General features: G+C 42.8%; 4 protein-coding genes across 5 annotated transcripts in view; 2 read left to right on the top strand and 2 right to left on the bottom strand.

Moving 5' to 3' along the window:
• Positions 1–7,407: 7,407 nt before the first annotated feature.
• Positions 7,408–16,460, bottom strand: cetn2 (centrin, EF-hand protein, 2). The gene is made up of 5 exons (XM_083785124.1): positions 16,239–16,460; positions 11,160–11,324; positions 10,160–10,288; positions 8,608–8,745; positions 7,408–7,818 (listed from the first exon to the last, which is right to left on the bottom strand). The coding sequence occupies exons 1-5, from the start codon at positions 16,239–16,241 to the stop codon at positions 7,729–7,731; spliced, it is 525 nt and encodes a 174-aa protein (XP_083641250.1). The 5' UTR covers positions 16,242–16,460; the 3' UTR covers positions 7,408–7,728.
• A 298-nt stretch (positions 16,461–16,758) lies between these two features.
• Positions 16,759–25,492, top strand: nsdhl (NAD(P) dependent 3-beta-hydroxysteroid dehydrogenase NSDHL). 2 transcript variants are annotated; one of them, XM_083786643.1, is made up of 8 exons: positions 16,759–16,791; positions 16,953–17,040; positions 17,880–18,041; positions 18,605–18,751; positions 20,601–20,729; positions 20,867–21,009; positions 23,201–23,303; positions 24,171–25,492. In XM_083786643.1, exons 2-8 carry the CDS (start codon positions 17,020–17,022, stop codon positions 24,501–24,503), a joined length of 1,038 nt encoding a protein of 345 aa, XP_083642769.1. In that variant the 5' UTR covers positions 16,759–16,791; positions 16,953–17,019; the 3' UTR covers positions 24,504–25,492. The 2 variants fall into 2 exon arrangements, with proteins under 2 accessions (XP_083642769.1, XP_083642768.1); XM_083786642.1 differs by lacking the exon at positions 16,759–16,791 and having other exon boundaries at positions 16,946–17,040.
• Positions 25,493–28,137: 2,645 nt separating this feature from the next.
• znf185 (zinc finger protein 185 with LIM domain) lies at positions 28,138–57,020 on the top strand. Its single transcript, XM_083786204.1, has 33 exons — positions 28,138–28,339; positions 29,397–29,463; positions 31,652–31,775; positions 32,262–32,378; positions 32,926–32,952; positions 33,641–33,700; positions 34,520–34,570; positions 35,146–35,229; positions 35,513–35,593; positions 36,187–36,249; positions 36,533–36,688; positions 37,183–37,372; positions 37,905–38,122; positions 38,810–38,872; positions 39,621–39,689; positions 39,811–39,885; positions 40,815–40,910; positions 41,305–41,385; positions 42,859–43,047; positions 44,255–44,305; positions 44,666–44,731; positions 44,908–44,973; positions 45,900–45,977; positions 46,714–46,773; positions 49,086–49,214; positions 50,134–50,181; positions 50,829–50,867; positions 53,079–53,153; positions 53,295–53,369; positions 53,478–53,543; positions 55,777–55,882; positions 56,669–56,796; positions 56,848–57,020. The coding sequence occupies exons 2-32, from the start codon at positions 29,454–29,456 to the stop codon at positions 56,768–56,770; spliced, it is 2,715 nt and encodes a 904-aa protein (XP_083642330.1). The 5' UTR covers positions 28,138–28,339; positions 29,397–29,453; the 3' UTR covers positions 56,771–56,796; positions 56,848–57,020.
• A 3,154-nt stretch (positions 57,021–60,174) lies between these two features.
• The window catches only part of pofut4 (protein O-fucosyltransferase 4), a 5,689-nt gene continuing 1,404 nt past the window's right edge, over positions 60,175–64,459 (bottom strand). Inside the window, exons 2-5 of the mRNA XM_083785970.1 lie at positions 63,799–64,140; positions 62,806–63,186; positions 60,952–61,574; positions 60,175–60,761 (exon numbers count right to left, since the gene is read on the bottom strand). Coding sequence (XP_083642096.1) covers positions 60,611–60,761; positions 60,952–61,574; positions 62,806–63,186; positions 63,799–64,140 — 1,497 coding nt within the window. The 3' untranslated portion in view covers positions 60,175–60,610. The remainder of the gene's footprint in view (positions 60,762–60,951; positions 61,575–62,805; positions 63,187–63,798; positions 64,141–64,459) is intronic.

Here is a 64,459-nt window from a genome sequence, read left to right as displayed (position 1 = left end):
ACTCAAATGTTTTACTTAAGTGCAATATAGAAATACTCCATTACAAGTCCTGAATTCAAAATGTACATGAGTAAATTTCACAAGTTATCAAACGTAGAAAATCTTATCCTATTTTCAAATGGCCGAAATGTATAGGTAAGTAACTACCGGTAGTAACTAAAGTTTTCAAATACATGTAGTGGAGTAAAAAGTACAATATTTGGATCCGAGATGTAGTGGAGTATAAAACTACTGGAAATTGGAAATACTCAAGTAAAGCACAAATACCTCAATTTTACTTACAGTAAGTACAATAGCCTACTTAAGTAAATGCACTTAACTGCTTTACGCACCACTGTATTCAGATTCAGAATCCGAATCATTTTCATTGTCAAATCACACTTTTACAAGTAAAAAAGTGGGTGAAATGTGTTTTTGTGCATAGTTCCCATTGTTATTCTTTCCAAGAAAACAAAGAAAGGGAAGAAGGAGATCAAGGCAAGAAAGACCATTTTGAAGCTCGTTCCACACACAAACGGCACATCCGTAGATATACAAGCTTGTTTCACGAACGGCACAACCGTAGGTTTCTCTCTTATCTTAATCCAGGTGAGGTGTGGTGATGGAGAGCTCCTCCTGCAACGTGTCGGTTCTCCTGTCCCAGACCCAGATGGACTCCAGTGTGTTCTACCTGGTCAAGGTGGTCAGCCACTGTGTGACCTTCAGCCTCAACGCTGCACTCAGCATCCCCCTGCTGATGGCCGTCACGCGGTCCCCGTCGCTCCTCACGCACACACGCTTTCTGCTGCTCACGCACCTCCTCTGCTGCGACGACCTCCAAGTATTAAGTCTACACACACACACACACACACACACACACACACACACACACACACACACACACACACACACACACACACACACACACACACACACACACATCTTCCACCAGCATGGGACCCAGAGTACTTTGGATGGAAAAAGACATATCTACTGTATAAGTACCAGTCATTAAGGGCTTAATAACAAAAAATGCTCAAGGGATATCACTGGACACAACCTCTTGAATTCTTAAGAGGTGACCCCATGCTACAAGAATCAGTTGAGAGAAAAAAACAGTTCAGCCAAAAATCCGCCTTTGGCTCCCGGACTAGGCCTGTTCTTAACTTATAAACTATAAAGGAAGCCAAGCCAGTGATCTGTCTTTTCATGATTTATCCAGGAGCACCTCTGATACGTTTAAATAGGCTACTTGTTCCTCTTGTGAGCACCTGATTGTATTGTTCTTTCAGCTGTTGGTGTGGACAGTGGAGGCTGTGCTTCTGTTGTCCCAGCAGGGTGTTCCTGTAGTCCAGTGTATCGTCTTCTCCGCTGCGTCAGGAACGCTCAACCTGGTCTGTAGTCCCTGTTAGAACCATGCAAACATGCTTTTCCTTTTATACATTTAAGTTTCTATTTCAGAACATCTAACTTAACAGTGAGATTTAACATTTAAAAACATTTGTTTTAGTTTAGAATGTCCTCTGAAAGTGTGTGTGATTTTTCCATTTCCTTAGGTCTTTAATACAGTGCATGCATTTCTCGCAGGGGTCATCATCACCATGCTGGCTTGTGGTGGACATTTTAGTCAAAATAAAAAAAATGCCAGACACAAAGGGAGTGGACAATAATATTACAAAACACAATGTGTTTCTGGTAATATTATTGCTCTTCATGTGACCACCACGCTCTGACTTTAGGTGCGTTACCCATTCAAAACATATAACGGTAGTGGCTCGCACACACACCAAGACTTCAGTTCAAAATATTTATTTCATTTTTTAACAGGGACAAACGTTTCGGCTATCCACTGATGAAGGCTAGATAGCCCAAACGTTTGTCCCCGTTCAAAAATGAAATAAAAAATTTGAACTGAAATCTTGGTGTGTGCGACCATTATAAGGTAATATTATTGTCCACTTCTGTTATGGTATTTCAGGGCTAGCTCTTTATCTCATAAAGAGATCTGAACTCTCAGAGTCAAATAAAACATTTGAGAAGCACTAGTACTAGTTGGACTCCTATAGGCCATAGTGTCATTGTAAATAAGTGGCATACATATTCTGAAGAAAACCTGGAGAGGCATTCAGTAATTGGTTCTTATGATCAAAATAAGAACATTATACTGGTGTGTAAAAACAATTGCCACTGACAACACCAAGTCTTTGCCACGGACACATGGATGACCCCTGATTTCTCGTCTATATAGATAGAGCTCCTATTGAGCACCCTGCTGGCGGTGGACCGCTGCGTGGCCATCAAGTGTCCGCTGCGCTACGAGCTCCTGGCGTGCACGCGGCGCAACGGAGCGGTGCTGGCGGCGGTCTGGGCCTTGTGCGCTCTGATCGGCGGCGTGACCCTGTGCCTGGCCCTGGGCACGCTCCACATCGACGCCAACATGCCTCGCTGCCGCACGCTCATCTTTGCACCATGCCTGGCGCCCACCTCCCCCCTGCTCCTCTTCTGTCAGGTGGGCAGTGTGGTGGAAAAGTAACTAAGTACATTTACTACTGTACTGTACTTAAGTGCAGGTTCTTAACCTGTGGTATATTGGTGGGGGAGGGGGGGGGGGGGGTCCGCAGATGACAGTGAAGTGACAAATTAAAGATGGAGCTATTGCCGTGATTTTAACGTTAACATTTCTCTAATTGACCCCCAGGTGTGTTTAGAATATTGGAATATCTCTTCCCTGTGTCTTTTTGGTTTCTTCCAGAAAGTTGAAAGCCTTTGAAGTCGAAATGACAGTGATATAGTGACATCACACGGCATTCCATCTTTAAGGACTTTTAAGACCTTTTTGCAGAAATTGTGAAAAAATCTAATCTTGTAGATCATATATAATTATGTGAAATTATCTGAGTACTGATTCCACCACTGTTCCAGGTTGGAAGCGGGGTGTTACTCCCCAGCTGTTACCTCACCATCCTGGGCTGTTTCTTCATGGTGTGTTGGGACACGAGGGGCCCTGGCGCTGGCCGCTCGCTCCGGACCAAGCGGACAGGGGTCACTCTGGCCCTCCAGGTAGGTAGGCCTGTCACACATTATCACATAACAATCGCCTAATCGCAATTATTTGAAACAATCACAATTATTTTTGCATAATCGTCATGATCGTTTCCATGTTGAAATTTTTTCACATATCTTCAAATATTTAAAACAAATAGTGGACATATCATCTACAAGCTCGGCTTAAATAAATAAATAAATAAATAAATATGGTCAGTTATTAATTTGTATAGGCCTATTTAAGTTATTTGTCATCATCTGCCCTGTTATGTGCAACTTCAAAGCCTAAAAGCCAAACAGAACCATTTCTGATTGGCTTTTAGGCTTTGACGTTTTATTACGATTTTGTTACGATGTTCAACGGCAAAAACACAATTCAATCGTTAATCGCACGTTATTTGTGTGACAATTAATCGCCCTGCTATGACTCCAGGCCACCCAGATGGTCTTCTATTCCATCCCTCTGGTCATGGAGAGCTACCTGATCCCCGGCTACATGCACTGCGACGCTCTGGACATCGTGGCCGTGGTCACCTACAACCTGGGCATCTCGCTCATCCCGCTGGTGTACGGCTACCGCTCGCGAGAGCTGCAGCAGAGGATATTACAGCAGACCGCCAGCTGCATGAAGAGGAACCGCGTTTTGGACAACGGGATTGATTGATTGAAATATTTATTAACAGTTTGTAGAATTTACAGTACATTTTAAGCACAAACTCAATACAAAGACTGTCAACTGTGAGTGGACGACCCAATTAAGCATTACACTTGTTTACAACAGGGTCCACATTGTTCAATTCATCAAAACATTTAAAGACATACAAACATTTAGAGACATACAAATAGACATTTCTATGTAGCTAAAGTACAGAACAGGAATTCATCATATGGGAAGCAAAAAAGGGAAAAGATACAATATACAGTGAGGGAAAATGGGGGGGGGGGGTGGGGGGGATTCAGATTTTACAGAGGCCAGTTTCGAATTGCAGCCATCCGTAGGTGCCCTTTGAGAGCGGTTTTGAAGGAGTCAAGGGATTCACATGTCTTAATGACTGTTGGTAGGGCGTTCCACATTTTGGTGGCATAGGAGCGAAAATAATTTAGTCCCTTGTGTGGGAGCTAGATAATACGACCGCTAGGCATGTAAAGGTATAGCGTATTACCGAGGCATAAACGGCTGCCTGCCGGGGTTGATAGCGTTATTTAATTATTTATTTTAATAGGCTCATAATGTGCGTAACTCTGTCGCGTCGTCGCAATGTTTTGTTCGTTTGTAGATATTTTTTTTTGGCCCATTGGCAGTGACGTCATGCCAAAGCACAACCCGAATTTGACTGTTTTCAAAAGCAGAGGCAGTACAACGATACCTTAGATCTTATCGGAACAATATAGTTATATATATCCTTATATATATCCCCCAAAAAGTATGAAAACCATTTTTATTTCTTTTTTTATACCATGAAATACCGTATTTTTACAGTATTTTTTGAGTGGTGCAACCACTCCATTACACAGCTATGTGTGTCCCTGGGTCTGTCTGTCCAAGCACGAAAATAGCTTGGTTTGGTTTTCACCATTTCTCCACCGTTTCGGACGTGGGGCGGCTTGCCGGAAACGGGCCTCATTCCTGGGGGTCTGGATGTTCCAGGGACCCCCCAGGGACCCCCACACGGTAACTCTGTCATTTCTCGACCATTTCGGACGCGGGGCGGCTCGCCGGAAACGGGGTCCCCAGCTAAATGATAGTTTGGAACCAAATGGACCATTACGGGTCTGCTCAGAGTGTACAAGTTTGTAGGATTGCAGTGCTGTAGGATAACAAATTGGTCCCATTTGTACACTCTCAGAGTTAAATTAACATTGATTTTACAATATAAATTGGGGTTCCAGAGATAGAAATGCCATTAAATGGAGGTCTGTAGACTAATATGCATGTCAAACTGGGAGTCCTTGAAATTAAACGGGTTGAGATTCACTGCTAGAGCCATACAAATCTTCTCTTATGGGGGTCCCTGGCATATCTTTTCAAATGGGAACCACTGCTGTACCGTACCGTAAAATCTCATAACGTTGCATGCCTATACAACCCAATGATTTACATTTATGGGACTGTTTCACTCAGAAGCGTATTTTCAGAAAGAAATATGGGTTAATGAGAAATAGGTTCCCAAAATAGTTGATCAACAAGCTCTCTCACATCGCTACGCGTTGGAGAGCTTGTAGATCAATTATTTTCCTTTTCCCTACTTGTTTGGGGGCAAAAAGAGAAAATGTTTGTAATTGTAATTACATTCCCAAAATTGGGATGACATGTTGAAAGTGGTTATTTTAACTGTAGCAATGATGCAATAAAATCTAAAATCTAAATTATAACACGTGTCCCATGTAGTAGATGGACAGGCGCTGATTGGGATGAAATCAGATTAATCTGCTAAAACAATTCAGAATTGGGGACAATACTGAATTTGAGGTTAAATGAGGTTTGTATGCATTAGTTTCAGCCACCGAGAAAATAATGAATTTATCAGGCACAAACAGTGCAGCACTGAGGTCGCACGCATGTACGCACAGTCGCACACACGTACGCGCGCGCACACACACACACACACACACACACACACACACACACACACACACACACACACACACACACACACACACACACACACACACACACACACACACACACACACACACACACACACACACACACACACACACACAAAGCACAGCACCATTATGATGATACAGTATCTAGCAGGCTAGCAACACCACAATTTAGCCAAAAGAAACTTTTTAAATGTCATCGTTTAAAAGATGAAATATCTTGCAGCCAAAATGCACAACAGTATAGCTGTAAACATAAACCCTTTTAACATTACATTTTAACCCTTTTAAACATAGGGATGACCGGAGTCATCCCTATGTTTCCCACTTAACCTTAGGGTTAGGATTAAGTTCATTGTTATAAGCGGGGAACAAAGACATTTTCTTGCGGGATGGGGAACATAGAATGCAAAGCCCATGCTTGCATCACCCCAGACAACTGGAATACATACCTTTATTGCTTTAAGAAAGACAATATTGTCTTTGTGTGTGGGAGCAGTCTGTTCGATGTTTTTTTTTTAATATGTTTATGTATCTCGTATCTGAGTCAATGTGATGGCAAAATCAATATTAGTTTCAGCCACCGAGAAAATAATGACAAACTAATCATCTAGCCTCAGGGTTTGATGAGATTGTTACATATAATAAAGATGACCAAAATGACACACGCAAAACTGCTTATTTTGGTTTGTTAATTTAATTATACTTTAAATATTGATGTATAATATATGTACTATACAGTACCACGTTTTGTACAAAACATTGAAGAATATTGTAGAGAAAACATGCTACTGTAGATACACAAAGAAGGTACAAATATCCAATACAAACAGGTCAGAGACAGACATCTGTCAGCCTCTCTGATTGTGACGATCAAGGATCAAGCCTTGAATTTATCAGGCACAAACACAAGAGCAGCACTGAGGTCCCACGCACGTACGCACAGTCGCACACACGTACGCGCACTCGCACACAGTCACACACACACACACACACAGCACAACACCATTATGAGGATACAGTATCTAGCAGGCTAGCAACACCACAATTTAGCCAAAATAAACTTTTTAAATGTCATCCTTTAAAAGATGAAATATCTTGCAGACAAAATGCACAACAGTGGAGCTGTAAACATAAACCCTTTTAACATTACATATGAAACACTAAAGGATAACTTATACTCATATTGTATGACCCTATCTAATCCACAAGAGTGTCTGGATAGAAACAAAATCTTCTTGTAAGAGTCATGCAAAGGCGTATAATTTAGCCTTTACAATATGGCACAGAGATAAGCTCAATTTGACACCAGCATAAAGCAAAAACATTGTTGTTATTGTAGGCACGAGAATACTCACATATTCCAAATGTGGAATGTATTTCTTTTTCTTTTTCTTTTTCTTTTTTTAGATATGCAGCATTACTAGTAAAACTACCTTGCATTGCAGTGTGAAGGTAAGACCGCTTCACACTGCTGCATTTCCCCCTAATACATTAATGCACAAATGAGAAGAATTATTTGGCATTTGACCAGAGTCAAGTCGTCCGTCAACTACTTCCGTCCTTTCACTAGTCTGTGATGTTTGACCGCAAAGTGCTTTGAACGTGTCCTATTTTCGCCTTACCCCTTATCCCTAAACTTCTTTGCCTTTTTTTTTTTTTTTACTATTTTTAAAAACATTTCTGAATAGTTCAATTAGCCAATCTACATGCTCACAATGTGTCGAGTTGAACGTTTTTTGTTAATGTTTTTCAAAATAGTAAAAAAGGCAAGTTTAGGGATATGGGGTAAGACACTGGCGTGCCCTTGAGAGTACACAGCATGAGTGACTGATAAGGAACACATTAAGCCTGGTACCCCCATTTTGGGCGTGTTTGGGCAAATTGTCAAATATACTTAGTAATATGCTTAATAAAAATACACGACGTACGCCAGTGTAGCACTGCGAAAATAGCCGATCTACAATAAAGACTGTCCATTTTCGCAGGACGTTTGTCCCAGAATGTGGACTTTGGGGCTTGTGTGGTTCAGTGGTTAAGACAAAGAGAATGTAGGACCCTGCAGAGGCTGACCCTCACATTACGTCACACTGTGTCTCAGTACAAACTGGTCTTCTTCATGATGCGCAGAAACTCCAGCTGATTCACTTCCCCGTCTCCGTCTCTGTCTGCTTCCTCGATCATTTCCTGTGAATGGACAGAATAATGGACAGAGTTTTAAGTATCTCTGGGTCTTGTTCACGGAGCAGGAGATCAGACGGAGAACACAGCCTGTTTACAGCAAGCACCGGTAAACCCGATAACAAGCTTATTGAGTACCCAGTATCAAATAAGCTTTTGGGCTTATCAAGCCTGTTATCGAGCATAGCGGCCCATGATGTCATGTTTAAACAAGTCTTAATCAAGACGAGGCGATCAAGAAATAAATCTAATCGCCCATCCTGGCAGCCTGGCACAAACATGTCGGTTTAAAAGTGTATTGATACATGCCAACCAGCACTGCCCAGGTAAATACAATTACGCTTTTGTAGTGACGGTACACACATGAACCAATTAACAGTTTATTCAATATAATTTTCCAGTAAAAAGGTCAATTGCCTTCAATCTGTACTGTATTTGAAGGCCCTAGTAAAATGTAGTGTAAGTGATTTTCTGTTTATAAAGAGTTGAATATACATGGAAGTTTTATCGTAATTATTAAAGTACTATTCATAATATAAAACCATTTTATTGCATTTTATTGGTTGTTTTTTAACGTTTAACTTTTGTCATCTTCCTTTAATTTTAGATGGTGGTCAGCCACAAACTCACAGAATAAAAAAAGATATTGGTTCTGTTCTGAATTTATTGTCGTCTCCCATCTTTCCACAAAATAGTAAATACTCGATAGTGGGCTCGATAAGAACCCAGCTCGTTAAGCCTGATCGATAAGGTGACCATTATCAATAGAAATTAACGAGCTCCATTCATTTGTACCTGCAGCTCCTCGTCGGTGAGGTTCTCTCCCAGCTCTTTGGCGACTCTCTTCAGGTTCCTGAAGGAGATCTTCCCAGTCTCGTCGTCGTCGAACAAGCGGAATGCTTTCAGGATCTCCTCTTTGGAGTCCTTTTCAGCCTGAATTGAGAGAATACACTTTTTACATTAATTCACGTTCAGCAGATTCACATTCACCTGCTGTTGCTGAAAATAGCAAGGACTCCCGAAAAGGAATGTGATGATTCTGCAGCCACTTTTCAGATTATTAAAGTCGTTCTCGTCAGTTTCGAAGACCACCTCGGTGTATGTGTGTGACTGTTAAAGTAACAGGTTATGTAACAACCTAAAGGTTGTGGCCGAAAGGTTCCTGGTTCGATCCCCAGGACTAGCAGGAGAAATGAACGCAATTGAATTCTTATTTATTTATTTGACAGGGACAATTAGGCTCATTAATCAACACGTCAGTCCTCCAGTTTTCACATCCATGTAAATGTGCCAGAGTTAGCCAGAGGCAAATTTTCATCTGTATAGTCCCTGAGCAGGCTCTTAAAATAACGACTATCACTAAGCCTATAGATGACACATGCAAAAAATAACAGATGTACAAGCTAGCAACACATTTAGATAAATAGCCAGCTTGATCTAGACTTTCAGTATGAGTACAGATCCTTCTGTCTTTTTGGGTTTTAAGCGGGAGGTTTCAGAAAAGTTACCACAGGGATAACCTAGTCATCTAGGCTCACTTGATGCAAGAGAGAGCCGCCTTCCTGCCAGCATTATTATTTTATAATGGTGTCAGGCCCTATGTACATGACTTTGATCCATTGACTTTTCTGATGATACCACTCTCATACACTGTTCTTTCAAATCTGTCGAACAACACCTGATAACGTTAACGTTCCATTCATCGTGAAAGATGTTGGAGGCGCAGTGGTGGCCGAACGGTTTGCGGAGCGGTCTTGATACCGGAAGGTCGACAGTTGGAATCCCCGGACCGGCACGTTAAAATTACCACCGCTGAAGTGCCCTTAAGCAAGGCATTGAACCCCTACCATGAAATGTTCTATGAGCAGGTAAGCAGCAGCTGTAAACAAGCATCTCAAGCTTAGTCCACTTCCCTGGGTAAACAAAAATTTGCTTTGCTTTGCTTTGGATAATCAAAATTACTCTCAAAATGCGGCTGCATCCTAGCCGAGTAAAAGTGGGGCGGTTTTAGCGGTGCTGGAATAGAACGAAACGACGATAGCGGAAGCTTTTTTTTAATTTTCTTTAATGAGACTTGCTTTTTTCTTGGTTTTTATGGCTATGTTGTAGCCCAAAAAGGAGTACTTAGCCTCCAAATTGAGTTTCTTTCCATCTGTCTACTATCTTCCTGTCCAACACTGGATGTAACAGTGTAGTACTGTGGTTGTACTGGGATGTAGCCTCGTTCCCTGCCTTTTCTCAGAGGAGAAAATCCCAGTCATGACATAATGCAGGGTGTCCACATTTGAAAAAGAGAAAAAATAAAGGATTGAGGATAAAAAATAAACATCCATTAATGTACACCAACCATCTTCTGTGTCATGACAGTAAGGAAGTCCGCAAATGAGATCTTTCCTGTCGCGTCCTTATCCACTTCACCGATCATTTTCTTGATCTCTTCTTTCTTTGGTTCGAACCCCAGGGCTCGCATTGCAACCTGTAATGCAGAGGAACAGACACACATTAGACTGACACACAGATTGATCTGGTCTCCCGCCATTCATGTAGATCCATCAGCAGATTGTGATCTAGTGCAGCGGTTCCCAAACTGTTTAGCCTGTGACCCAAAAGAGAAATTAGACGTTTGCATGGCCAGGACCAAACTAGTGTAAATAGCCGATCTACAAGCTCACAACGTGCCGCATTTCTTTGATTTTTCATTGATTTCTTTATGAAATGACTGAAAATAAATCATTACATTTAGTTTTTAATTTAAATTGTGTGTGTGAATGTTTTTTGAAAATATTTTGAAATAACAATTAAAAACAAATTTAAGGCACCCATAAAATTGAGCCCGCGACCCAATGTTTGGGAACGAGTATAACCTGGGCCAGCCTGTGTTATTTCTGGTCTAGAGGGGCGGGTGGCGGTGAGTACAAGGCAGGATCTATTCAGGTGCCTGTGTATGCACGGCGGTGGACCCTACTGGTTCAGGTTCACCGATCTGAGCGCCTGCCCCCCCCTCCTCCCCTCACCCACCCGGCTACAGGCTCATACATAGTCTGGATTTTCGGTGGTTAGGTGACCACCGAACTACAACATGACGTCACGAGCCGCGGTGAAGAGCAAACCACCGCCACCGCTCCAACCCTTCTCTCTGTTTTTACTCACCACCGCTCAATGTTATTTCAGCTCCGGTGGTCAGCTCACCACCGGAGCGGTGGTCACCTCACCACCGAAAATCCAGACTATGAATAGGCCTTACCCGGTAGAAAACAGCTTCCTATACCAGATTTTCAAAGGCCAAATAAAAGCCTGCGTACCGAGGCTATGGAACGAGTGAGCTAGTGTGTGGGTTGTTGTTTGACCTTGAGCTCCTTGACGTCGATGTGTCCGGAGCCATCGGTGTCAAACAGCTCAAAGGCCTCCCTGATCTCCTGCTTCAGCTCCTCTGTGAGCTCCGGTTTGGGGCTGCTCTTCTTCCTGGGAGGAGGTACGGGGCCCTGCAGGGACGGCCTCTTTGCAATGGTCGCCTGGAGAGCACAGAAGAAGAACAAGTGATGATGGTGAATAGTCTAGTCTCTGGAGGGGGGTCTCCTGCACCCCCCGGAAATATACTTCTAATCAATGTTTTCTTATTGGAAAAAATGTGCTGAAAATGATGAGCTATGATAAAAAGTTGTCAAAATGTCCCATCTACCTCAAAACCCCCTTTTTGGTATATGGCTCTGGCGAAATTGTGTAAAGGCAAATATTAATTCACTAAAATTACATAAATAGACATGGTAGTCTGAAATTGGTCATGAAGTATCTTGACACATAGGGGTAAGTAGCAGAACAGGATTTGGCGGGTTGCTACCATTATATTCTTAAATATGACCCACATCATCCTCAAAAACACAAAAGAATATGGTGTCCGCTTGACTAATAACAACAAAGATGGTTATTTTCCAACACATTATGGTGAGTATCACTGCCTCACTTGTATATAGAAAACTTCCCATATCCCTAAGCTTCAATTTGAGCCCAAGATAACCTTTCTATCTTGTAAATTAGTCTTTCTGTAGCCAAAATTCTGAACTATACCTCAAATCGGTGAAAATTGTATATTTAGTCAGTATCAGCTATACATTTGGAATAAATGAATGAATGACTGAGTTTGAACTGACTCCACATCATGGAATATTTCTTACTTGAATAAGCTATGTTAAAAAGTTTGCAAAGTGTCCCATCTACCATTTTTATGCAAATGAGTGCCTCCATTATCAAAATAATCGATTTTCACTATATCTCAGCCAATATTGCACTTAAATGAACAAATAAGGTGTCTAGACCTATGTTTTGAGGGTCAAGGATCTCAGTGAAACTACTACTTGTGACCACATGTGCCCGTGGCATGCTGGTGTACAAATCAGTGCCGATTAAATATCTATCTCGTCGGCTTCTTGTCCATGCTCTCCAGACAGTGTCAAGGAGATCAACCAGTGAGGTTGGTAGGACTGCACCGCAGGACACACTGGATTAAAAAACTCAACCACCCCTGTCCTTCATCATAGGGTTTTGGTTTTTCCAAAAAAGCTTCATCAGCTCGCTTGTATAAGGCAACACGGTGGTTCTCTTCAGAGCAGAGTAGCATGGAGGAAGACGAGCCAGGTCAACTTTAGATTTAGAAATGAGTGGCTCATAGGGCAGGAGCCTAACAAGTACACTCCCTGGCATGACTAGTATGTACCAAAGGGACCCTTTGGTATATACTATACCTCAAATCGGTGAACATTGTATATTCAGTCAGCATCAGCTATACATTTTGAATTAATAACTGAGTTTGAACTGACTCCACATTATGGAATATTTCTTACTTGAATAAGCTACGGTATGTTATAAAGCTGGCAAAGTGTCCAATCTACCATTTTTATGCAAATGAGTGTCACCATTATTAAGACAATCGATTTTCACTATATCTATATTGCACTTAAATTAACAAATAAGGTGTCTAGACCTATGTTTTGAGGGTCTCAGTTAACCTATTCTTAAAGTGACCACATGTGCCCGTGGCATGCTAGTGTACAAATCAGTTACATTACAATAAAGTCACATTTATACGTAAGAGATACCAATATTGCATATAACATCTAGACAGGTGCTGTGTTTTTAAGCAAGCTTTATAATTTAGAATATACTGTAGAATAACATCACAAACTAAAAACATCCTTAGTATGAACAATAGTATACGGCAGTATACACACTAGACTATAGAATGGCCTGCAATATGCAGTACAAAATTCAAACATTCACACAATCCTGTAACAGTATTCCATCCTATTCCTGTACACACTCAAAGGCAAAAATGTAAGCAACAGTGTACAAACAGTGACCACCCTAACCTGCACCATAAAGGACAAAATGCACAGTCACATGAATGAGTCATCGTGTTCATAGAACTCATCAGTCTTCTTTGTCTGCTTGTCCATGGTCTCCAATGACAAGGATTTTCAACCATCTCTGCCCTTAATATGGTTTTGGTTTTTCCACAATAGCTTCATCAGCTACATCAGCTATCGGGCAACACGATGGTTCTCTTCAGAGCAGAGTAGCATGGAGGAAGACGAGCCAGGTCAACTTTAACCCACCATTATCCACAGCAACTTGGCACGGGTGACGTCCACTGGGGCGGCGGTGGCTCAGGGGTAGAGTGGCTGGATGGTAACCAAAAGTTGCCAGTTCAAACCCGGGCTCCCCCAGAGTTAGTGTCGAAGTGTCCTCCTTGAGCAAGACCCTGAACCCCTAACGGCTCCTGGTGTGCAGTTTGGTGCCTTGCATGATTTCCGCTGCCATCAGTGTATGAATGTGTGTGTGAATGGGTGAATGTAATGCACAATCTATGTAAAGCGCCTTGGATAAAAGCGCTTTATAAATCCACCATTTACCATACTGAAGACTCGCAACTCTGTCCATACAGCAGACAGATTAATTGCTCCAACTATACTAATTAAGGATCTGTTCTATATAGTGTAGCACAAGGCACATTTCAAGGACCCCCATAACCCTTACAGTTCCATTTGTACATTCAGAGCCCTGGATATCAACAGCTCAGTGGCCTTGTGGTCAGAGCATTTGCCTTGAGCCTGGGAGGTCAGGGTTCGATCCCCGGCTGGGTCATACCAAAGACTCTGAAAAATGGAACCCAGTACCTCCCTGCTTGTCCCTGCTTGGTACTCAGCATCAAGGGTTGGATTGGGGTAAGTCCCTGCTACATACTAGTGTCATGTCCAGGGGGTGTACTTGTACATCAAGCTGCCTCCCACTACAGAAACGGGAGATAGGCTCCTGCCCTATGGGCCTCATGGCTCCGCAAGGCTTACAGGTCCATTTGGTTCCATTTTTTACACTCTAGAGTTACACACCCGTAAGAGGCCCTGGATATCATCAACAGCTCAGCGTCCACCCTGAGACTGGATGGTCAGGGGTTCGATCCCCAGCTGGGTAATACCAAAGGGTCCCTGCGACATACTAGTAATGCCAGGGAGTGTACTTGTTAGGCTCCTGACCGATGAGCCACATGGCTTGGCTAGAGCTATTTGAATTGTGAGTCTTCAGTGAAAGAGTGGTGGGGGCAGATGACAAACTCATTTCTAAATCTAAAGTTGACCTGGCTCGTCTTGCTCCATGCTACTCTGCTCTGAAGAGAACCACCGTGTTGCCTTATACAAGCGAGCTGATGAAGCTTTTTTGGAAAAACCAAAACCCTATGATGAAGGACAGGGGTGGTTGAGTTTTTTAATCCAGTGTGTCCTGCGGTGCAGTCCTACCAACCTCACTGGTTGATCTCCTTGACACTGTCTGGAGAGCATGGACAAGAAGCCGACGAGATAGATATTTAATCGGCACTGATTTGTACACCAGCATGCCACGGGCACATGTGGTCACTTTAAGAATAGTTTCACCGAGATCCTTGACCCTCAAAACATAGGTCTAGACACCTTATTTGTTCATTTAAGTGCAATATTGGCTGAGATATAGTGAAAATTGATTATTTTGATAATGGAGGCACTCATTTGCATAAAAATGGTAGATGGGACACTTTTTAACATAGCTTATTCAAGTAAGAAATATTCCATGATGTGGAGTCAGTTCAAACTCAGTCATTCATTCATTTATTCCAAATGTATAGCTGATACTGACTAAATATACAATTTTCACCGATTTGAGGTATAGTTCAGAATTTTGGCTACAGAAAGACTAATTTACAAGATAGAAAGGTTATCTTGGGCTCAAATTGAAGCTTAGGGATATGGGAAGTTTTCTATATACAAGTGAGGCAGTGATACTCACCATAATGTGTTGGAAAATAACCATCTTTGTTGTTATTAGCCAAGCGGACACCATATTCTTTTGTCTTTTTGAGGATGATGTGGGTCATATTTAAGAATATAATGGTAGCAACCCCCCAAATCCTGTTCTGCTACTTACCCCTATGTGTCAAGATACTTCATGACCAATTTCAGACTACCATGTCTATTTATGTAATTGTAGTGAATTCATATTTGCCTTTACACAATTTCGCCAGAGCCATATACCAAAAAGGGGGTTTTGAGGTAGATGGGACATTTTGACAACTTTTTATCATAGCTCATCATTTTCAGCACATTTTTTCCAATAAGAAAACACTGATTAGAAGTATATTTCCGGGGGGTGCAGGAGACCCCCCTCCAGAGACTGTACTAGAAGGCGGGGGGCAAAGATAGTGAATAATCACTAGGTTAATAGCAGTGGTGGAAAGTAAGTAAGTGGATTTACTCAACTTTGAGGAACTTTTATTATTTACTTATTTTTTTTTAAAGATATTGTTGGGGCTTTTCTGCCTTTATTTGGATAGTCTACAGTGGAGAGTGACAAGAAACAGAGAGACAGAGAGATTAGGAGTGACACGTAGCAAAGGTTGTCAATTGTCAGGGTCGGGAATACTCGTTTGTGCATGTGTGGAGGGTGGGATTGATCCATTTTGGTACTGTATTGCATTTTGTTACCATACCAATATAATATTTCTACACGCACGCACGCACGGTCGCACGCACACACACACACACACACACACACACACACACACACACACACACACACACACACACACACACACACACACACACACACACACACACACACACAGTACTTTTACTTAAGTTAAGCTGTGTAATGTGTATTGTGTACTGTGCAGTGTGCACCACCACAGCTGCACTAGTGAAGGAGAACAGATGTGTCACGTGAGGTGGGAAGATGGGATGAGTAAGAGGCTGCAGCCATGGGAAAAAACATTTACATAAAGGCTTGTCTGTAGACTAGAGTCTATAATCACAGCCAGCTGGTTATCTGTCTGTACTAGGCTTAATAACATGCTTACATGCACATGTACGTCCCTTTTGTCATCAATGATAAACAATTTCACTCACCATTATTTACTAGCTAGATGTAAAGGGAGATGATGATGATGATGATGAAACTGTTTCTCCTTTCTCATCGGCGTAAACAAACAGATAAAAAAGAATGTCTTCTTTTTCTTTTCTTCCCCTGGACCCTCTTAAAGCGGTTTATCCAGCAACGCTTTTTTACAAATGCGACAAAATAAACGTTTTGCAGCTAATAATAACAAACAGGTTCTTATTTGATCAAATCCACGCAACCTACCTACCGCTGCCCTTGACAACCAGGCAGCCAATCACAGTGAGTGCGGCGCACGCACCGTCCTTCCGGCGTATGGGATTCTCCACTGGGGGTGTGGCCGCGTGGTTACAACAAGTAAGGGGGCGGGGCAATAGCGAGGGCGACGTCTCTGGTTGGTCCGACTAGTGGCGTTCCTTGACGTATGCCTCTCGCGCAAAAGGGCGGGCTGCACCTCGTCCAATGGCATAGCGTCCTGCACTCAGCTGATAACACTGCTCATCGGGCTGTGCGTGCGCGGTTCGGTTTCATTTACATTACATTGTGGTCTGGTCTGGGCAGCAGGTAAAATATAAATATTTTATATATATAATAATAATTGTATTTTGAACTTGAAGTGTGGAATATTATGAATATCCGCTTTGCACATTGTAATGGATGTTATCATTCAGTTTACGTGGTGTTGTTCTGCTTCATTGTTCAAAATAAAAGTGACATCTCTCCAGTCCATGCAGTGCGACGACCAGGCACCAGTTCACCTGTTGACGACTTTTGACGTGTAAATTCATCATCATGGCCACACGAGTTCGACCGGTGAGATACAGAGCATTATTTATGTGCTTGTGTCATCACGGTATAATATGTTTATGGTGTTTATGTGAATGTGAGGATAGTTTAAGTTGTTTAACTGAGCTGTGTGGTAATACCTCTCCTGCGGCTCCTCCATGCATGCGCGCGTGTTTAATAATGACTATCCTAATGGGTAACAGCAGGTCAGGTGGACACTAGGGACATCTGGGCACCTCGATGTAAAATTGGCTAATTTGTCGAAAATGTAAAATAAAATAAAAATAGTCTAGTCTAGTCTAGTCTGAAGTAAAAGGAGGTAGGTTATACATGCTTAATACACGGCTTTGTTGAATGCGATGACAAATGGCATTCATACATACAATGGTCCCATACAAGAAATGTATTCTTTATTCATATTATAGTACACTTCGGTTAATCAGCCTGTCGGTGTTTTATCTATAAACAATGACCACTCAGCCATACATTATCCCCTACTTAAACATTCAACATTTAAGTTCTAATATTTCTAACTGAACTGCTACAAATTGCTACAAAACCTGTATATCCAGTCATTTTGGGGCATAAACAACAAGTTGAAGCATAAAATGAAGTCTGATAATGATGTACCGTGCATGTTTGCATTATGTATGCTTTACATTAATAGCATTTTTCAATGAGGTACGGATGCCCCTAGTGCCTAGTGCCACCTGACCTGTATCCATCTCTCTCTCTCTCTCTCTCTCTCTCTCTCTCTCTCTCTCTCTCTCTCTCACTCTCTCATTCATTCATTCATTCATTCATTCATTCATTCATTCATTCATTCATTCATTCATTCATTCATTCATTCATATATATATATATAGGGTAGTAAAAGGTGTGCAGTGATTGGCGGCTCAGGGTTCCTGGGCAGACACCTGGTAGAGAAGGTTCTGGAGAAGGGTTACTCTGTGTCCGTCTTTGACATCCGACAGAGCTACGATCTGCCCGGTGTCACCTTCTACCAGGGAGACCTGTGTGACAAACAGGTCAGGTGGCTCCCCTTTGTCTTCTCCTGGTGAGCCACAAGGCCACTGGCAGTGTGTGTGTGTGTGTGTGTGTGTGTGTGTGTGTGTGTGTGTGTGTGTGTGTGTGTGTGTGTGTGTGTATGTGTGTGCATGCGTGCATGCATGCGTGCGTCTGTCACAATTATTATATAATCGTCTAATCGCAATTATTAGAGATTTAGAATTATTCATACGTTAAAATGCTAAAATAGCAGATCTGCAAGCTCGTAGATCAGCTATTTCCGCTATGTTTTAACCTTTTTTAAGTATAAAAATAATGAATGTCAGTCTATTTTTTGTATATTTCAGTTATTTGTCATATCTACCCTGTGCATTTTTTGATTACCAAGCTAACAGAAATGTATTCTTTATTCATAATTATGTTCCAATGTTCAATGCCAAAAACACAATTAAATTGTTAATTGCAATTACTTGTGTGATAATTAATCGTCAACTTAATTGTAATCGTGACAGCCGTGTGTGTGTGTGTGTGTGTGTGTGTGTGTGTGTGTGTGTGTGTGCGCGTGCGTGCGTGTGTGTCGCAGGCTCTGCTGCCAGCTCTAAAGGAGGTGTCTCTGGTGTTCCACTGTGCTTCCCCGGCTCCTGCCAGTGATGACCGGGCTCTGTTTCACAGGGTGAACGTCCAGGGAACCCGCGCTGTGATCGAGGCCTGCAGAGAGGCTGGAGTACAGGTGGGACCATGTCGCTGTCGGGTGTATGTCCAATACTAGGCCTGCAGAGAGGCTGGAGTACAATTTACAATTTACAATTTAGGCATTTAGCAGACGCTCTTAATCCAGAGCGACTTACAATAATCAAGAACAAAAGCATGGGAAATACATCACAAAAGCATTTATCATAAAACATGCGTAAGCTAAGAAAGTAACAGTGGAATATCTATATTATGAGACTATACATATAAACTATATATATATACTACTATGCTATATATATGTACTATGGCGTGCTATGACTATATACAATGCAATTATAGTGCCGTCTACATAACATGCTATAAGTCTGTATCAGATGCTATCTAAGTCTACAGAAATGCTATCTAAGGGGGTAGGGTAAGTGCTATGGGCCATGATGCAGTCTAAAAAGGTGGGTTTTCAGACTACGGCGGAAGATTGGGAGTGATGCTGCAGTTCTGACTGCAATGGGAAGTGCATTCCACAGTTTTGGAGCCAGAAGGGAGTACAGGTGGGACCACGTTGCTGTCGGGTGTATGTCCAATACTAGGCCTGCACATAATGGAAATTGTGAGCAGAATAGCTACTGGTGGATTTTAGCCTAGGTAGTGCTAATAATAATAGTGTGCTTTTAGCACACTCTGGTGGATGCAGGTATTAAAGCCACCACTTCGGCCTGGTGGAGACAAATATACTTTGAGTACCAACGTAAAAGTACTAAAACTTTCTGAAAATAACAGATCTACAAGTTCATAACGCATCACGTCGATGTAATTGTTGTAGAGTAGAAGTTGCAAAAATGGCCCAAATGGTACTGTGTATTGTAAGCACTTGTATAGTACTTTGCTATTGCACACTAGTTACTATCCACTCCTGCCCCGCCAACGGACGGCGGCACCTGGCTTCATTTCATTTCACGAGTCTGAAAAGGAGATACAGTGTTGGATTATACAGCCGTCAAATTATATTGCATGTGGGGTCCAAAGATTTAAAATGTATGGGGGTTCGTGGTCTAATTACTATCAAAGTAAGGGTCCATGAAAGTAAGTTTGACTATACTATTTAGTCACTAGTCAGTCACTGGCTCTTGCAAATGTTTTTCATTGGTTCAATATTTTTTACAACCCAGACACGGGTAACTATTTTAACTTTCACTTTTAGAAAAGAACAACAATACAATCTACAAGCTCACAACGGCGCCGAACTTGAGTAAAAAAAAAGAAGAAATTATGCATTTCTGCCAGGCAGCAACGATATGCAAATTGAAATTTGACATTTTTATAGCAGTAGAGCCATTTATAAGATTACTAGGTCTGACTCTTTGATTTCAGATTCTCATTCCCTAGCTGCTTGCCAACACCACATGCTTTTTATCACCCTTTGACAGCATTTATTTTCTAAAGCAGAACAGTCATGTTATGTGCAACAATTACAGCAGAGCAAGTTACAATTCATCATTACAAAACAGCTTAAATTCAACAGAACCAGACTTAAGCAACAGGCCAGAAGTAGCAGTAGGGGGCAGGTCAAGCAGTGCAGTTTAGCAACACACATATGAGGCCATCTGACAACCATGTCAGTAACTACTTTATTAGAATTTACAATTTAGGCATTTAGCAGACGCTCTAATCCAGAGCGATTTACAGTACTTTATTCATATTATAAGGCAACTGACAAGACTGATGCCTGCTATTTGTTTTCAACAACACTGTTAAAGCCCTCCCTAGTCCCTACCGTGGCAAAACCATGTCGCTTCATGACATTTCTTCTGATATTACTCTTCGAAGTGTCTCTGATATAACAGCATCTGTCAGATTGTAATTGTAACAATTTGTTTTTATGTTGCCAGAAACTTGTTCTGACCAGCAGTGCCAGTGTGGTCTTTGAGGGGACAGACATTAAGAATGGGAGAGAGGACCTCCCCTATGCCAGGAAGCCCATCGACTACTACACCGAGACCAAGATTGAACAGGAGAAGGTAAAACTCTCCTCCCTAGACTTGGATTTATGGTGAAATCCCACCTAATTGGTTTACCGGCGTTCAATTTTACAACTTTACTAATAGTTATGTATTCATGATAAATGATGTAGGCCTATTCTGTTGTTGGGCTCTAGTTGGTTCTGGAAGCCTGTGACAAGGACCAGGGGCTCCTCACGGTGGCCATCAGACCTCATGGCATCTTTGGCCCCCGAGACCCTCAGCTGGTGCCTATCCTAGTGGACACGGCTCGCAGGGGCAAGATGAAGTTCATTATTGGGTGAGTCAGCACATCCTAACTCCGGCAGATGGAAGTGGCTTGCTTCACTTTTGTTTCACAACCTACTTCCATCTGGGATCTCTGTGTAGCCAATCAAACGCTGAAGAAGGCCGTCCTTTTTTTACGATACTTGGCAGGTAATTGGATGGGACCGTCTGGCCATCATATAGAGTCACACGGGGACTACAAATTTCACGCCCCCAAATGAGACACTTCTGGTCCGTTTCAACTGTGTACTGCAGCTGCCAATGCAATCCCTATGAGGGGCATGATAAAATACCCTCATTTCACTGGTTCATTACTGAGGCTGTAGCGATTTTGTGTTCTATTAAAGTGTCCCATATGTTTGATTAGTCCTTTTCAATGTCACATACCTGCCATCTCAATATACATCCTACAATGTACTATAATAAACATCAGTTTGTGAAAAGTGCTAGCATTGTAAATCTCAAGTCAAAGTGGTCGCACGGTATATACGTCACGGTTGCATCCCTTGAGGTTTTCAATACCCAGATATATTTGTTGTATTTCGTTTTATATGCTTGTATTTGTTGAAAATGATCTAAACAGCATCTTGCAAGACTATTATTAATACTCATCTGGAGAATTCACTAGGTAGTTGAAAATGTCAGGATGTCACTCCTCCATTTAGCTGGGTTATTTTCCCATGCAACTATTCAGCAAAGTTAATTAAACAACAAGTTGACAGTGGTAAAACACACCGTCGGAGCTCCCCGGTAGGTAGAACATATATAGTAAGCCTGTGACATGTTCAAAATATAGACATGAATAACAAAGTCAGTCGGGTTCGGGATGTATATTGAGAATTCCAAGTCGGCGCTCGTAGCCTCGTAAAGTCAGTGACGTCCCTTAAAAGCGACAGGTTCTCTGTCTGCCGTCGCCCTTCTGCTCCGTTAACATTATGGGTAACTCATTCAAGTGGTAAATTAAATGTGAAATACATCCTCTATTGAGAAAACAACAATATATGTTGACAAAGACACATTTGGAAACATATTTATTCAAATCAATATAGTCTTCAGTTCATTTCACATTATTTTAAAAGTAGGCTAACTACAGTTGAATTTCAATGGACTTCTATGGGCTGGCCTGCAGTACACCATGCCAACGGACCAGAAGTGGGGACGCTGTCTCATTTGAGGGCGTACAATTTGTAGTCCCTGTGTGTCTCTATTGACCTGTCTACATGACGTATAGTAGCTGAGCCAGCAGGAAAGCAAATAACCTCTACAAACGATACACGTAAATGTGTTAACGAAAAGCCTGATAGCATTAAGTTTAACACTTTAAAAAACAAACTCGCTATTGTGTCGGATGTGTAGGACAGGTCATGTCTTCGCTTGCTTTCAAGAATAGAAGACGATTTTCCAATTTTAAGGCGCTGGGAAATACAATTGCAACAGGTGCTTCTTCTTGTGAACTCAATACCGTCCCATCTGGTGGAGTCAGATTAAACAAATCCTACATGTACAGTAGGAGAGAGATGGGAGTTTAATCAGACAGGAAACAAAGTGAAAGTTCCCAAAAAGGCAATGTTTTCTAGGCTTTTATTGTAATTCTTACACATTTCTTCCTTTGTTTATTTTATTTTAATGCTTATTATAATTTGACTTTGATGATGTGTGAACCACTCTGTTGTAAAAATTGCTATACAAATAAAGTTATTATTTTTTATGGGATGTGATGAGCAGTAACTGGCATACTCCGCTATGAGTCATTATTAGACCTGAGGCTGATTCTAAAACAAAATGGCTTCTAAATCCTAAACTTTTTGAAAAACCTATGTTTCTATGTCAGTGGTGCTCAACTTTTTTCATGGTAAGGACCCCCAGAATTTTCTTGGCCGCGGTCCACCATCTGAAGATATGTTGTTCCAGGGACCCCCCAGAAGCAAAGATTTGAGTAAAAACGTTCGCTCTGAAAGAATATATATTCAAAGATTTGGGCCACATTTTCACTATTTAAAAAAAATAGCAGATCTACAAGCTCATAGCGCGGCACTCGGTGCCACGCTATGAGCTTGTAGATCTGCTATTTTTCAATAGCTAAAGTATAACATAATGCTTAAAACACCAAAAGGCGTTCCCGTCCTGAATGATAGTATACAAAACATGATTGTATACAAAATATGTGGTCATTGGTGTTAACTCTTTTCTTTGTGTCTTTGTAGTGATGGGACCAACCTGGTGGATTTCACCTTTGTGGAGAACGTGGTTCACGGTCATATCTTGGCTGCTGAGCGCCTGAGGCCAGGCTCACCCATATGTGGCAAGGTGAGAGAGACTGGAATAAACCATCCATCTATTCCCTCCAACGCTCCCGATTGTAGCGGGAACTCTCCCCATTTAGCATTTCTCCCACTAATCTCCAGATTTTACATGCAGTGCATGTGAAAACATCCCCGCCTGCTGGGCATCGCCCGTCACTGCGCTCTCAAACCCGCTCTGCTCCAGTTTCTAACCCCTAATGTGTCATTACTTATTTTAGACTAAGATGTTTCATAATTCTTTTTTAAAAGCTTTTGACAGATTTTCAAAAAAATAGCTGATATTCAAGCTTACCGTGCATTGCAGTGTTGAGCTTGCCGTTTCAAGTGTTGTAAGCTTGTAGATCAACTATTTCCGTTATTTTGTAAAGGTTTTGGACAGAAAAAAATGATTTCTTTGTATATGTAAGTTATATGTCATATCTGCCCTGGCCTGTGCAATCTGACCATGAAAATGTGGGCCCCTGGGCCACCGACATGCAAAAGGCCTTTTGGGGTTATTTTATTGACATGAATGAATAAGCCTGACAAAAACTGCAAAGTTACAGTGACGCAGACCGCGTCAATGATATAAACTTTGCAGTACCTGAGCTTGAGCCTCTGCATGCCCCTGACGCGGTCACGTGGAGGCTCAAGCTCAGGGCCCTCCCTAGCTCAGGGGCCCCTGGGCAGTGGCCCAACAGGCCCTGTTGGTAATCCTCCCCTGCGAAGCCTAAAAGGCAAACAAATACAAATTGTAACGTTCCAATGTTCAATGCAAAAACCCCACAATTAAATCGTTAATCGCAATTATTTGCGTGACAATTAACTGTCAGCTGTAACCGTGACCCTCACTGACTGCCTGCTTGTCCCCGTACGTCGTGTCTCCACACAGCCGTACCACATCACCAACGACGAGCCTGTGCGGTTCTGGGACTTCATGTCCGAGATCCTGGTGGGTTTGGGCTACGCGGCGCCCCGCTACCACCTGCCCTACGCGCTGGTGTACGGCCTGGCCCTGCTCATGTGGCTGCTGGCCCTCGTCCTGCGCCCCCTGGTGGCCTTCAAGCCCACCTTCACCCCGATGAGGGTGGCGCTGGCCGGCACGCACCACTACTACAGCTGCGAGCGCGCCAAGGAGGACATGGGCTACGCGCCCGTGGTCGGCCTGAAGGAGGGCATCGCCCGCACCGTGGACAGCTACCCTCATCTGCGCCACGGAGCTTGATGACGTGGGATGGGATCGCAGGAGGTGGACTTATTTATGGCCCCTTTTCCACCACAAGAACTTTGGTTCTAGAACTGGTCCGTTCTATATTTTGTATGATGAATTATTGTATCACATCTGCATCTTCCGACCTGAATAGTGACACGACCACTTTGGTTCCCACTTCAGGGTAAGAAGAAGTATTTTTTTCATTCCAGTTCCGAACCAACTAACAACTCTGAACCAGTTAATTTGGTTCCAAATTAGGTGGGAAAACTAAAAACGGAGCCGGTTCAACCCAGGTAGAAAAGGGGCCAGGCTGTGGTGTCCTGTGCTGTTTTCATACATTTTCGAAGAGTTTCGTAAATAACAGATCAACCACATGCTGCGATGTATGTATGCTAGCTATTTTCCTGTGTAAAACAGGGTTAAAGTGGTTAAACTGATGCTATAGCAACTGAAACCACCTTAAGGCCCGACCCCCTGCGGGTCCCCAGACGCCACCTTGAGAACACCTGAGGTGAAAGATCTTAATGATGAAGGGTCTCTCTCTCTCGTGAGCAATTATGTGACATCACTGTAATGGTTTACTGGTGCGGAGGGAGAACGTAATGGGCTGTTTCAGGGCTATGGTTCAATTTGAAGCAGCAGGTTCACACACCTTCAGCGCGGTGACAGACACTGATGGCTTTTAATAGCTTTTATGCAGATCTGTGAACTCTGTGAATGCTGCCAGTCACCTCATATTGCCCTACACTCCCAGCTCTCACCAGCAGATGGCAGCAGATATTCCCGGTGGGCACATAAGGCTAAAGGTAAAACCAGCTAAACTTAACTTGTGAAGGTTACAGAACTTACTAAATTATCTGTTCACTGTGCTAACAAATCTTCAGTAGATCTCTGTAATGTGCTGTACATTTAAATAGGGCTAGTAGGCCTGCTTTCAAATTGCATTTATACATTCCAGTGGAATATGTTCCTCTTGATACTGCTTTCATTAAAAACAGATATTTCTGATGTTTGGCACCTACTGATGAATGAATATGGAAACAATATTTGATATATTATTGCTGTTTGCTCTAATATAGGCATTCCACTGCTGTTGCGACATTGCAATGCACGCATCACTGAGAAGGCATCCGTCCGTTTCTTTTTCAAGTGAAGCAGTTACAACACCGTCCGTTCTCTAAACGTTGGTTTTGGCAGTCAAACAACAATAATGGGATGGGCAGGGCAATCACAGTGCAATCAAGTCCCAGTCTCCACATTCCAGCAGACATATTGTTGTCTTTACATTTAAACAATTACAGGTCAAAATAATCGTAGCGACTGCAGTTGTCCAGGTTCAAAGAATGTGTGTGTGTGTGTGTGTGTGTGTGTGTGTGTGTGTGTGTGTGTGTGTGTGTGTGTGTGTGTGTGTGTGTGTGTGTGTTTGTGTGTGTGTGCGCACGCCTGGACTGGTTGCTGCGTGTTTGGCATTCTGTGTGATGGTGTGGTTTTCGTGGGAAGGTTAAGCGAGCAGCACCCAAATGATTCACTGCTGGAGTCACACAACAACGGGGCAAGGCCACCCGACTGGTTTGTGTTTGTGTGTGTGTGTTGTATTACTATACTTGTGTGGACCAAATGTTCCCACAAGTAATACCGGTAGTCAAAATTGAGAAATAGCCATTGTCTATTGAGAAATGGTTGTTTTATTTATTTATTTATTTTCATTTATTTATTTAGGTTACACTTGCCATTAGGAAAAGGTTGGGGTTAGTTAGTGTTGTGATTTCGGGTGACCACCCGAGTGATCCCTGTAAGATTCTCCACCTAAAAAGGGTCGGTGAGTGATGATTCAGTTGAGTCGTGTGTGCGGAGTACATGACAAGGCAGTATTTCATGACACATTCTGAAGTGTAGTAGACTGAGAGGAATATATATATATATATATATATATATATACACAGTATTGTACAGTGGGTACATGATGTGCCTAGCTGAAATAAAAACGAACAGGAATGTACAGGAACAGAACTAGTCCTGAAACATGACAGTCATAAAGTATAAAGAGCATCATGTGAACCATGGCTAGAACAGAACATGCATCTCGTATCATCGTTCACAGACGTCAGTCTCTGATATAGTAGTTGATGGTCATCGTATCATGGATATCAATTAACTAACTAACTAATTATGTTCACGCAAATGATTGTTTTACCACTGGGTCATGCAGATAAGGTCATAATTCATGACAGGATGAGGCATTTGGATCTTAGGTATAGGGGTTATGTCCTCACAAGTATCGTAATACTAACCTGTGTGTGTGTGTGTGTGTGTGTGTGTGTGTGTGTGGTGGGAGGTGAAAGCAGACTACAGACATGCCAACATGCAGAGAGTGAAACCTTTACTTGCTAGTTTCTTATTCCATCATATCTCTGCCTGCCCCCCCCCCCTCTCTCTCTAGCATGCTATTCATCAGATTGTGTGTGGTCACCGGTATTAATCTCTGCCTTTCCCTGTGTTTCTCCCTCTTGTCGCTTTCTCCTCCGCGGCGTTGAGACAAATGAGCAGGTGTCACTGTGGGCTCAGAAGCGTGTTAATAATGAATGTTCTGGATTTGTTGCGACATCCATCCACACCTTTGTTCACATTTGAAAGGGCTCTTGGCAAATGTAAGCACGGCGGCGGGTGTGAGATGATTTCTTTTCCTCTCACCCCTTTTCTTTTTTAGTCGAAAATTAGTAATGGGGTTGGTTCCACTCGGCTCACACAGTGCATAATGTGTCCAATAGCGTGGAAAGATTAATTTACTAGTGTTTGGAACCCATTTTGGAGTGCTTTCCAGAGAAGACATTAATCTCTCTCTTTCATATAAACAACTACAGTATCAAACTATCAATAGCGTTTTTGATCTTGTATTATGTGCCGCACGTGGTCACATTTGCATATCATGATGTGCTACAAAGAATTTTTAAAGGCAGGTTTTGAAAATAATTTATGACTGGCATTCAGCTAATCGACCAGCCTGTAATCATCTTGTAAATGCCACTGCCAACGACGCAACATGCCTTAATGACAGCAATTTACAGAGAATAGTTTATCCTGTGAAAAGAATGTGTAAACTGTTCACACAAAAACGGATGTAATTTGTTTTGTTGTTTTTTGCGGGGCACTGAGAGACACTACGTACGGCTATGGGGAAGTGGAAATGAATGTGACATATTGAATATATCATATCCTAGGAATTGCGTATGCGTACACGCCGTGTTTAGGTTGAAGTTAAACATACAAGTGTTGTTTGCTATGTAAGCGTAAAAATGGGTATTTTTTCAGTCATTGAAGTTCACTGTCCTGTGAGTTCCTGCCCAGTGAGCATGAGAGCTGCTGTCCCACAGGACCTGTTGCCTGCCTGAGTCAGTGCATTTATGCTTGTGGCGCACTGCTCCCATCCCCCGCTGTCTTCTGTCTTTCTGTCAGCCTGCTGTGACAGCTATGTGCAAACTCACCCTCTGTCAAGACAAAGGTCTGGCTGGTATAGTAAACAAAATTCAGGGCTTAGCAACCTAAATTCCACGCACACACAGTCACACACAAACACACACGCACATATGGCCAGAGAAACTCACTGCACCACACCACACCTTCCTGCTGGGCTTGTTAGTTGCCCACACCCGTACCTGCTCACAGCTTGAGGGAGGGAGACACCTGTCAAGACTTTCTCTCTGCTTGCTTGCTTGCTTGCTTACTCACTCACACCAGCCAGCAGTCTCTCTCTGTACACAACACACCGTGGTGCCTCTCTGTGTCCAGCTTTAAACTCACAGGGTGGATTTTTGGAGGCCAGTTGGACATACACACGCCTAGTGACTGGGGTAGGTACCAAGACTCTGCCTGCTGCATGTCCATTGAGATTCTTCTAAAAATGGTTCTGTAAGCAATTTTTAGAGCGCTTTGAGCTTAACCCGTTAGTTTAACAGTCTCAGGGAACATCAATCAGTCATCAAACTGATGGGCTACACTGCTTGGCTGAAGCCTGTTTTTAGCAAGAGATGTGGATGTTCAGGGCTGTTTGCTCACTCATTCTTTTTCTGGGTATTTCCTTGTCATGATTGTTTGTCAGGGTGTTTGCATTAACTGGCTTGTTAACAGTACGCTTGCAATTAATCACCAATCATGTGAGGGCTGTGTAGTAGTGTATATAACCCAGAATAAATAGGATTCATGAGCCTTCAGCATATTTGTTTGTCATTAGTATTCAGGCACAAGGTTCTCCTGAGATATTGAAAGCAACATGCTTTCAAAAGGCTTGAATCCACAGCCTGAGGAGTTTTTATTTTTTCTTCCCCTCTTTCCTACAACTTGTATTTGCATTTTGAATTAAAATGGCAGCACTCCCCAGTAGGGATGAGAATGAGCTGGCACACTCACACTCACACATGGTTTTGCATAAGCTCTACTCTGCTTCTAATTTCTGATAAGGGGGAGAGAAAAGTCACCAGTGTTTTCATTAGTGTTCTCCTCGGTTTCTCCTCAACTCCCCTGAGTCTGCCAGACAGCGCTCTATGTTTGGCTGTAAATAACACAAGGGTCAGCTAATAAGGATATGCAAAACGAGGGAAGCAATTATTGGCTTGGGGAGTTGGGGGTAGGAATTAGGATCCAAAAAGTCACAAAGTCGATGTGTGTGTGCGTGTGTGCGTGCGTGCGTCTTCCCATCCATCTTTCAGGTAGCAGCAGCAGTATTGGTTAGAAAGTGGAAGGACAGGCTCTTCTGCATGTTTGAAGGGTGACAGTAGAAGAATCCTATAAACAGAACACATGGGAGCATATGGCACAGTGTGGGGAAACGGCCTTGTTTAACTTCATTTCGATCTGATATCTGCTCTCATTTATAACCGTTTCCCCATTCCCCTTTCTGCCCTCACGCAGGTACAGCCCGTAAAAGGAAGCAGATAGGAGAGAGGAAACATCGAGACTCCTGCAGCCATGTCAAACGGTGAGATAACCTGCTTCCTCCCTGCAGGCAGCAGCTGTGTGTGTGTATGGTGGGCTGGGGTAGGAGTTGATGATAGCATGGATGGAACCAGGGGTCATCAATGTGTATGTACGATTGTACGTACACGGACAAATGTGTACGTGGCGCAGGCTTGGTCTTGTCTGTGGCAATTTTCTTTTTCCCACACTATTATAATGTTCTTATTTTGATCACAACACCCAATTACTGAGGTATCCATGCAGCTTTTCATCAGAATATGACATTTGGGGGCACGGTGGCACAGTTGGTAGTGCTGTCGCCTCACATCTAGAAGGTCCTGGGTTCGATTCCCTCTTGGGACGCTGTGGGTGCTGGCGGCGTGTTTCCTCCTCCGCGTCATCAGTGCCCATACCCGAAGGCGGGGTTGGCGAAAGGGCCTTTCTGTGTGGAGTTTGCATGTTCTCCCCGTGTCCCATAGGGTAGGTACCCTCACAAAAACATGCAGTAATCCTGGTCACTAAACTGCCTCCCCTTGGCCAGCCGGGGCGCCTGATCGAGGGGAAAGGAACTGGTTGGAATAACGTGTTCCTTCCACGCGCTACGTCCAACCAGGGAAACTCCCCCCTGTCAGGTGTAAAGGAACAACTTGGACACTCAGGCATGAAGGAAGCATTAGTTTAAGTCTGTTGCTCTCCCCTTGTCCCCCATATATGGGGGACTAGGTTGGTGGAGGGTGTGTAGAGCCCAGGATCACATTAGATGATTGACACAGGGGTGAAAAATGGGTTACAAAAATTGTGGGATAAAAAATATTATTAAAAAAAAAAAGAATATGACATTTTATATGATATTTACTACCTACTAGTGGTTCTCAAATGTTTTAATTGCTAGGACCCCCTTAACTCTGAGAGTGTACAAATGGAACCAAATCCATTTGGTTCCATTTGTTGGTTCCGTTCTAGATTCTTGGAAGATGGAACTTTGGTCGTTTGACAGAACCGGTGGCCATTTTTTTTGTTCCAGTTCCGAACCAACTTTTAGGGTTCTGAACCAATACATTTTCAGTGTAAACACTCTGAACTGGTTCAATATCTGGCTGGAAAAAAGAACCGAACCGGTTCAGCCTCGGTGGAAAAGGATCCTCAGAGTTACAGACCTGTTCGGGTCATTCAGGGCTATCTCTTTGTGTTTCTGGTGATATTGCGGTCCCCAGACCGGTCATTGAGAACCAGTGGCCTATAGCAGGGGTTTTCAACTGATTATGAACCAACTTGGGAGGGGGGATATGGGCGTTGTGTGGGGGGGGGAAATTAACCTTCCATATTAAAATCATGTTGCTATTGTAACTTACTGTATGTATGAGCGAGCAGACACATGCAATTAATTATGGGCAAATGTCCTTATAATGGTGACTCAACCAGGCAATCCAGTACAGTTTCCCTTGAGATTCTACCTCCCTTTTCTGTGGAAGTTCTTGACGTCCGACTTCCCAGTAACTGACAACATCGACACGTCATCATATGTCACCACGTCATTTACTGCAATGTTTCTCAATGTGGTCAATAAAATAAAATAAAATGCAAATCTTCACTTTCCTACATTACTAAATGCATGGTCAGGGACCACATGCAATACCTTCACAAGTTCACGGACCACCAGTGGTCCACAGACCACCTGTTGAAAACCAATGGCCTATAGTATAGGCTGCCGTATAGGCCCTATACGGCAGTTGTTCTCAACCAGTGGTCCGGGGACCACCTTGAGGGTGCTTGAGGGGGTTCCAGGTGGTCCCCAGCTAAATGATGGAGAGTTGGTAACCAAATGGACCCTTATTAGATCTTTAACTCTTGAGAGTGTAAATTGGAAAAAACAAATGGACCTGTAATTTTACGCGTTACATTGTCTGCATTACTTCAACATAAGTCTACACAATTAGATAATGTAGATTAATTGTTTTTTTTAATCATTGTTTGGCTGTACCAACATCAATTCAGCATGGAATTGTGGACACAATATTCAAAGTCTTGGGTCTGAGAGGCAAAATGTCATCAAATGGTGGTCCTTGGCTCAAATGCGGAATGAATAATGGACCTTGATGTGCTATGAAAAGGGTTAAACCACTGGCCTATAGGCACATATTATTGATGCAACCTACACTACAGATATAAATATGCTGATGTAAGTGTGTGTGCATGTGTCTGTGTCTCAGAGGGGGACAGAGCCGCTGTGTTTCGGACCACCAAGGTGCGGACCAAACTCATGGGAGACAACTGGTGGATGCACAAGAACCCCGAACCTGAGCCTCCTCAAGCCCAGGAAGAAGAGAAACCTTGGTATGTTAACGCCATGATGTCTAAATATCAACGTTTTCTGCACATGAGAGATGACCATTGAATACAATAAATGCCTTTCTCGTACTACAGATGGTGAATAGTTAGACCTAAGCTTGTAGATCTGCTTCTGTTTTCAAGCAATACTTCTGCACTTCTGCAGTGCTGTACAACCTACATTTACTTTTACTTTACTGGTATTTCCAGTTTTCAATACTTTTACTTCTACTTTTGTTTATTATTAGAACATGCATTAACCACTTTAGCCCTATGTACATTTCGTACATTTGAAAATAGCCGATCTACAAGCTCACAGTGCGTTGCGCTGCAACACATTGTGAGCTTGACATTCTGCAGTTTGGTAATTTTAATTCATTTCGAATCCCGGAATTTTACTTGTAACAGAGTATTTCTATATTGCAGTATTGATATTTACTTAAGTAAAACGTGTGCATACCTTTTCCCACCGCTGCTTGTCTCTCTGTGCAGGATGGCCGAGGTGAGAGCCGGCCGTTTGAACGGAGCCCCCGTTGAGAGCAGTCCGGTGGCCTCCCCCACGGTGGCCTCTCCCACGGAGCCCACGCCAGTAAAACCTGTCGCTGAGAGGTAAACACTTATCAATCAATCATGCCAGGACCAATCGTAGTTTGAAATGATGACAGTGGTGGTGGACAGTAACGACTAGCCGCAATTTGCAACACTAGATTTTTTATAATGGGATAAATCTAGAGTTGCAATACCCTCCATTGATCCCAGCCCAGCCCATTGATCCCATTGATCAATCTGCTTGTATTAAACGACATTAAACTGACCAACATTTCAGCTGTAGGGCAAGCTTGAATTGTCCTCTTTCAATCTACAAAGCGTCCACCGTAGATGTTATGAGCTATACTTTCTCGTGCTTTAAGTATTAAAAATCTAAAAGTACAAATTTGTGAGCAACCTTTACTTGTAGTTGAGTAATAGTTGACCAAGAGTATCGATACTTTGACTCAAGTACTGTGGGTTGAGTACTGTCCACCACAGTGGTATAATAAAGTACTGGGGTTGAGTACTGTCCACCATAGTGGTATAATAATCTTACAAATGAACCCCTGTGAGATGAAGAATGCTGCTGACAATAATCATTTCATGTCTTGTCTTATGAATTCAGAGCACCTCCCTCGGGCTACCTAATCAGGTAAGAATAACTTGATTTACCCAAAACACTCCTGAGGCGATCCGTCCTTTTATTAATCTCCGTCCTGAGCGACGAGCGTTACTAATTGATAGGACGGAGAACTCCGTTCTTGCTGCTCGGGTGTTAATTATACACCCCTAAATGTATTTGAAATTTGTTTTGCAACCAGTACTGTAGACTAATATGTCTAATATGACTCAAAATGCAGGTCCATTTTCAACAGTGTTTACTATCAATACTGTGACAAACACAACCTTCACAGCGTTTCAGATAACCATAAAAGTCTCTATGCTTCAACGCTGAATGACCAGACAAAGCAGTGTTGATTTTGAGTTTTGACTGTTTTTGGTCGGCCGTGATGGCTGACTTTACACTTGGTTGCATGCATGCTGAAAATAGCAGATCTACAAGCTGAGATCTGCTATTTTCAGCATGCAACCAAGCATAAAATGACGTGTGTATGTCTGTTTAAAAGTGCACAAACCAATATTTATTTACAATATAAATTAACTATAAGCTTCAACATGATATGGGGTGTGTTAATCAGTGAAATCAGTAGTGTAGGTGAGTGGATGTGTGTTAATATATATATATATATATATATATATATATATATATATATATATATGGATTTCATTGACTTAATGAATTACTTAAACTGATTGAGTCATTAACCTTTATTATTCAGAGGTGTTTTCACTAAGACGGAGAGCAAACCAGCTGCAACCTCGACCAATAATGGCTTCAGGTCAGTGTTCATTTTGACAGCAAAGTTTGATTTAGTTTTGGTCATACTTTAGTTATCTGAAATGTTTTAGTTTTATCATAAAATGTTAACTGACTGAATCTAACAAAGAAATATTTTGGTTGCCGTCTTAATGAGTGATTTGTACTTTTGTACTGCCGAACGTTGTAAGTTTGTAGATTGGCTATTTTCGGAATGTGACACTGAAGCCCAACCAAGCATAACATGACTCGTCTTAGTTCTACTGGATCTCTTCTCTCCACTATTCCTCCATAACATTTTCCTATAGTTTATTTGTTCACAAAATTGTGTGTATTATTATTTTGTCATAGTTTTCATCACCATAGACAAACATTTTCTGTCATAGCTTTAAGGCTCTTACATAGTCTGGATTTACTGTGGTGGGGTGACCACCGAACTACAACATGACGTCACGAGCCGCGGTGAAGAGCAAACCACCGCCACCGCTCCAGCCCTTCTCTCTGTTTTTACTCACCACCGCTCAACGTTATTTCAGCTCCGGTGGTCAGCTCACCACCGGAGCGGTGGTCACCTCACCACCGAAAATCCAATCCTAATAGGCCTTTAGTCGACAAATCAACACTGCAACGGGTGATTAAGTAGATGGACATCAGCGATCGTAGAAAGACCTTTTGACCACTCTCAGCCTGGTGTCACTATTTTGAGTACTATGTCATCATAGGCCAAACATTAAAACAAAAAAGGATCAAAATCATAGCAATTTTGAAGTAAGTGAGTTCCAAACTCATGAAAGTCATGATCTGTCTCTATATTGACACTTTTGGTCCCGTGTCTTTGCAGTGGGAGTTCGGGCAGCTTCACCAAGAGGCCATCTGACACTTACAAGAAAATGTGAGTGATCTCTGGAGACTTCCTGAAGGAACTGCAGAGAATGAGAATAGACCAGTTTGTCACTGTCCAGCAGAAACCTCTTATTGCAAATATCCCGGCAGAAACCAATCTTGATCTCAAATTTTAAAATAATTGTTATGTTTTTCTTCTGAATGTTGACGCCCTACTACGTCACACTATAACCGCTCACGTCAAATCATGCTCTGTGAGCTTGTAGATCAGCTATTCTTGTCATTTTTGAGGGGCGCTAGCCCCTCCTATATACAGGTTTAATGTTTGACTTTAGTTAAATGTTTGTTTAATAAACACCATTGACAATGAAGGGAAAACTTACATAATTTTGTTCATATTGTCTCTTTATTGTTAATGACATTTAATGTTTGTGTTGGCACCGTTTGTTTTACATCACATCACCTAATCAACATGAGTTAGACTTTAATATATTAGCGCCCCTCACTTCACACGGGTGTGATTATTATTTTTTAAAGTCTGAACCAATGAAAAGTATTGACAAGAGCTTTTGACTAAATAATGACTACTACAGTGACGATATGCTTGTGTTCCTTCCCCTCCAGAGCGCCACACACCGTACGGACCGCTCCAGAGACCACCGCGTTGGAAACAGAAGGTCAGCTGAGCCCTGAGGAGCAGGAGAGACGGTGAGGGAGAGACGTTCATTCTCTCTGCTTTCTGTTTTTGTTTCCTCTGTTGATACCGATCAGATTTGAAACGTCAAGCCGCGGATGATGAGCAGTGGTGAAAAATGTACTACTTCCTCCTATATTCAGCTACAGTGTAGATTTTTGTCTTACACAAACATTAAATTCCCATTGACGATGGATGGAGAATTTACGTCATACCGTATGTAAGTAAGTAAGTACATTTTATTACATTTTATTATTATTTACATTATTTATTAAAGTGTGCTGCTGTGCCTTGCAGGAGAGAGGCGGCCAGTAACGTGCTGAATACATCATCGGTCAGAAAGCGCTCCTACGTTCTCTCTGCCGCCAAGAAATATGAGTATGTCTCAATGTTTATCATCTGCTGTGTGTGTTGTGCCGCTGACACCAACTTCTATTGCTGCGTTCACACTGGCAGATGCAAAAGATCCAAAGGTACAAAGCTACACAGCGTATCTGTAGCTTACAACCAAGCTTTGTTTGTACCAAATGTTGTCCTAACACAAACATTAAATGCCATTGACAATGAATGGACATTTTTGAGTGTTTGTGTAAACACAAACATTGTGTAACACAAACATTGATGACGAAGGTGAGGACGCAAATTGCGATTAGCCGGAATGAGAGGATGAACGATGATAACAGCGCCCCTCACTTCACAAAGTTCACACGGGTGTGATCTTTTTTTTGTAGCTTTTGCAGCAGCTACAAATGCTGAATGCATTTTTTGTATCTTCATGTCGCAGGCTTCCATTGAATATGAATAGTGGACTATCTTTGTATCTGCTCGTGTGAACGCAGCGTATGATGAAAATATCACGTTGATGACTTCATGTCACACAAATACTAATATAATAATAATTAATCTACTAATAATTTCTTTTTTAAATAAATTGTATTTTAATTTTTACATTTTTCCAAATACCCTTGCAGGAACACGGAAAAACCACCAGACACTTCAGAGGTCACCGGTAGTCCAGCTTTTGTGGCCAAAAGGTAAATAGTATCTCTCCCAACACCCCTAAACTCTGTTAGTTTATCTTCTCTTCTCTTTCTTTACTTTGTTTATTTGAGAGGGGACAATAAACATATCGACGAACAATGCATTCAAATTCAGCACAATACTACAATCAGTGCGGCCATGACAGCAGAGCAAATATACAAGGAGATAGCAAAGAAGGGCTACACACAACAATGAAACAAGATACCACAGATGCAAGCTAAAGACGGAATACAAAACAAATGATAGTATATCTTGTGTGTGTGTGTGTGTAAACAGGGTTGAGATAACGGATGATGATGATGAACCTTCCGTCACCCCCCTGTCCCCCGGTTCTCCTGCGTCGCCTGTCCCCTCCCTGGCTACCCTACTGTCCTCCATTTCTCCTGTCCCTAGCTCCCCTGCTGCTGTGCCCGAGCCCACAGCACAGACCACGTAAGACTCACTCCCTGCTCCGCAAATTCCTCCGCGGTGGTTTAGGGGTGGAAAAAAGTACTCGCAGCACAGTCACATTTGTTACTTAAAGGGACACTTCACCCTTTTTGCAAAAACGTACATGTTAAACTGTAAAACATGTTAAAGGACCAATTCACCACTTTTCAACCTATCTTCATATAATAGGTCCTCACCAATGTTCATGATAAAATAGTCTGTGTCTCATAGGAGGGCTGTGGGCAGTTCTTTTTTTTTCCACATCATTTTTATTGAAGGAAGAACAGACAAGAAAAACACAACTGACAAGACTATGCGGAAAGCTGTGGGCAGTTCTAACCCATAGTCTCAACGGCATAAGACCCATACTCTGAACGCCACGACGTGAAGCCGTGAGCTGAGGCAGAGGCTGTGGCACACAAACTGATTATACCGTAGTATAGTCTTTCCTGTTTATTACATTAATGTCCCTTTGTCTGCCTTTTGTTGATTTACAGTGTAGAAGCCAACATGGAGACGATGGAGGATGAGCCAGTGGCTCCGGCAGTGGCAGATGTTGTCCCAGAGCCTGTGAAAGAAGAAGTTGTTCCGCCTGTACCTTCCCTCGCAGAAGATCCAACAGTGGCCACCACCACCGCGGACATAGAAGAAGACCCCTTTGCTCACATGAAGCCTGGCTGCATCAAGGTGTGTGGTGTAAAGTAGCAAGTACAATTTTGAGGTATTTGTACTTTGCTTGAGTATTTTCAATTCCCAATACTAATTTACTTCTACTCCACTACTGTACATCTCAGAGGCAAATATTGTACTTTTGCTCCACTACATGTATTTGAAAACTTTAGTTACTTTACAGATTTGGGTTATTATTACAAAACATACATTACCCACTTCAGCCCTATATACATTTTGGCCATTTGAAAATAGCCAATCTACAAGTTCACAATGCGTCGCATCGCGACGCATTGTGAGCTTGTTAATCGGCTATTTAAAAAATATATATATACATTTGAAAACTTGAAATGGGGAACAATCCTAATAATGAGTAGTTTTACTTTTGGTACCTTAAGTACATTTTGATGCCAACATTTTTGTATTTTACTCAAGTACATGTTGAATTCCGAACATTCACTCGTAACAGAGCATTTCTGCATAGCAGTATTGATTATTTTACATAAGTAAAACATTTGTAAAGAGTACTTTTTTCCACCACTGCATCAAGGTGTTCATCCCCCTGCCTGAACTTCCACCCGAGTGTGTGCTGGTGGAGAAGGAGGAGGAGGCCCGTAAAGACCCGCGGCCCGTCGACTCGGACGATTCCGGGAGAGAAGACACCCCTCCGCTGTCCCCCGTCCAAGGATCCAACGTCCTGGAATGTTCCGTTCCAGAGGAGGACGCTGTGAAGACAGACCCCAGGCCAGATGTGTCTCCTAAGCACAGGTCAGACCTCGTAACACTCTCAACTCCAACCTTGGTATGATTGAAACACTTCGAAAAAGATGGCACCAAAAGAAAAGTCCTTGCGGTTTCCACTTGGGTCCTATGTATTTTCATCAACAATTATTACGAAACCACTTTAGCCCCATATACATTTAGGCCATTTGAAAACAAAATCTACAAGCCTATGATTGTGATCTTGTAGAGCTGCTATTTTCAAAAGATTCTTCTACATTAGAAAACTTGAAATGAGACATGCTGCACAATGACTACTTTTACCTTTGGCACTTTTAAGTCATTTATTGCCAATACTTTTGTACTTTTACTCCAGTACATTTTTTTAATCCGGACTTTCACTTGTAACAGAGTACTTCTACATTGCAGTATTGATACTTTTTTAAGTAAAGAGCTAGCAGTTTTTCCACTACTGCCAATCAGTGCACCTGTTGTGTGGTGATATCATTTTCCGTGAGCTCGCTTGTCTCCAATCAATGCTCAAGCGCGAGCCAAGCACCAGGCTCATGTTTGCCCAAAGATTTTTCTTTTTTCTACCATGTTTGATTTTCACAGTCATTAAAAATGAGAAGTAAACACGACTTCGTTTTTCCTAGACGGTTTGTTTGTTCTCATTCTTTGAACACGCGTGTGATGCAATGTCATCGTGTTTGTTCTTCTCATCTGTCTCTGCAGCGCTGCCGAATCGCTTGACGCCTTGTCGGAGACTCTCATTTCGTTTGACACGGGCTCAACAAGGTATTTGGCAGAAGAGAATAACTATTAGTTGCAGTCTAGTGCACACACACGCAGTGCAACTGTTTTATAGTTAATTGCCTTTGTGTGTTTTATGGCATTTGCTATTTATTTATTTCTGAATGAATGAATCCATCTCTTTAATAGTCTGTTGGACACTCAGGATGAGAATGATCCATGTGACTCTGTTATACCGGGCCCAGAGGGGTATAGACGTAGTTTCTGTTCAAACACACAGAAAACTATACTGCCCTACAAAGCCAAAGTGCAGTAACTATGTTTTTGGACACACCCACTTATCTGTGTATCCCAAAGGTCAAATTAGCCTTTGTCTCTGGTCTCTATACTGCCTCCCCCTGGCCGTCTGGGGAAAGGAACTGGTTGGAATAATGTGTTTCTTCCACACACTACGTCCAACCGGGGAAACTCCCCACTGTCTGGTGAAAAGAAGCGGCTTGGACCCATCATGCATAGAAGGAAGGTCCATGGCTCTCCTCAGGTTGTCAGAGGGACTGTAGGATTACGTTAGATAATTGGCACTGGGTGAAAGAATAAATGTGTGTGTGTGTGTGTGTGTGTGTGTGTGTGTGTGTGTGTGTGTAAAAGGCATTGCATTCATTATTTGAACAGAAGAACATTCTTCAGAAATGCTCCCAATCCACAGATAACAGACTTCTATGAAAACTGAATTTACCCACTGGGATATACAATATTTGAAATGAAGTTAAATAAATTCTCGTGTTTCCTTCAGCTTTAAGGATGCTGAGACCGTTCTGGAAGACGACAATACCACGCAGGTGGACACGCCCTCAGATCACAGGTACAAAACCATTTGGTCATTGACTGATCCTTATTTTACATAATAATCGATTCATCTGTTAGGTATTTTGTTTACTTGATTGTGTGTGTCTGTGTGTGTTTTCTTCCTTCTATCTGTACAGTATTGATCCTGAACCAGTGCCAGAAGTCAGTAACTGTATTGTGATGACTGACGACCTCCTGTCACTCACTGATGGGTTGGTTAAACATTAATTTATAATCATCACATAAATAAAAACCAAAAACTTAGGGTGACCAGATCCAAACTGTTCGTTTGAGGTGGGGAGGTTAGAAACGTATTACTTAAGTTGCTATTAATTTCCTTGATTTCATATTCGACCATATAGGCTTAATATTGCCTATAATTTTGTCATTAACCCCTCTGGCCTTTAAAAAAAAAAAAATATGATTTGTTTCGCGGCTTTTTATGCCTTTATTGAAAGGGAACAGTAGACTGACAGGAAAGGGGGCGAGAGATGGGGAGTGACACGCGGCAAAGGCCGCCGGGCTCGGGAGTCGAACCCGCGGCACGCCGTCCGGCTGACTTGGCAGCCCAGGTGTCCAGACGGTTGAGCTAACCGTCTTTGTTTTAACATATTTATGTTTTTACCCTTCAGGACGGGAACCCCTTTTGGAGTTCTTGTTGCTATGTACAGTATATAGCAGCATAATTTATTTTTGTAATTTTTGAATAAATATTTATATAATAGTTTTTCAGAAAACTTAGGTCTTTGATTTTTTGATTTAATGCTAATTTTGGTCATCGTGGGTGTTATGGCCGACTTCTTCTCGACTCAGGGTTTATTTGAACAGGCTTAAAAAAAGCACTTCTTGCAGGAAAAGGGACAATGAAACAGAAGGCCAACTATTGGGGGACTAACTATTATGGCATTTGATCCAGTTGATCATCTCCCTGTAAATGTTATCCACAGACAGGCCACAAGGGGACACTGTTGTTCTTCTAAAGATAAAGCAATCTCATCACATCAGCTGTCCACTTCACTTTGTGAAATCGTCTCTGAATCCTCCTCTCCTCTCCTCTCCTCTCCTCTCCTCTCCTCTCCTCTCCTCTCCTCTCCTCTCCTCTCCTCTCCTCTCCTCTCCTCTCCTCTCCTCTCCTTGATAGTCCAGAGGAGTCGTCAGCGGAGCCGGTTCCCTCCAGCCCGAGACGCTGGGGTCACGATCTGCTCGGCCCAACTGACACCACAGTAACAACTGACAGGTACTCCCTCTTCACTACTGACACCACAGTAACAACTGACAGGTATCCCCTCCTCACTGACACCACAGTAACAACTGACAGGTACCCCCTCCTCACTGACACCACAGTAACAACTGACAGGTACTACTCCCTCCAAGGTATTGAATTATGTGTGCAGTGGTGGAAAGTTACCAAATACATTTACTCAAGTACTGTATTTGATTATCATCACAAAACATTAACCACTTCAACCCTGTATACTGTACATTTCGGCCATTTGATAATGGAAGATATACTGCACAATCTCACAATGCATCTCATCGCTTGTAGATCTGCATATTGAGTACTTTCAGTACATTTTGTGTGTGCGTCATAGTGCATGTGCGTGTGTGTGTGTGTGTGTGTGTGTGTGTAGTGACTCTGATCAAGTGAAGACGAGTAGCAGCCTGGATCTGCTAGCTGATGATGTCATCCCCATCAACACCGAGAGACACAGGTCAGACAGATACACGCACACACACACACACACACACACACACACACAGGACAGACAGACAGGGGAGTGACAGCCTTATATTCCCATCGTGTTCACTTAAAAAAAATAAAGTCAAACAATGCGACAGGTCCAACAAGATCGACAAGCCCACAGCGCTCTGTGAGCTATTGGGCTATTTTACCCTGCCTGTACAGATGCCTGAGGAACTCCGCTAAGTGGTTTTAAGTCTAAACTCTGTCAGGACAGCTCAGCTTTCCTCTGAGTCTTAATCCAACAGCCTCAGTCTTGTCATCAGTCACAATCACAACAACAGCATTTATGATGGGACTGAGCCAAGCGACATAGCTTAACTTTTTCTTTTCATAATTGATTAATCTGTTGATTATTTTTTCAATTTTGACTAATTTGTTTTAATTTAGACCACAAAATGACGGCGAAATAAGGCAATAAAGGAGCAAAATGATGATGAATGCTCCTCACACCCGCAAGTTATCAGACCCATTTCCAAACTGCCTAATGATTACCCCGACAAGCGAGAAACAATAACTTCTCATTTTTATAACGTGGAACAATTAACAAGCATTCACAGTGTGTTGTGACAGTTGCAGGTAGCGCAATAACATATTTATTGTGATGATATGTACAGCGCTAAACCAAATTCAAAATGGCTAAAATGGAGTTTGATTAAAGTTTTTCTCCATTGATTGATAGATTTTTAGATTATTGGTAGATTAGTTGGACGTGACTAGAATGCAGTGGTAAAGTAATCTGCATTTCAAGTGCTGGTACTACATCTCAGATCCAAATATTGTACTTTTACTCCTATTTATTTATTTGAAAACTTTAGTTACTATTTACTTTGTAGATTTTGATTATATAAAAAAGATACTGTACATTTCAGCCATTTGAAAATAGTCCATCTACATTCTACAAGCTCACCTCACAATGCATCGGAGCTTCTTATACATTTGAAAACTTGAAATGGGATGTTCTGCAAAATGAGTACTTTCTGCCGTTGATACTTTAAGTACACTTTGATGCCAGCTCCTTTTCTCAAGTAGATTCTGAATTCTGAACTACATTGCCGTTCTACATTGCAGTATTGATACTTTTACTTAAAGATGAAGTGCCATGATTTTTCCCCCCACCCTAATACATGATCATCAGGTAATATTATTATATAAGGAGGAAGGTTTTTGTTTTTATGTAGACATGTCCACCAGTTCATTATGGGTGCGTTCGGAAATGCGCACCGGGAGCGGGACTCGCAGGACTCTCCTATTGGTTTGCATTGCACAGTGCGCTCAGTGCGCTCTTTCCGAACGCACCCTAAGTATGCCTGGTTTTCCTGGTGGGTGGTGAATCTGGTGATCCACCTGAACTGAAGCCGCAGGCCCACCCACAGCTGTTGCTGTATGATAAAGGGGAGGGGAATTTGTGATGTCACTATATGTGTTCAATCATCCCCTTCAGCTTAAGCACGGAACAATCGTGCAACGATGACACATCAGACAACACAACAGAGGACACAGAGGACACAACACCGCTCCAGGACGACGCCACACCGTGTATGGACTACACAACACTGCACACGGACGACACAGCGCCACACACGGACGACACAGCGCCACACACGGACGACACGGCCAAAGACACACAGAGGTACAGGGAGGTGACATGGTAGCTGGGTTCATGGTATCGGCCCTGGGTGGCTGGCGTATCGCCGCCTGGGCACCTAGGCTGGTAATCCAGCCTGACGGCGTGTCGCAGGTTCGAGTCCCGATCCACGCCGACCTTTTGCAGGGTGTGTCACTTCCCATCTCTCCCCCACATTTCTTGTCAGTCTACTGTTGTTCTATCAATAAAGGCAGAAAAAAGCTACAGAATATCTTAAATAAATACAATTATAATTACATACTGTATTTGGGATGTTCAGACATAGAATGGCATAGAATGGATTATATATATGACTAATGAATATTAATTATGACAGTTTCTACTGTCTTAAACAATTCCACAGAGAGGATGGATGGATGAAACCATCCTCTCTCGATGGTTATCCATCCTCTCAGGCTGGATCAACAGCAGCTCGGAGTATGAAAACCAAAACATTCACATGAGCTCTCACAGTGCCCAAGCCTAGGTACACAACAAATCTCACAATGCATGGTGATGCGCTGTGGTGTAGAAGTAAAGTAGCAGTCCAAGCATAGAGCCCTGGGAACCCCGATCAACAAAGTATCTATAGGCGTTCAGTGGTTAAACGGAGAACGGCACACACTTGCTAAGATGGATGGCTTATGTGCTGTAATGAGTATTGATTGTAATGTGTGTATTGATCAGGACCAGTGATCGCCTGGGGTGAAGCAAGAGAAAATAAACGCATTAAAACCCTGTTTTTTTTTTGGCCGTGCTACAGTGTAATTTTGCCAGAGACACTGAGAGTTTGGCCCTCCGCTCCCCATCCGTGTTTGTATTTACCATTCTGACGCACATTAACCAGATTCTAAAATATTTCTTCCAAAAATTACAAGCATTTGGCTGCGGACTCCCATCTGAAAATATGTTGTTCCAGGGACCCCCCCTTCCCCCCAGACGATGAGTTAAATACGTTTGTTGGGAAAGAATACATATTCCGAGAATTGCACACATTTTCACGATTTTTCTAAAATCGCAGATCTACAAGCTGGCATTCGGTGCTGCGCTATGAGCTTGTAGATCTGCTATTTTTCAACAGCTGAAGTAAAATAATATTATAGTTAAAGTGGGGAGTCTGAAGAGTCAATGTGACCACATAACAATCCCTCTGACACATGACGAGGGGCGTGCTAACAATGGAGAGTGAAATAAGTGTGAAATTGTTTTTCAGCTTGGCTGATCCATTTGATCCATACCCGATAGGGAGAACATCCCCCGACAGGTAATCATATTGGATTGCTAAGCTGTGACTGTGTTTTGCAGCCGGCCTGATTCCTATCCATGTTGCATGCATAATGCTGCGTTTTCTGATTGGGAGACACTTTGCCTCTATTACGGGTTTCTGTGACCTGCTGCAGTTTCTCTCCGAGTTATTATTATTTATTATACTGTACCCTCGGCCTTTGCACTGATACCTAGCATGGCGCTATCTCTAATGTGACAGTTGCTTCAGTTTTCTCGACCCATTACCAGCCCTTCTAAACTGTGAAGTTTAACTCATGACATGCCACCTATCAACACCACCAGAAGAAGATATGCATTTATTGTCATGCAAATCCTTGACTCTGCTCTCCGCATGCAGCTCCGCAGATCTCACCTCGCACACACCCCGCGACGAAGAGGAAGATCCCAGCCCACAAATAATGAGGTGAGGTTTAGTTAAGTAAATAACGTCTCTGTGAGCTCATATTGCCTTAAGTGGTGTTTATTATAAAATCTGTGGATGGAATAATAGCCGTGACTCACAAAAACAACATGGCACTGAATGTGGCACAAGTTCAACAAATGTGTTTTTAATGTTTTATGTATGTGTGCTTCACGCAGCATGAGTGGCGATGCGTTGGACTCCCTGGCTGAGGACGTCATCCCCATCGACACTGACACTGAACGGTATTACAGTCTCAGTCTCTGGTGCATAGTGGTGTTGAGGGTGTCTGAGTGACTGACTGACTGTCTGTCTGTCTGTCTGTCTGTGGTGGGGGAAAGTAGTCAAATGTTTTACTTGTGTTAAAGTATCAATACTGCAATGTAGAACTACTCTGTTCTGTTTGTAGAAGACAATCGTCGCGTCGTGAATCGCCTATGCACTCTCCCATAGGCGGTGCACTCGCTCGATTCACTTAACAAACTGGGGTTACTAAAGTAACCTAGAATTTGTAGAAGAGAATCTTAACTTCATGAGCTCAGTGAGCTTGGGCTATTTTTCAAATGGCCCAAATGTATATAGGGCTGAAGTGTTTTGTGATAATAATCCAAATCTACAAGGACCTTGAGTAACTTAAAGTTTTCAAATAATTGCAGTGGAGTATTGGAAATTAGTTACTTTGACTGACTGACTGACTGACTGACTGACTGGAGCAAATCCACGGTCTCAAACTTCACTAAATTGCTGTGTTTTATTTTTGGTTTGTTCCGCCTGGTCTGTCAAGAAGTTCTGCATCACCGACCAACTCCACTTAAAACGGCCACGCAATTATTACATCATCGCACCATGGCAATTAATTTGAGACAATCTAAATTATCTTTTTCATGTTGCAGTGAATTTACATTTTCAAAAATAGATAATCCATTTCCACTATAAAAAAGTGACTTTTATATTATTAAATATCGACAATTTTTGAAAGTATATTGTTATTGACCAGTCATTGTCAGTAATTTCTTTGTATATTTAAGTTATTTGTCAATTATCTGCCCTGTGCTATATTTGTGTTTTGTAAAGGTTTATTTTTATTTATGTTCCAATGTTCAGTGTCAAAAACATAGCAACCAAAATGTCGTGATGGTGACAGCCCACCCTCCACTGTGTGTCTCTCCAGTCTCAGTAGCGAGCGCTCCAGGTCCCGTACGTGGGAGACGGGCGTCCCAGAACACACCACTGCCACTGTAGAGGAGAGGTGATGATGACACACTTTGGGTTCACCCCCCTCCCCCGCCCCCTCTGCCGCAGTATACACACAGAAACACTATACGGTCCACACAAACATGGGTTTTCAACAGAATTTGCTACTCGTTTTTGAGGGGTGCATAACCGCTCCAATGAACAGCTATGTGTGTCTGTCCGTATGTCTATTTGAGTACGGATGTGTCTGTCCGTATGTCTATTTGAGTACGGATGTGTGTCTGTCCGTATGTCTATTTGAGTATGGACAGCTGCAATACCGCTGGGTGACCTAAAATGGCACTGTTGCACCACACCACTGATTTTTAGTTTGCATGTGAATAATAATATTTTGAGAGAGGACTTCCGTTTGGTCCAGGGAAAAAAATAGTTGATGCATTCAAATGTGTCTGTATCCAACAACAATGCTGTGCTTCTTGCCAAATGATATCCCTGCTCTTTACTGGCAATACAATGCTTGAAAACTAGATTATTATGTTTTTGGCCCAGCTCATGAATGTAGCCTGTGATAGTGTAATTGGTCTAACTATGATGGACCCACTCCACAGTGACACAGTAGTGGTGGTCCCTAGGTTGCTCTTAGTCACGCTGGTGGTCCCTGGGTAAAAATGAGTTGCACACAAAGACACACAGACTACATTCTACGGTTCACTTCTTCATTCATCTGCCTCCCATTCTCCCATGTCTTCACTGCACTAAAAGCCTTTTACTGTACGTTCTTCCCCTCTCAGCCCAGCACCCAGTGCACCTGCAGGCCATGAGGAACGCACAGTGGTCACGTTTGAGAGAAAGTAAGTCACCTCTTTATTTTAAAGTAGTGGTGGAAGTCTGGAAGAAGTACTCAACAATACACTGTATATAGATGTATTTTTATAGTAAAATTACCACCATGTAAATACCACAATGTAGAAAAAACGTTATTCAACTTTGCGCAGAATATCCCATTTGGGTCAAACAGCACTTTTATTTTACCTCTGAGGGCGGATTCTGCTAGTGCATTTCAATGGGGATGGAGCATTTTTTATTAAAAAATAGAAATCGGCAAATGGCAGCAAACCGCTCCATTCCCATTGAAATGCAATGGCAGAATCCACCCTCAGAGGTAGAATAAAAGTGCCCGTGCCCTTTCACAAGTTTCCACAATGTATACGGTAGCTTACAACAGCAACACAAGTAAGCTTGTAGATCTGCTACTGCTATTTTTTTTAAATGTTTGAAATTGTACGGACATTTACAATTATGCAAAAAAAACAATGCGATTATGTAATTGTGACATGCCTATAAGTACATGTACTTACTACTTTGTTACCTTGCGCCACTGTTAAAAAGCCCCCACAGGTTCATATCGGCTATAAGTGTGTTTAGTTTTAGTCACATTTTTGTCACCTGGAATGTTTTAGTGTTAGTCTAGTTTTAGGCGACTAAACATCATAAGATTTTAGTCAACTAAATCTACAGTTTATTTAGTCAACTAAAATGTATTTTAGGGGGCCTTGATGCCGTCGTAATGTCTGATTTTAGCCTTGCTGAAAATAGCCGATCTACAAACTCTCAACGCTCGTAGATCTGCTATTTTCAGCATGCAACCAATTCTAAAATGACTTGTGTCTTTTACTTATACTGGATCTCTTGTGCACAAGTCCCTTCCTAACATTTTAGTGTAGTTTTTATTTGTTGACAAAATTGTCAATATATTTAGTCGACAAAATCAACACTGCCACACAAACCCTTGTTCACTATGACGAGGTCACCAGGCTTTCATAGTGAACACTCAACCTGCCGAGCCAGAAGGAATTGTGCACCGACGGGGGTGTGCTGCTGCTGCTGCAACAACACAATACAAAATGGGTCATCTGCAGCGTATATCCGCTAACACTTTCCCTTTTTACAAGCTCGCTAAACAAAATGTGCTCGCGGCAATTTACGTTGTCCAGGCTGTTTGTTTGCTAATGCTACTGTGATGGAGATGATCTCATGCTTGTCAGTGGTGGGAAAAGTACTCGCGAGTAAAAGTATAACGATACTGCAGCGTAGAAATACTCCGTTACAAGTGCGAGTCTGGAAGTTTCCGTGCGTAAAATTACAAAAGAATTGGCTTCAAAATGTACTTAAAGTACCAAAAGTAAATAGTAATGGTACGGTACTCATTATGCAGATGTCCCATTTCACAAGCTTTAAATTCAAATGTATTACAATCTTTTGAAAATAGCAGATCTACAAGCTCACAATGTCTCGCATCGTGACACATTCTGAGCCCTACAGTGATAAGATCTCATGTTTTCTAACCCTACAGTGATGTAAGATCTCATAAACCATTAACATCTGGAACGCCTCTGTGTCGCCTTAGCTTTTAACCACTTTAACCATTATTTTAAACTTATTTTAAACTATGAGCTTGTAGATCTGCTATTTTTGGGAAAAAATTTGAAAACGTGTGAAAATCTTTGAATATGTATTCTTTCACAGCAAACGTTTTTAACTCAAATATTTGCTTCTGGGGAGTCCCTGGCTGGAACAACATATTATCAGATGGGGTTCGGTGGCCAAATTCTTTGGGGTCCTTGACATGAAATAGTTAGAGAACCACTGTGTGATGGATTGATGTTGAGGACCACTGTGTGATGGATTGATGTTGAGGACCACTGTGTGATGGATTGATGTTGAGAACCACTGTGTGATGGATTGATGTTGAGGACCACTGTGTGATGGTGGATTGATGTTGAGGACCACTGTGTGATGGATTGATGTTGAGGACCACTGTGTGATGGATTGATGTTGAGGACCACTGTGTGATGGATTGATGTTGAGGACCACTGTGTGATGGATTGATGTTGAGGACCACTGTGTGATGGATTGATGTTGAGGACCACTGTGTGATGGATTGATGAGGACCACTGTGTGATGGATTGATGTTGAGGACCACTGTGTGATGGATTGATGTTGAGGACCACTGTGTGATGGATTGATGAGGACCACTGTGTGATGGATTGATGTTGAGGACCACTGTGTGATGGATTGATGTTGAGGACCACTGTGTGATGGATTGATGTTGAGGACCACTGTGTGATGGATTGATGTTGAGCTCATGTTTTGTGGTCTTCAGATCCTCAGAGAACGACTCCCCGTGGGACCGCTGGACGTCGCCTACCGTGTACGCAGTCGCTCCTTCCAGCCAGGAGGAGGAGGAAGAGGAGGGTGATGAAGATGAGCAGGAGCCAGAGGGGGAGGAGAGGTACATTTTGCCGCAGTATCTGGGACTTGTTAGGTGGAGTTTAAAGCACATTTATTTTTATGCCACAATATTAAAATCGAATCGTAAAGTTCAGAATGGATTGTCAGAAAGACGTTATCGAACCTTTCATGGTCTATATTGTTTAGAATAGTTTTAAAATGTTCTAAAACTCGCAATAAATCGCAATATCGGATCGCAATATATTTAAGAATCGCAATATAAATCCAATCAAAGTATCGATATCATATCGAATCGGGAGGTAAGTGAATCGTCTCACCTATAATTATTTTATATATATCGTTGCTGTCGGCCTTGAATCTTGAAAGGTTTGGACATATGAAGTTTCCACCCGACAGAGATTCCAATTTTTTCAATTCAATTCAATTTTATTATAGTGTCAACCTCTACCTCTCGGTCTGCTCAGTCTGAAGGATGAATCTAGTACCTCTATCTCTCAGTCTGCTCAGTCTAAAGGATGAATCTAGTACCTCTACCTCTCGGTCTGCTCAGTCTGAAGGATGAATCTAGTACCTCTCTCTCAGTCTGCTCAGTCTGAAGGATGAATCTAGTACCTCTACCTCTCAGTCTGCTCAGTCTGAAGGATGAATCTAGTACCTCTATCTCTCGGTCTGCTCAGTCTGAAGGATGAATCTAGTACCTCTATCTCTCAGTCTGCTCAGTCTGAAGGATGAATCTAGTACCTCTATCTCTCAGTCTGCTCAGTCTAAAGGATGAATCTAGTACCTCTATCTCTCAGTCTGCTCAGTCTGAAGGATGAATCTAGTACCTCTATCTCTCAGTCTGCTCAGTCTGAAGGATGAATCTAGTACCTCTATCTCACTATATAGAATAGTGACTTTCCACAGCTGTATCGGCACAGACATAATAACGATGCCGTAACGTTTTGTCTCTTCGACAGCGCCGTGGACACAGTGACGCCGGTCGTCCCGACATTTAGCGCCATCAGGTGAGGACAAACTTCACGTCAACAATGTAATTGAGATTCTTATCACAGCTTCCGAACAGGGGTAGAGGTAAGGGGGGGGGGGGGGGGGGGAGACAGAGCTTGGGGAGGGAGGGGGAGGAGAGAGGTAGGTGGAGGGTGGGAGAAAGAAAGATTATAATGGAAAAAAGGCTGCACACTCATAGCCACGATTCAGACATTTATTTTAAAAGTGAAGGGAGAGAGCTGGAGGGGGAGGGAGGGAGAGATGACACAGGTAATGTTTACCATTAGCAGGGATTGGAATGCACGGTCAAATCCTCAGTGGCAATGCATCCATTTGTAACTCTACGAGGGTGCACAAACGGGCCCTGAGGGGTCCATTACTTGTACACCCTCCATAAGAGTTGAATGAGCATTTTTTCGGCGTAGGAGGAGGGTTTAGGCGAGCGAGAGAAAAGCCCTGAGGTACGAGAGGTAAACAAAACCACACCCTGGTTCGATTAAGAAAAAGACTGAATGACTGTCTCTGGTATGGAGGGAGGCTCTCAATGTGCTGATGAAGGAAGAGAGAGAGAGGAGCCCTCTGGTACATTGATTGAGTCCAGGTTATTGACCGGGGCAGGCTCTTTGTAAAAGTAGGAATAAAAGTTTATTTTCCTTCCTCCCAGGGAGACACACCACAGCGACCTGGAGCCAGTTATGGATCGGTGAGTTTGTGATCTTGTTAACCTTAAGAGCACAGTGTGGTTTCTTTTTTAACAGCCTCTGTCAACAGTCAATCACATTTGACTGTTGACTTCTGCTGAATCTTTTGCGTTCGTCAAGGATGTCTTGTGTTATACAATATGGGTTTTGCATATAGATAGATAGATAGATAGATAGATACTTTATTTGTCCTTTCGGAAATTTGTTTTGTGCACAGCAGTCATCAGGTATAAATCAATAATTAATCAAAGATAATAATTATAACGCAAAGAAATACATTTTCTACAGTATAAATTGCTCTTCTTGATTCAAGTGTGCTAAATATCAATTCAGCAAGTCTTTCAGGATCTTCCGGATTCTTGATATCAGCTGGTTCCGCATTGGGAATTTGGGATTTGCACTGGACTGTGAAATCAAAACTCCAAATTTCAGGACATATTATTACTGTATTCCTACTTTGAAAACCATGCCTTGTGAACCACTTGGGGGTCCAAGATTCTTTCAAGATTCTTTATCGTTACATCTTGTATATGAGTACACATGAGGATTACAATTCTTAGTTTTTGGCTCTACAAGCAATAACATCATCAACAAATAATAAAGAATAGCAAATGGAAGGTAAAGAAAAGTATATGTACATTAGTCATAGTACGCACAGAGGGGAGCTTGCAGGTGCTGTGCAACTGTGTGCGTGCGTGCTGGGGGGGGGGGGGCAGGGGGATGGAAAGTACTTGTACTTTACTTGAGTATTTCCAATTTCCAATACTTTTACTTCTACTCCACAAAATCTCGGCTCTAGATATAGTTACTTTGTAGATTTTATACAAGCTCTCAATGTGACACATTGTGAGCTTATCCTCCCCCTTCTCCGCTCCCTCCATTCCGAGTACAAAGTTCTGATGCTACTGTAGCCTTCAAAGCAACCAAAAGTATGGCACCCCCATATGTTGCAAGTCTGATCAGACCCAGTACAAACCCTCCCGCTCACTCAGATCAACCGACGCAGGGAGGCTGGAGGTACCTTCGCTAAAAACGCCGGGACAACGCTCCACAAACTCTTCTCCCTTCTGGCTCCAAAACTATGCATTGCAATCAGAACTGCAGACTCACTCCCAATCTTCCGCCGTAGTCTGAAAACCCACCTCTTCAGACTCCATCTTAGCACTTGCCCTAGCCTCGACAACCTTACAGGCGTATGCATAGGCTCAACTTATGAAATTTAGATAGCATTTTATGTAGACATAGCACACTATAGTGTATAGTGTATACGCATAGTTTCATTATATAGATATTACACTATTGGGTTCTTAGCTTATGTATGATTCATGATGACTAATTTTAAATATTTGATGTATTAACATGTTTTTTGTTCTTGCTTCTTTTTGTTCTCTGGATTAAATGCCTAAAATGTAAATTGTAATTGTAAATTGCTATTTGTGAAATGGGACATTCTGCACAATGAGTACTTAACGACATTGCAAATATTGATACTTCTACTCTACTTCTACTCTAGTAAAACATATGACTACTTTTTCCCAGCACCCCTTTCCCTTAAGAATGCGTTAATGTTCCTCTGTCTTTGTGGTTCATAATGAAGGTGTCTTAGGTGTTGGCCCAGTTTACAGAGATATTTAGGCCAAAGCCCTGTGGGAACAACAGCTGTATGTGCTTCACACTGAGGCAGCGTGGATCTAAGGTTACCACTGCACACCTGTTGTCCACCAGGCCTGTGCGTGTGTACTATCGACCTCCCAATCAACCGCGTTACTGATCTGAGCGGACGATGAGCTCTTCCCTCCCATTATCTTTCAATTTGCCCTCATTTCCTTCCTTTCTACTAATCGCCAGCTCGGTTCCAGTCCCCCGATGTCAAATTAATGATGTGTGTTAGCGTTGTCCTTTTGATGTCAAATCACAGCCCGTTAAGAAGCGCCCTGGTAACGATTGACGGGTGGGGTGGCTTGGGGTGCAGGAGGGGGGTGATTAACTCCAGCCCACGTTGGTTTGACTGAAGTGGAGGGCCTTTCGTTCCGACATGTGCTTAAAGTGTCAGGCTGGTGTCAGTGGTTGACTGATGACATTACGATGCACTGCTCTCTCTCTCTCTCTCTCTCTGTCTCTGTCTCTGTCTCTGTCTCTCTCTCTCTCTCTCTCTGTCTCTCTGTCTCTGTCTCTCTCTCTCTCTCTCTCTCTCTCGCTGTCTGTTTCTCCAGGTATCAGACCTATTCCAGCGCCACAGACGTTGAGGAAACCCGTCGTGTTGAAACGCCAGAACCTGAGTCCAAAAAGTGTGTTTTTTTTTTAAAGGCTGACAGTAATTAAGTGGCGTTGAGCTGAAGATGAATTTCAACATTATTATTATTATTATTATAATCATTATGTTTATCTGTCTGTGATCTATGAATCCATGTCGCCCATCTCTCTTCTAGGGGATGTGTGTTTGTTAAGGAGTATGTCGACGCCGGTGAGCTGAACCTACATAACGCCAGAGACCAGGATGGAAGGTAAACACATTTGAATCACAGCAGCAACAATAATAATAATACTGTAATCTACACTACAGGAGATTTTATCACTGCAAATGAATCACTGGTTGTTCTTTTTGTCTGTAGCGGATCTGAATATCTGACATCAAGCTCCTCCTCCTCCTCCTACAGCAGACCTTCTAGCTACTCCAGGTACACACACACACGCGCACACACACGCACACGCACACACACACACACACACACACACACACACACACACACACACACACCATCATCCAAAATCAATCGGAGATCTCTGCCTACCAATAATGGTGACATCTAAATTCAATATAGGGCAAAACTTTGTTGTCGTTTTAGTTTTTTTTTCACCGCCGTCCTAGCATTTTAATAGCGCTTTCCAATGCACACTATTTCACCGATTCTCACACACATCCACACACTGCTGGTGGAAGAAACCATGCAAGGCCACCAACTTGCTTAGGGGTTCAGTCTATTGCAAAAGGACACTTCGACACTAACCCAGGAGGAGCCGGGATCCAACCGGGAATCTTCTGTTTGCCAAGCAAACGGAAGTCTACCTGCTGAGCCACTGCCTAGGGCTGTCACCATTACACATTTAAGTTGGCCATTCATTGTCACACTAAAAATTGCGATTAACGATTTAATTGTGTTTTTTGCATTGAACATTGGAACGTTACCAATTTGTTATTCTGTTTGCCTTTTAGGCTTCGTAATCACAAATTGCACAGGGCAGATATGACACATAGCTTAAATATACAAATAAATCACTGACTCATTTAAAAAAAGAAAAAGGAAATTTGTTCTTTCCAAATAATGCACAAAATAGCAAAAATATGTTGATCTACAAGCTTATAACATGTGTTGTAAGCTTCTGATCTGCTATTTCTGCTATTTTTGAAAAATGTATTGACATCATGTTTAAACATGGAAACGATTGACAGTTATGCAAAAATACACTATATATTAAAGTTAGATTTTCCCAGATGTATCGGTAGGTGGAGTTCTCTAATCGTTTGATACCATTATTTATTCAGCATTTGAGCCACGGACCACCATTTGATGACATTTAGCCTTGGACCCAAAACTAAAGGATATTTTGTTTTTGTCCACAATGCCATGCATTAGGAGAGATGACAGGCAAATGCTGATGAAAATAACAATTCTTATTTTTAAGACTGTGAAGACTTCTTATCAATAAGTAATTCAGATGTTTAACAATAATCTAACTCTTGACACCCTCAAGAGTTAAAGCTCTAATAAGGGTCAATTTGGTTACCAACTCTCCAGCATTTAGCTGGGGACCACCTGGAACCCCCTCAAGGACCACTGGCGGTCCCCGGACCACTGGTTGAGAACCACAGCTCGCCTGTGGTGTTTGTACTGTAGCTCTTGGGAAGGAAAGCGGATATGTGTAGCTCTTGGGAAGGAAAGCGGATATGTGTAGCTCTTGGGAAGGAAAGCGGATATGTGTAAGCAATAAGACACAAGCTCCATCATGTGTGCTCATTAGGAAGCTATAAGCGAAGACATCAAAGGATTGTTTACACGTCTTAAGTTCCCTCACATGACCTGGCAGAGACCACACCCCGGGGCCACAGCAGGTTATCTCCACATAGAGCTGTGCATGGAAACAGACCTTTAAACACATCTTAAATATCAGGCTGTTTTTGTATTTAAATAGTCTTGATAATATAATATTATAATAATAATAATAATATATGAGAAAAGATGCTGCTATTTGTCCCAAAGTGACTGCAAAAGATTTCTGCGATTTGTTTGAAAAAAACATTATACCCATAACCCATATAACATGGATAAATACGACGCAATGTGACATAGCTCGGTTTACACAATGCTGTACCCCCTCCAACTGTATATACTTTTACCCATTTTCAAATATTTTTATTATATTTTGAAGCAAGTGTCAATAAAGTTCCATTGAATTGAATGACATCGGGGTCAATAACGCGTCCGGACTGCCTCTGTCGTCGACTCGTCTCCATCCACTTTTGGACAATAATGGAGTACACTGCCGTAGCTCCTCACTACCTGCACCAATCACTCCCACTTTTCACACAGGCATTGGCAATAATAATATGGAGGTCTTACATTTCTAGGAAGTGAAAATCTACATTACATTATGAATTAGCCATTTAAGCCCCATTCCAAATATAGTGAATATGGCAGATCTACAAGTTTGTGCTATTTTCCCACTACTATTTATTTATTTAGTGGGTGGGGTTTTTGTAATTTATACTTTTGAATATTTAGTCTTAGTGTGTATGTATGTGAAATTAAGTGTGTGTGTGTGTGTGTGTGTGTGTGTGTATAATATATATATATATCTCTAGCCTACAAACTTTGACTCAAGTGATGTCCACAATGCTCTGTTGTCTCCCAGGGTCTCCGAGTCGTCCATCTGCACGTACTGCGGAGAGCAGGTGGGCAACGACGCCAAGATCACCATCGAGCACCTGAACATTAGCTGTCACCCTGCCTGCTTCCAGGTACACACCACCCTATCTTCAGAATAATGACAATAATAACCATAATTGTTTGCCTTAAGCACCTTTTCAAGTAACCCAAGCACAACGGCCACATTGCATTTAGATTGATTCACAAAATCAAACGACCGATCCCAAGTGACAAATGATCCTAAACTGCACCGTGAAATGGAATAATCCATTCGTAAGCCATAGAAGGAGACGGAACTCGTAAAAGAAACACCCAAGAGTGAATGAAGAAATGGCGTGATTAGCGGAAGCACAGCTAGAATAGTTGAGATTGTTTATTTTTGTTTGTTAAAGGACCACTTCACTACTTTTCAACCTATCTTCATATAATAGGTCCTCACTAATAATAATCATGAAAGAAATGGTGCAATTCTTTTCTACTCGGCCTGTGATTCACTGTTCTTGTTTTTTTATACTAGTTTTATATACTTGATTCATGTACTCAATTGACAGTCCATTGATAAAATGACTGCATTTTGATAGCTTATTTAATTTTTCCTTTATTTTTTAATTTACTCTTTTGGATGACATGTGTAGCAGATGTAGAAAGGTCTGGGATGTAGTGAGAGCTCTCATGGGTATGTTTTGTTGTTGATGTGTGATTGTTTTTCTGTCATTGTTTGTGCTTTGTGCCCTGATCGAGGACTCCCTCGAAAACAGGTTGCCGCAACTCAAGGGGTTTATCCTGTATTGGAAAACAAAACAGTTATTGCTACTACAAGCCTGTACCTTGTCATACTTAAGTGCGTAATTGTAATTATTTTGCTGGTGTCATTTCAGTGTGGTGTGTGTAGCAGACCTATGGGAGACCTGCTGTACAACATGTTTCTGCACGGCGGTAAAGTCCACTGTGAGAGCTGCTACTCGACTGTGTTCGACTGAGTATCCACGCTTGCAACAGACCCCCCATGCCCCTCCCCCCACCCCCTCCATCTCCCCCCACCCCCTCCATCTCCCCCCACCCCTCCTCTCCGCCACAGAGTTAAAGCACAGTTTCTCAACGACTGGTCCGGGGCACACCAGGGGTCCAAATGGACCCTTACGGGTCTGTAACTCGGTGTATAAATGGGCATTTGTACACTGATTTTTCAGAATAGGCTCTATGCACACAGAATAACTTTTCCTAATTCTGCACCCCTTCCCTACTTCTATACTAGTGAAGCTCTGTTCCATTCTAGTCAAACAGAATCAGGGTGCTGCTGTTGTGTTGGCTCACTGGAAACACTCTGCTACGTCAGTCGGCCTCAAAGTGTCCTTGACTGGGTTCCAAATTGCCCCGTAAGGGTTCCTTACGGTTCCATTTGTACACACTGAGAGTTATGGGTCCTTGAAACTAAAATTGATTGATGATTAGTATCATCAGTAACACCTGTGAAGGAAGTAGGGAAGCGGCCTGGAAGTAGGAAAAGTTATTCTGTGTGCATATAGCCTATTCACAATGAGGATTTTACCCCTGGACCTGACGTTATGGTTCTCTAACCGAGTGTATAAATGGGCATTTGTACACAGAGTCAGACTTCATGACGATAATTTGTACCCCTGGACCGGTCGTTGAGAACTAGTGGGGTAATGTCCACTGCCAGAGCTGCAACTCCAAAGTGTGAGACTGAGTATTTACACTCTTCCGTACGTACAACGGTATTGCACGGTGAAAACAGCTGACCTAACGGTGCAATAAATATGTCGCACACACATCACGGTGCGAGCTTGCAGGCCGGCTGTTTCCCCGTGCGACACCATTGCATGACCAAGAAATTTGAATAAATCAGGCATGTCGACGCTATATATACCAACCATCCTGTCCCCATCTCCACATATGCTCATTTACATGCTGAAAGCAGAACCCTGGTCTCAGACAGTTATTGGAATGTATTGTGTTCAAACTTGGGCATTACTCATCGTTTGGTGGTTATCAGACTGATTGCTATAATGAACAATAATGATTAGACTGTTCAGATTAATCAGTTTGAACGTCCTATTTCTCTCTTTCCCTCCAAAGTATGCATTTACAAGTTTTTACTTTTCGTTGTCTGACATGGTGAACTATGAAGGAGTTGTCTGTAGAACGTTATACATGTTAAAAAACGGACTTCATGTTGGTAGTTGGGTACGTTAACATTCTACTAGTTAAAGTTGTATTTAAGGATTGTTTGTGGAAAAACTCAATGGTTACTGCTTTGATTTTCTTCCAAGATTTTATTTTTTAGGGTTTTTTCTTTTTATGAAAATACCATGTTCGCTTTCTGTGATGCATTGTTTACAAAATAAAATGATTTATATAAAGATGGTGTATATAAATATATCGTATAGAAAATAATACTAGCGTGGTACAAGATTGTCCTCAAAATTATGCATGTACAAGTTATGCTTTAAATCTATCTTCATTTACGTGTCTGGATTGAGTGGTTCCAAAGTTTGCTTCCACTTTTGAGAGGCTATACTGTAGTTTCCAGATTTAACTATTTACAATTGAGGCATTTAGCAGACTCTCTTAATCTGGAGTGATTTACAGTAAGCAGAATCCCCATCCAATCATGTTTTCAGTAGGCAAATTTTGGAACCATATACAGAATAAGTAGAAAAAACATTTTTACCATGAGCGTTTGTGAGGAGGACCAATTATGTGAAGATAAGGCTAAAAATAGGTGTAGTGTTCCCTTAATTTATACTTGGTTGCACACCGCTGGCGTCAAACAGCCCGACCTACAAGCTGTAGGTTGGGCTGTTTTCGGCACCCGATGCCAGCAATGTAGATCGGCCGTTTTTGCCATGCAACAGTAGCGGGCATCTCTTTATTCAAAACCCAAAGCTTAACCAGGAAAGACGGAGAGCTTAGTATATTGCACAGATGGGAGATTTGTGGTCGGGTGCGAGTTAAAGCCCCGAACAGCATGCAGTTGTGTGCCACAGAAGAGGGTACGAAATGGAGTAGGGGGATCTCCCGCTGGGCTGGTGTGCTTGGCTCTGTAAATATTACATTCATCATCTTCTCCATTTCCTGGTTAAACAATGTCTTCTGTTGCGGAAACATTACTGTTTAAGTGGCAACGTTGTAGAGCAATCTAAAAAAAACACACCCTTCAGGCGGCCCCCTGCTGTGTAACAGTAATGAAGGTAATACTGTGGTGGGTCCTGATGGTCTTTTTAACACACACGCGTACACACACCCACAGTAAAACCCTCCGTTAAAGCTGCAATCCATAACTTATTTTTTCATGAATAAAGCGTTATTTTAGACAAATTAAGTATGTATTGTAGTGTATACAATATATAACTAAAACGACTGCGGTGGTTGTAATTGGTCTACCTGCTCCTCTGAGGCCCCATACACGCATATCAAACTCATGGGCAGAACACAGCCATCAAACGCAAATGTTTGGTCAAACCATGTGACTCCCAGGCTCCATACACACATATCAAACACATGTTCTGTCTTGTCCGTGTTTAATGGCCGCCACAATGCTTTTCCAAGACCACCATTAAACACAGACCATTTGTTTGATGGGCAGAACACAGCCATCAAACACAAATGTTTGGTCAAACCATGTGACTCCCATTGGAAAAGCATTGTGGTGGCCATTAAACAGACAGAACATGTTTGATATGTGTGTATGAGGTCTGTGTGTATGGGGCCTAATTGAGATCCTGGCGTTGGGTATGACCGCTCAAAAACGCGATATATCCTCTGTCCAAACGGGCTTTCTGTGTCAGCTAGAACATTAAAGTTAATGGATTGCAGTTTTTATTTAACTCGGAATGTACAAATGGAACCCATAAGGATCCATTGGCACACACTTGAGATACAAATGGATAAATTAACACAGGATATTACTGTGCACTTAAACCAAACCAAATCGTCACTTATTACAAAGTCCAGGTGTTTTACAGGCCAATAGAAGTCAGGAAGAACTGCTCTGGTGCGGAGTTGACATCAGGGAAAAGATGGCAATAAAACACCTGGAAAACATTACATTAAAAAAAAACTAAAAGACATCCCAATACCCATTACATAGCTATACAGCATGGGTGGGAAATAGGTTTTTAACAATCCTATATAATCTACAGTTGTAGATTACCCATGAAAAAACGGATTTATAGAAACTAATTTTGGGGTATGCGTTCAGGATTTGCATGCTTTTGGTTAGACATACCATTGGTCCGATAATGACAACCTATCTCAAACCTTCACCCTAACCTCCCACGGGGCAGCACAGCTAAACCCATCGGTCAAAAAATCCTTAGATTTTGCCTCTGGGGGCACCGCCCGCGTCCGTGTGTACTAGAGACCAGATGTCGGCCCGTTCACTCTCCTTCAGCCCTCCTCTTCCGGTGGTGTGTCTTTTGTTTGTATTCCCACTAACAACAAACTACACATTTTAACGGGAGTGGCCAACAGATTCAGTCTCTCTTGGAATACAGACGTTGTCTTGAGTTTGAATCCTGACATGAAACTTACGGATAGCAGCTTTAAACTGTTAGTTACTGTTGAGCAGTATCATGTATCATTTCACTTTAACTTGTCTTGCACCAAAACAAAAACGTTATGTAAGCGATGTTGCCTCATATCAATGGAGGAGACTCATTTGAGGCCAACATTAAAATATGACTGGCCATAATGAAACGGAACAACCCCCCCCCCCCCCCCCCCCCCCCCCGCCCGCCCAGTAATTCTGGACGGAAGCCGTGGTTTCATTTGTTTTTTTGGGGGGGGGGGGCCTGGCGTCAGTGTGTTCCTCTGGCTCTCCTCACAGCGATCTCCTGGATGTGTCTCCACAGCAGCGACGGGTCCGACTCATTATGTCTTATCAGGGATTCCAAACCCTCCGCCTGCTCCAAGCTCTGCCAGTAGTCCTGAGGCCAAATCTGCAGCCATCTGTGAACAGATATACAAATAGATTAGGCTCATCACATCAGGGCCCCATATCCTAACGAGAAAGCCAATTAATCAGAGCTGTGGGGGGGACTTGTGTCCCCGAGGGGAGACAAATCAAAGTACAGACTACAGAGCAATTAGTTCCTGCTTCCACACTTTGCATACTTATAATGGAATAAGACAAATTTACCCGTCATCCTGGGGCAGGTCCTGCACATCCCCGTACCCTGGGCTGGGCAGCGGGCACCCCATGTGGGAGTTATTGGCCATCTTGGGTCGAGGAGGCAGACTTTGCTTGGGAGCTTTCCGATGGGCCCGTTCAGCCGCCAGCCGAGTGTTCTCTTGGTCGCACACATGACACTCGAATCCGTTGAGGTAGTTGGGTTTGCTCATGTCGTTGACGCCCCACTCGCGCGTCTCCAGGCGTCGCAGCAGGCGCCCGTTGGTGATGCGGCCGGGGTTCTTGAAGTCCAAGTAGCGTGCGTAAGCTTCGTCGTCTTTGTCGAGCGACCGGAGGAACGCGGCAAGGTCCCTCGGCGAGGGGAAGTCGTCTACGACGATGGCCGAACGGTCGTTGGGCATCCAGTCTGCCACGACGGAGGAGCCTCGGTACACGGGCACGCAGCCCTGATGCAGGGGGCGCCACAGCTTCTCCGTCATGTAATCCGGGCACAGGCCGTTTTCCAGCGCCAGGTGGAACTTGTACCGCGCCACGAAGTTCATGAACTGCGGATCCTCGCCCGTCGCGGTGGACGTATCCTCCAGGTGCTGAGGCAGAGCTTTATTGTTCAAGCACTTCCCGAAGGAGTCCACCTGCAACAAGAGATGGGACAGCAGAAAAAGTAACAACTTAGTTTGAATACATATAAAACGTAGACCCCAGTTGTTAGGGTATTTGGCACTGTATTGCACACACACACATACGTGAATCTTGTGTCCTCTGCATTTACCCATCCTAGTGGGTGCTATTAACAGTTTGACTGTTTTTTACGATTAACCCGCATTTTAATCAACCCCCCTTCACTGCTGAGATTGTTGTATTACCTTTAGAGCATACGCTGAATTATTTGGGCTTTTAATCCGCGAAAATCCATCAAAAAAAGCTCCCGTGGTTTGTTATGATCTGTGTGTAGCATCCACCATCTTGGTGCACCCGGAAGACGCACACAAGATTGGTTTCAATGAGGCGTTGCAACCAATGCATTTCCATTGGCCTCAATTTCCCAGAAGCCCTAGCAGCCCACAGCATGTGACGATTTCCGGTTTCGTCATCACAGCGAAGCCATCCAGTCTCATACTCCGCGACGAAGACGGATTTTCTTTTGATTCATTACATTACGGCGGATTAAACACATAAAACAAAAGGCGGGTATGTCCGATACGGCAGCGACATTAACCTGGAGTAATCCATTCGCGGCACGGAAACTGTTAATACAGAGCCCAGGGGAGGGGTTACGCGTCTTGCTCAGGGACACTTTGACCCAGCCTGGGCAGGTTGGAGGGCTCAGGGACACTTTGACCCAGCCTGGGCAGGTTGGAGGGCTCAGGGACACTTTGACCCAGCCTGGCAGCCTGGGCAGGTTGGAGGGCTCAGGGAAACTTTGACCCAGGCTGGGCACGTTGGAGGGCTCAGGGAAACTTTGACCCAGCCTGGGCACGTTGGAGGGCTCAGGGAAACTTTGACCCAGCCTGGGCACGTTGGAGGGCTCAGGGACACTTGTCCTTTTACAGAAGTAGTTCTCAAGGGCGTCCTTACGGGGAACAGTTTGATAACCAGTGCTTTACAGCGGTGGTTCCCAAACCTTTTTAGGCCGTGACCCAAAAAAGAAATTAGACGTTCGCCCGGGACCCAAACTACAAGCTGATCTACAAGCTCACAACAGGTCACAAACTATTTTCACTACTTCTTTTTCACTGAATTTTGTTATTATTTCATGAAAAGTTTTGCTTTCATTGGGAATGTTTTTTGAAAAAGTTTTGAAATAATAATTTAGCAAACAAAAAAACAAATCCCAACCGACCCAGTGTTTGGGGGAACCAGTACCTGGATGTACTTCATGAGCTCCTGCACGTATCGGTCCCTGTTGGACGGGACGTCGCAGTGGGACTGCATGTAGAGCACGGGCGCCAGGCCGTCTCTCCTCCAGCTGTTCTTCTCTGCCAGGGACACGGCGGCGGGCCGCAGCAGGTACTCCAGCGAGGGGAGCCACTGCAGCGTGAGCGGGTAGTCCGACTCCCGGCGGAACGTGGCGGTGTAGTTGAACAGGCGGATGCCCGGCCCGTGGGACAGCACGTAGTTGTTCATGGGAGACTCCTCGTGGAACAGTGCCCACGTCTGGTGGTGGAGGCGAGGGAGCGGCGCCTCGTACGCCCGGAAGTCTGTCCCGTAGAAGATGATGGACGCCGTCCGCTTGTACAGCTGGACCTGGTTTTAGTTTTAGGGGGGGGGGAAAAGTTAAGGTTTACTCGTGGAGTAGTCTTGGAAGCCAGCTATTCCACAATCTTCAAATGCTAAATAGTGTAACTTCTGTTCACAAAATATATTTTACATTTATTTTTTTATTTCTATTTCTGCAAAGCAGCAATTATTTTGCAACGGCTAAACAGAAGTGTGTGTGTTTAGGGTGGATAAATGCTCAATATAAATCGGTAGCATATTGAAACTGGCCATATTGGGCATAAATATTTACTTATCGGTATCGAATCGGTCTCAAAATACTCCTGATTATTTTCACTGATATTTGTGACGCAATAATAGTGTAACCGTCAATGGCCTCGTACTCTCAGAGCAGCCAGTCTGCCCGTCTCTCCCTAGCTGTTAGTGGGGAGCAAAACTAAAATGCCGTAATGCCATAATATAATAATGTAATACATCGCTATCCGATATGACCCTGGAAATAATCGGATATCGGTCATAATTTCAGGATTGATCAGGTCAGCGATTCAATCATCACACCATGGAATGGATTTCAAGCAGCATGCTGCAGTCAGTGCAGTGTATACCTTCCGGTTTCAAGCAGCATGCTGCAGTGTATACCTTCCGGTTGCTCGTGACCATGCAGGAGGAAGTGGCGCAGTCGATCCGCTCCGTGTCGCCGGGGAAGTGGGGGAAGAGGCCCGCGCTCCACCACAGGAGGATGGGCAGGTCCCGGTTGCCGCGCGGGTCGCTGTTCCCGGGGCCTCGGTACGTGCCGATGGAGGTGAACTCCATGGCGCCTACAGAGAGCGCGCCCTGGGGCAGGAAGGCCGCCTGGTCACTGACATCCATCAGGGGCTGCTCCTCCAGGGGCAGGTGGGCGTGGGAGTAGAACAGCAGACACAGCAGTCCCAGCAGGGCCAGACACACACAGGGCACCAGCCTGCCCTTCACCACCACCATCTGGAACAGCGGTAAGAGAGAAGGGACCTTTCATTAGTTCAGACACAATTAGGTTAAGCGTTTGAAGACCCCGCAGGCAAGGGGTAAGCAATAATAATAATACCAAGGTCTAAACGCTATAAAGCGGAAGTTATTTTAATACACAATTGTTATTTTCACCAATCTGTATCGCAGTCTAAAGCGTGTTAATACAATATAACTAGTACATCTGTATGATAGAGACGTAGAGCATTATAATGCATAACCTTTTCAATAAAATAAAGGTTCAATTTGATATATATTTTGATTGGCACATGTTTCACAACTATTCAATGAATTT

The sequence above is a fragment of the Protomyctophum parallelum genome (assembly GCF_964188405.1).
Source record: "Protomyctophum parallelum genome assembly, chromosome: 16".
NCBI classification, from domain to species: Eukaryota; Metazoa; Chordata; class Actinopteri; order Myctophiformes; family Myctophidae; genus Protomyctophum; species Protomyctophum parallelum.
The sequence above is the reverse complement of the archived record's forward strand: the minus strand, read 5'-3'. Positions and strand labels throughout refer to the sequence as shown.

Excerpts from the sequence above, each read along its gene's own strand:
- cetn2 (XM_083785124.1), bottom strand. Across the intron at positions 10,289-11,159 it reads TCGACGTCAAGGAGCTCAAG|GTTGCAATGCGAGCCCTGGG; the intron begins GTCAAACAACAA and ends TCTGCATTACAG. Across the intron at positions 7,819-8,607 it reads TCACCGACGAGGAGCTGCAG|GAAATGATCGAGGAAGCAGA; the intron begins GTACAAATGAAT and ends GTCCATTCACAG.
- nsdhl (XM_083786643.1), top strand. The coding sequence starts at position 17,020 with ATGGCCACACGAGTTCGACCG. Across the intron at positions 17,041-17,879 it reads TGGCCACACGAGTTCGACCG|GGTAGTAAAAGGTGTGCAGT; the intron begins GTGAGATACAGA and ends ATATATATATAG. Across the intron at positions 18,042-18,604 it reads GAGACCTGTGTGACAAACAG|GCTCTGCTGCCAGCTCTAAA; the intron begins GTCAGGTGGCTC and ends TGTGTGTCGCAG.
- znf185 (XM_083786204.1), top strand. Across the intron at positions 38,123-38,809 it reads GATGTGTCTCCTAAGCACAG|CGCTGCCGAATCGCTTGACG; the intron begins GTCAGACCTCGT and ends CTGTCTCTGCAG. Across the intron at positions 44,732-44,907 it reads CCCAGCCCACAAATAATGAG|CATGAGTGGCGATGCGTTGG; the intron begins GTGAGGTTTAGT and ends TGCTTCACGCAG.